This window comes from Mauremys mutica, chromosome 13 (genome assembly GCF_020497125.1).
Source record: "Mauremys mutica isolate MM-2020 ecotype Southern chromosome 13, ASM2049712v1, whole genome shotgun sequence".
In the NCBI taxonomy this organism is placed as follows: domain Eukaryota; kingdom Metazoa; phylum Chordata; order Testudines; family Geoemydidae; genus Mauremys; species Mauremys mutica.
In genome coordinates this window covers 19008264-19072520 of record NC_059084.1, presented here as the reverse complement: position 1 = coordinate 19072520, position 64257 = coordinate 19008264, and the positions used below count along the sequence as shown (strand labels likewise).

The following is a 64257-nucleotide window of genomic DNA, read 5'->3' as shown; positions in this document are numbered from 1 at the left end:
TGCTTTTGTCTGTGGCAACAGCCTTAATAGCATTTGCATTAGCCAGCTTTAACCTCCCAGCCCCAGTGGCAGCTCTGATCCTGTCCCACCTGTTACTGGCAGCACCAGAGTGTCAGTTTATGATGGTGACAAAAGGCTACATCTAATCCCATGTAATGGCAATAAATAGTAGCAAGCAGTAGAAAGCATGTCTGAGTAATCGAGTGATGAAAACGGGCTAGAATAAGTTACTTACGGTTCTCCCTTGTCTGCAGCCTCAAGGGACACAGACCAGCATCACGCAGCCTGTGAAGGGAGACTTGGCTATGAGACAGTGGGTGTGTCTCCACTGAAATGGGAGGTGTGATTGTAACGGGTTGACATACGTGAGCTGGCTTTAAGCCAGACAGTCTGCTTCTGCTCCCCAGTGTGACACGGGCCACTTCTTGCAATAGGGGGTGTTTTTCTTACAGCCCCAGCTCTAGGGTCAGGGGTTACAGGAGAATCGCAGCTTTCATTGCCCTTTTGAGAGCAGGGAAAAGTCTGAAAACCTGACCCAAGTGCCCCCTAAAGGCTCAGAAACCAGAAGGCAAAGAAAAGAACTCCAGATGTATTTATAAAAAATCTCTCAAGTCCTGGGGCCTGGATCATTCATTTGAGTGTTTGGGGTTGGCAATACAGGTAACGTGACACCTTCTTACTCCACTAACCTGCTCCCTCTGAGTATCCAGAGTCAGAGCTGCTGACTAGAGGGACTGAAACCCACCTATGGTAGGGGGAGCTGGAGTCTATTCTGACTCTCAAAACACCGACAACCTTTGTTACTCGGTTCCATATTCCTCCCTGAGCATTACCTTGGAAGACCGTGAATCTCTATTACTGGTGATGAGGATGCCTGACTCAGAACGAACCTAGCTTGACTCTCAGGACCCAGGCTGAATTCGGGACATGGGCAGCTAGGGCTTGCAAAGGGAGCATTTTGGACCCGAATCAGAGAAATAATTGACATAGAGGCCATGATGACATTTGTACACAGTCATCCCATTCAGAATGGAACTGCCCCTCCAAGTTACTGTCATGGTTCCTGTCTGAACGAATGGAGATTGAGGGAGAGGGAAGGAAAAGGGCCAGCTGAACACAACAGTCTTCTTCCCTCCTCATTTTCTCTCTGTCCTCAGTATCATCTGTCTGTCTGGATAGGCCTTTATCCTGCCTAGCCTCACTGTGGTATGAGCACTTCTCGGAAGGTCAGTTTCAAACCAGGCTAAGCTTCCCTTTCAGCTGGGAGGCCAGCGCTTCAGTTGGTGTGAGTCACTGCAGCTCTGTTCAATGGAGTTATGCCAACTGACACCTGCTGAGGATCTGGCCCTTGCTTGGGGAGGGAAGAGATACTATTTCAGTCTGTCTACCTGCATGAGGGCAGGGTTGATTTCATTCTACCTTAGGAACACAGGTCTAGTGTCTGTCCTGAAAAATCCCCTGTGACAGTGATTCAGTCTCCCTTGGCAACCAAGCTTTTATAAAGTTTTTTTCTGAGATCTAGCCTGATTTTTCAAAGTTGCATTTTAAATCTTCTCAGCATGTTGATTAATGGAAATAATTGGTTCCTTCACTCAGCCATAAGCCAGTTGCTATGACAGTGTTTGTATTTTTGCTTTGTTCTCATGTTGAATTTGTTTTATGCGTCCCATAGTTTCTAGGCGCTAATAAATCAGGGGTCTTTCTTTCTACATCCTCTGGGGAAGAAGCACATTACTGAAGAGCCGGGCTCCACTTGCAAAGCAGGAGTCAGTGCAGACAGAGTGCTGCAGGGTACCAATCTCGACATATGAGCCCTTCCTAGGAAAGGGAAGTTTTGGCATGTTAAAGTTAACTATCTAGCTTAAAAAGAACAAGAGCTGAGCCCACAGACCTGGGATGATCCAGCACCCGAATGAGTACATTAGTGATAATGAGAAAAATACCTCTGCTGGAAGGAAACCATCAGTGCCTTTTGGCCCCTTTGGGCTGGTTATACTAACCCAAGCAGCTACAAGGCCCTGTGGGGAGACCCCAGTGGTAGGGCACCAGGTATGGACACAGGCAGCATATCAGGGGGGTGTCAGGGATGGACAGAGCATGCCTATCCCCTGGCTATTCTGCAGAGCTGCAATGGCCCTGGAAGGCTATTGCAGCAGTTGCAATGTAAGGCAGCCTTCAGGCCTGCTCTGACCTGCATCTTGGACCGAGCCGACTCCCAAGAGCCTCGGGCTAGGGCAGGCATATTGCCACCCCTCTCCATCCTGTGACAGGTTTCGTACCAGGGCAGGGAGGAATCCAGGGTGCTATACTTGCCACACACCAAACAGATGTAACACATGGAGCCTTGTATTTCTGGGGTGAGCTGTTCCATGGCGGTTAGCCCCTACTTGCTGATTCTAACCTATGTCTGTGTGCCCTTCAGAGAGCGCTGGAAGGGAGGAGTATCACTGAGCAGCAGGGAGTATTATGGTGGCATATTTTTTCTTTATTTTTATTTTTCCCTGGTTTTTTTTTTTAATTGTTTGTATGGAAGATGTTAATAAAACAATGAGTATGGAAAAGACTGAAAGGAGGGTCTACACAAAACAGACTCTGATCTGTGTAATACACTGTGTATACAGTGGTGTATTTCCACTCAAAGGCTGAAAACTACCCCCTACTCCCACAGCACATTAGGGCAATGTGATTTTTCCCAGGCTGCTGAATTCTGAGTGACCCGTCAGGATACAAACTGCATCAGTTCCCTTCTTCTAATCCCGCTGGCCTAGGGCATTCCATTCAAGGCCATGCTTCCATGTCCCCTGGCAGGGCTGGAGGGATGTGGAACCAGGCATGGAGGGGTTAAATGGCTGGGGAGCAGATACAGCTGAGGCTCATTTTCAACAAGGGCCAGCGGCTGTTGCCATGTATAAAAGGAAGCAGGACAATACAAGCTGTGGGTAATGGGGGTAGGGAGCAAGGAGTGAGCAGAGTTAATTCAGGAAGAGCGAGGGCCCTGCTGTTTGTGGGAAGCTGTTGTTTGTACCCAGAGAGGGAAGGAAATGAATTTGATGTGATCGCTGTTTATATCCTGAGAAGGGGAGGAACTCGAGTGCTCTTGTTTTATGAGAATACTGGTCATGTCACTAGGAAGGGAGAGCCCAGACGGAGACAGCTGCCTTGCAGACTAGGGTATGCAATTCTCAGTGTAAAAGAGCTCAGGGAGTCTATGTGAGCACAACATGCACAGACCCCAGGGCACCTGTATCTTTCTCCTCCTAGTCAGACCTCCACTAGCCTAGGAGAGTCACATTCAGCTTTCCAAAGAAATATTTCTTTTGAACAGGAATGATCTGAAGGGCCTGGCCCAGGGGAGTAGGTAGCAAGCTGACTGGTGGGTCAGGTCCCAGCAGCTCTCAGTAAGAGCACAAAAAGAAAGCAGATAGCCCTAGAGAATGTTACTATGGAAAAAGCCTGGCTGATTAGCAACACTGGCTCCAGTCTGCTCCCAAGGTACCATCTTATATAGTCCTCCCTCTCATTAAGAGAAAACCTCGTATGTGATCCATAATAGGGCAGTTTGCCTTGAACGATGATGGAAAATCCCTGCCTTTGGGGCTATAAGAAAAAATGAGACTGGAATTAATCTCCCAGGGGAAGTTGCAAAGTTGCCATCAGTGGCTTTTGGGCAAGACTAGACTAGACACCCATGTATTAGGGACAATTTAGGCATAATAGAATCAGTCCTGCTGTGGTGCAAGGGGACCTACAAGCCCAGTTATCTGCCTAGAATTATCTTCACCTGCTATGCTGACTCATTGAAACTCCTTAAAACTTCCCACCCAAAGTGTGATGGCCAGGCTGGACTGAAACAACTCTTCCTCTGTGTGCTTTGGAAAAGAAAGGTGGAGGATTCCTTCTCAGACATGCATTAAGCAACAGCAGCTTCTCCCTACAGACAGGTTAAATCCTGCTCTGTGTAAACTGCAGAACTAGAGCCAGATGCACATGCAGAGTCAGGGGCAGCAGTCTTCCCCCAAGTGGACTTGACTGATTTAATCAGAAAAACAGAAAAAGCTCCCAAGCATGTAGAAGAGGCATATTTTATGCAACCACTGAGATTCCACCCCCCCATCTCCCAGTAGGCTGGGATGGCTGTACATACACTGTCTCAACCCCTGAGGGGCGGAGTGCTGTGCACAGCAGGTGCGTGGCAAACCACTGAGAGGATTTGCAGGAAAAATGAGGCTGGATGCACCAGAGAATCCTTTTGGATTATGGTCCTTTATCACCGAAGCTGCAAACACTGCAATTGTGATGGCAGAGAGCTCCACATTATCGGCCAATATGTACCAAGAAACAGCATAGCTGATGCCTCCCTGGCTCGCCCATAGAGTGGGGGATTGAATCTGGGAAGACTAGAGGGCAGTGGAACTCTGTTTGCATGGATCTAGCCGCTAACACCTGTCCTCCACAATGGGGAAGCAGTGGCTACAGAGCCAGAGGATTCTGTCCACTGGATCTCTTAACTCCATGTGCATTTACTAAGACTTTGCAAAGGGGTGAGGATTTGTGGCTCCCCAGGGATTTTTAGATTTAATCTAAACACAGAGTTAGGGTCTGTGACATGCATTTGTATTGGCAAGAAATGTTTAATGAATGTGTAAGTGCACCGTGTAACAATGGGGAAGGGTGTGTGTATATGAAGCATTGTTTTCAAAATATACCCCAAATGCTACACAAAATACATCAACAACTGAGAGACAGCAGAACATGGTTTGCATTAGCATGTGCCCTGGCAGCCAGCATTTCACCATGGGTTGGTATAAGTACCGTGCCATGGCATATGTTGTAAGTATAGGAAATACTGTAAGGAAGTCATGTACAGCGGTACAGTAGATGTTAACCTTAGCGGTGCAAGCTCTGCACATCCAGCAATGTCTAGGAGGGATCATGCAAACTTTAAGTTTCAGACTTTCAGGGGCAAATCCCTTGCTAACAACACATGAGTTGGGGTTTGTGTACAGACACTGGGATCACATACAAATAAATGGGGAATTTGCAACCGTTCCCCTTAATTGCATGGCTCAGCTATGCCACTCCACAAAGGTTTTGTGCGTATTATTCACAATGAGTTCCCGAGGCTTATGTTAGCTCCTTTTCCAGGTCAGCTTCCCAGACTACTGTACCTTCAACCCATTGCTTGGGTCTCACTACCTAATTAACCCTTTATAGAAGTTAGAAGAGACCTAAATTAGATGCCAACACAGTCCAGTCAGTAGGACGTATGGGTGTTTCCTAAAGCTTCTTTTTATCTCTCATTCAACAGCCTTCTAGCAGTTATTCTCAACGTAGCAAGCAGTCAAGTGTCTGTTTACAAAATGGAGGGGGGGAAATCCTTCCAGTTTGTGTGATTTTAAGTCACCCTCTGAATGAAAAATCAAGTCCCCGCAGCTGCCTCTCCAGATAACCTATTAGAATGTAAAATCTTACCTTATTTAGTTGACCTTCCTACTATCCATGTCTTCAGATGTTCAGCTGTGTACACATCAGAGCAAATGTTTCTGAGGAACAGGAGAAAGGAAAAATAACAAAAATTGGCTATGCTTTAATTAGTACATTCACTGTGCGGACCGCTCTTTAAATCTACCTGTGACCACAGCTGCCACAGAAAAGCACATGCTGAAAGGGCCTTACTCGGCGGGCTGGGGACCTGGCTTTCCAGAGCCTGGCTTGATGGACACGAAGGCAGGAAACTCATCTACATTGGGATTTAACCACTCGTGTGAATCATGATGTCTACATCAGGGGGTTGCAGCAATCCCACTGGCTATAGTCCCAATGCAGACAAGGCCTAGGAAGCGGCCCTGCTTCTCAAAGTGGTTTCTCTCTTCTTTTTAAAAAAAAAACCGATTTGCACATGCTGTGGAGAAGTGCAACAACCCCACTTTTGACAGCTTGAACCCAGCAGGCTCAGAGGATTCACTGGCTCCCTCAAGAATGTAAATACAATTCAGTTACCAGCCAAATTGGAGTTTAAAATCAGTGAAACTTCCCTATTAGATGCTTTAAGACCAGAGGGGAAATTTGGTACTGTATTTTTAGATTTGTTTAGTTTATCTTGTGTTTCTTAGGTTTACTCACCATTGCCTGCAGCTGAATGTTATCCCTACGTCCCTGAACCCTGGTCAAATAAATTTCCTCTGTAGTCCTAACAACTCTGGTGGATTGCAATCTCCTGACCTGCAAAATTCAGCCAAGGCACTTTATTTTAGCAGCTCTTTGAGCTTTCAGACCAACTGGAACATCATGGACTGTTTTTTCCCTTTGTCCCAGGAGCAAATATTAGCAGAATGGAAAACAAGAACTAGCTGGTGCAGCAACTTTAACTGGTTTAATTCATTAGTCCACTGTACTGCTACGACAGGCATAATCCCTCCCCACTGCAACCATGGTGCAGATTTGGGCCCTTTCTTTTTTTTTTCTTTGGCTTTCCACTGAATTATTGAGTGATTGGAGCATAAGGCAAGGGGAGAGGGCTAGCTCAGTGGTTTGAGCATTGGCCTGCTAAACCCAGCATTGGGAGCTCACTCCCTGAGGGAGCCATTTAGGGATCTGGGGCAAAAAAAATAGTTGGGGATTGGTCCTGCTTTGAGCAGGGGGTTGGACTAGATGACCTCCCGAGATCCCTTCCAACCCTGATATTCTGTGATTCATGAGGACCATCACTGGCTCTGCCACTGATTCATGTGCAACCTTGGGCAAGTCACTTTGCTTCCTTGTGCCTCAGTTTCCTCATCAATAGAATAGCACTACTATTAATACTTGCTTCTCTCACAGAGGGAGTTGGGAGACTTGCTTATTTAATGTTTGGGAAGCAGTTTGAGATGGTCAGATGACAAGGCCTATATAAATGCAAAATACTAATTATTATTATTAGTGTCCAGATAAAGAAGGGAAAATTTGACCACACCCATTTACTGCATCATTTCCTTCTTTGACAATAAGGAGCTCCATTGACATGCCAGGCTGGAAACGAAGCAGCATTCCCACATGTCTGGCAAAATACATTGCCCCCAGTAGGGCACCAGCCAGGCACACGGATCTAGGAAGGAAGGATGCCCACCTAGGAAGTCCCTGCTCTTTTATTTTGCTTCTTTGCCCTCCTGCTCTTCTGTGGTTCACTGGCTGTGCAGCCCAAAGAGCCAGAGCCCAGTGCTTCAGATTTGCTGCGTATACATGTGTGGCTCTGCCCCAGGAGGAGCTTAAAACAAAAGACCCATCAGGGCATGTTCGCCTGAACTAGCAAGCCAAGAGGTAGGATTGTGCAGGCCTGCTCTTCTGGGGTGGAAAGTAATCGATTTTGAGAGGGCAACTCATTGGTTGGCTGGAGGATGGAATTCAACTTTCCAACCCACAGGCATCAACAGCCTTGATTCCAGCCCGTGAACTGGAGCAACGAGCACTGTCCCACCCCAATCCCCTATAGGAGGATTCTGGACCATTGCAGATGCATACGTGAGGCTTGGGAAAGGCCAGTCCACACTGAGCCATATAGACCTGGCAGAGGCCCCTTGTTGGGGTTGTGCGGCTCATGCATCCTCCCAGCCAGGGCTATCGCTGGATTAGAAGAGGAGAAGAGTGACAAAAATGAGTAAAGGTCTAGAAAACATGACCTATAAGGGAAGATTGAAAAAACTGGGTTTGTTTAGTCTGGAAAAAGAGACGACTGAGAGGGGACATAATACAGTTTTCAAGTATATGAAAGGTTGTTACAAGGAGGAGGAAGAAAAAAATGTTTTTCTTAACCTCTGAGATAGGACAAGGGCTATAAATTGCAGCAAAGGAGGTTTAGGTTGGACATTAGGAAAAACTTCCTAACTGTCAGGGTGGCTAAGCACTGGAATAAATTGCCTAGGGAGGTTGTGGAATCTCCATCACTGGAGATTTTTAAGAGCAGGTTAGACAAATACCTGGCAGGAATGGTCTAGAATAATGAATACTGCCACCAGTGCAGAGGACTGGACTAGATGACTTCTCGGGGTCCCTTCCAGTTCTGTGATTCTATGATTAACATGATGCAAAGGCCTTCCAGGCAGGGGTGACTTTCACACAATGGGTTCCCCTTGTAACCATAGGAGTCTCATTCTGAGCTTTGTGTGAGCAGCTAAAGTAACTGATCCAGGAATACTGGCATTTCAGATCTTTATCTGGTACACCTCTACCCCAATATAACGCTGTCCTTGGGAGCCAAAAAAAATCTTACTGCATTATAGGTGAAACCGCATTATATCGAACTTGCTTTGATCAGCTGGAGCGCGCAGGCCCCCCGGAGTGCGGCTTTACCACGTTATATCTGAATTTGTGTTATATCGGGTCGCGTTATATCAGGGTAGAGGTGTACCTTTGTCTAGTGAATTTAATGGGCAGCTATTTCAGGACACCTGCAGGAACATCTCCAGTGTATCTGATTGTCTGAACCTGATTGTGAATGAATTACACTAGCATTTCCTTCAGCAAAATACACATCTTTTTTGTGCCCCATTCTCTGACATTACTGGGTGGTAGCTGAACATGTGGAATTAATGCAGTGATCTCAGCATGGTTTCAAAATGAACAGATGTTCCAAAAGTCCTGGAACTATTCTGCCATAATTCAGCATTATTTTGCACAACAGATGCTTTGGTATCACTTCTGATCCAGAAAGGAAATCCCTTTTGGTTAAGTCCATGTGACAGCCGCTTGGAAAAGGTCAGCCTCACACTTCTTGATTCATGGGCAAACAATGGACTGAATTCAGCCTGATGTACACAGTAATTGCCTTATCAGCTCAGACCAGTGACCCAGCTAGTTCTATATCCTCCCTCCAATAATAGTCAGCACCAGCTGCTTCAGATAAAAGTGCAAGAAATCTTGCAATGGACAGTTGTGGAATATCCCCGCCCCCCACAGTTAGTCATTGTCCTGAAGCAAAAAGTATATGCTATTCATTATAAATGTGAAAAGCAACAAAGCTTCCCGTGGCACCTTAAAGACTAACAGATGTATTGGAGCATAAGCTTTCATGGGTGAATACCCACTTCGCCACCCACAAAAGCTTATGCTCCAATACATCTGTTAGTCTTTAAGGTGCCACAGGACTCTTAGTCTGGATCTGTAAAAAGCAACAAACACGGCTCTCTCTCTGATTATAACTGTGGATATTCATCTCCATATATATGCCTGATCAGTTTTTAAATTCTACTAAACTCTTAGTCTCGGTGATACGAGTTCCACAGGTTAGTTATGCTCCGTATAAAAAGCGACTTTGCTAAAGTCAATGGAGCTACACCAGGGATAAGTTGTGCCTGCATTGCCATCACCAACAAATCCAAGTATTACAGCGCTCTTATGGGAATGCCCTTATGCAGTGACTTATGATTTGTAACATTTCTAGTGGAGAGTGGGCACAGAGAAGTGACACAAAGGTCTCAAAGCCTCATCCCAATGTAAATGCTGGGTTGCGTTATAAGGAATTTAGCAAATCATTGTGCAAGCCATGGAACTGTATGGGGGAGAAGCAGACAAATACACCCCCCGTAGGGTGAGACACAGTGAAATGTTTGCAGCCAAGGAATAAATAGTTTAAAGTGGGGGAGGAAAGTTTCCCTACACTTAAACCACTGGCTCTAGACTGGTTGATTTCTGGAATAATGTTACTACCCAGGTATAGAAATGATCCTGAGTAGCTGTATACACAATTCTTAAGCATCCCTAGGAGGCAGTGTACCTCACCGGCATGCTGTGGAACTGACGAGCTTCTGATAACTGCTACCTTGTTAGGATCTGGGGCTAGTCCAGTCGCAGAAATGACACAGACAAAATATTCTCCTGGGGATTTGCGGAATTCCCACTTAGCCCAATTGACAGTGAGGTTCCTCTCGTGAAGTCTTTCAAATACCCAGACTGCTTTGACTGATTTGCCATGAGTCCCATGAATCAGATCTGATTGCTGAATTTGGTGCTAAAGCACTCTTGTAGAAACTGCTGGATTGGGGGGTTTGAGTCTTGTGAACCGCTGAAGACGAAGGGGTGCTGAGATTGTATCAGATCTGTGTGAAAAAGGTCAGGGGCACAGCTCCACAGAAATTGGAAGGATGGTCCAGTGGTTAGGAAAAGTCTGGGACTCAGGCTCAATTTTCTCTTTCTTCCACAGATTTCCTGCATGACTAGAGCAAGTCACATAGTTTCTCTGTGCCTCAGTTCCCCACCTGCAAAAGGAGATAATATCTCTGCCCTAACTCACAAGAGAGTTTTGAGGATAAATACATTAAAGGCAGTTAAGTGCTCAGAATAGAACCAGGACTATATAAGTACTATAGATACACAGGAAATTTGAAAACATTTTTCATTTTATGTTTTAGGATGGTCCAGTTTTAATGTTCAGAATGTTCTACGGAATTATACTCAGACAGAATTTTTCTGATTTGAAATACGCGCATTTTGAAAATTGAAACATTCCAACTCACCATGTGACTAGAATGACCAATCAAAAATTTTCAAATGGAACATATATGGAAACAGAAAAGAAAGCATTTTTTCAGAATAAACAAAAGCTTAATTTTTTTGTTTAAAAATTCTGTTGAAATTTTTTTGAAAAATTTCCAAAACCATAAAAAATTAAAACCAGAAAGTCTTTGTGTAAAAGTCTGCTTTTTTTAAAAAAAAGCCAGATTTCACTGAAACTGAAAAACTCTAAGCAGTTCTGATGATGAGAGAGCTCAGTTCTAGTGTAAGTTCAAGCTGATGACATCTAGCACTGACATCGACAAGAAGAAAGTTGTGGTTTCCTCAAAATCACCAATGGTGGCATCAATGTTGGGTGCGTCGTGCCATTCCCAGAGGAGCCCAGTTTTGGGGAGATTCATATTCTGATTTGATCTGGGTTATTAGGTTTTGGTGCCTTCATTATCAGAGATATCCATGGTTGGAGTCCATCTACCTTACCCATGATACCCATTTCCGTAGGTACTTGAGCTTTCACTCTACTCTTTCATATGTGAAATGGGATCTCTCAATGAACATTAAGAACTGGGTGCCTGGCTCATTAGTGCCAGTGTGGAGCTTTGCCTGGGGTACTTGGTGTTTCCTGTTGTGGTTGAGATGGCTGAGTATCACTGAGATAGATGACTGGTGTCTCTAGAGCAGTGGTTCCCAAACTTGTTCCACCGCTTGTGCAGGGAAAGCCCCTGGGGGGCCGGTCCAGTTTGTTTACCTGCCGCATCCACAGGTTCAGCCGATCGTGGCTCCCAGTGGCCGCAGTTCGCTGCTCCAGGCCAATGGGAGCTGCTGGAAGTGGTGGTCAGTACGTCCCTCAGCCTGGGCCGCTTCCAGCAGCTCCTATGGGGGCGGGAAGTGGGGCAATTTGCCCCAGGCCCTGCGTGCCCTGGCTGAGAATCCCTTCCCTGGCTAGAGGTGCCTTTTTAATTTTTACTCACCCGGCGGCGGTCTGGGTCTTCGGCAGCACTTCAGTGGCGGGCCCTTCACTCACTCCGGGTCTTCGGCGGCACTTCAGCAGCAGGTCCTTCAGTGCTGCCGAAGATGCAAAGTGAGTGAAGGACCCGCCACCGCCAAAGACTTGGAGTGCCGCCCAGTGAGTACAAGAGCCGCAGCGGTTGGCGCCTTTTTTTATGTCTGCTCCCCTGCTTTGCCCCAGGCCCCCTGAATCCTCTGGGCGGCTCTGTCTCCCATTGGCCTGGAGCAGCAAACCGCAGCCACTGGGAGCCGCGATCGGCCGAACCTGCGGACGGGGCAGGTAAACAAACCGGCACAAGCGGCGACCCCAGTTTGAGGAACACTGCTCTAGAGACCTTCAGTGAAACTGCATTTGCAGCATGAATGAGACCAGGTGTTGCGCCTCGACCCATATGTCCTTGTCACCAAAGTAGTGTCCCTCACTAGAGAGAAGAGGCTTGAGGAGTCTTCAGGATGCTGGTTACTCATAATTCTGTAGCTCTTTCTAGTTCACAGATTGGGAAATGTAGCTTGTGCTTCACAGTTACCACATAAGGTCTGTCTTGGCCTGCATTCAGCAGTCATGGAATGGACTGCGTACTGCATTACATGCAGCATCTCTTTATTAAACAGGAAGGTTCTTTCAATTCTTAGTGCAGAACTCCATAGGCTGCATCTGGCTTGCAGGCTGAGCTTGGAGTTTTCCCCTCTCTAAAGGACTCACCTTAATGCTATTTCATTGGTGCAACATACTGTCTAGGTCTACGTCTTATTCGATGTGCACTTGTGAACTCATCCATCCCAGAAGAATCTAGGCACCAGTGAGACTGCTCCTATGAGTAAGGCAAGCTGGATTTGGTTCACATTTTGTGGACCTGAGCAAATGGAAACATTTCCCTTCCTCCACCCCTTTTCACCTGTTGTGAGATTCATACGATCTGCACCTCCATAAGGCATATCAGTTACTCAGGGCACAAAGCCCTGATCCACAAGGGAGGATTTTTCAATACAGTTTATAAAGTGTTTTGCTGATCCCACCTCACTGTGGCTTTATTTAAGGCTCTTCATTTTAAAACAGTGAGTTTTTTGCATTTGCTTATGAGGCTGGACCCTACAGCATCTCTGATTCTGCTTCCATTGAAGCTAGTGACAAAATTCCCATTCAAATCAATGGTGCAGACTGAACCTTTATTACACATGCCATTCCTCGCAGTCCTTAATAATATTTCATGTTATAACATGATCACCCGTATCACAGCACTATGTGCCTGGTACAGTATATGCTCCATACACAGAATCCCTCAGGACAGCTTGTGGATTTGTATTATTTTTTCATTTGTAAACCAATGCTGTAGGATATTCTGTGCCTGGTCACTCTCTAGAAATAAACAAACTGACTACAGAAATCAGGCTAGAGGTTCCCATTGGTGTCACAGAGACACGTTGCGTTTTGATTTCTAAATACTGAATACAGTCTCTCCACTTGCCCTTTGGAGCAAGTACTGAATGGCATTCCTTTCAAGTGGAATGGTAGCCACATCCCCACCAACCAACCTACAAACACTATGTAGAAAAATGGGATTCTATTTAGTCTATGGTTTGTGGGCAGCTTGATTCTGCCATTCCCAGTAGTTTAGGCAAAAGTTTAATATATCTGTAGACAAATAATCGATCGGAGTCACAGTTCTGGCTCCCACACAACAATGCTGAGAGCTTTGGACCAGATCAGCACTTCCTTGTAATCGCATACGTATCACTGTGTAAAAATAAGCAAAGAATCCTGTGGCACCTTATAGAGGTGCCACAGGATTCTTTGCTGCTTCTACAGAACCAGACTAACACGGCTACCCCTCTGATGTGTAAAAATAACTACTCCTCTATCTGATGCACTGTAAATTGCTAACGTTTGTATTCACTGCAGCCCATTCTCTTAGCAGCATGTAAAACTGTACTTACGGAACACAGCTCCCACTGCTCTCCAAGTTAAGAAATCAAGCCGTTAACGAACAAATCCAGGCTCAGTTAACCCCCCAGCATACCTGCCTGGTATGGCAAGCAGCCAAGCTGGCCAGCTTATCACAGTCAGTTTCAGACTTACAGTTTCCTTGTACTAATAGCTGCTAAATGAAGTTGCACTTCAAGGGTTTGGGGGGCGTGTCCTACCTCTCTTTCCAAGTCCCTGTTTGTTGTAATCCAATGCTCAGCTTGATGATGTCAAGCAGCTACTTGCTCAGTTTCAACCTCCCTGCACATAGGAGGATCAATTTCCTTTTAGCAAAAGCTTTGTTTAGATTTGCATTGTAACCTCATCTCCCAGCAGCTGCATGTGGCTTAACATCCTTCCTTCAATTTTGAACACTGTTGCCTTTGTCACAGAGGTCTCCTACTTACTGTAACAGCCACTAAAGATCTCCCACCTGTTTAGTGCCTTGTGTGGACAGCTGTTCTAGGTTCCCTTTGCATATTGTTCAGATTCACTTCTCAGCTGCACCTTGGTGTTTTTCCTTTTTCCTAAGTGTTTTGGTATGATGTGCCATAACAACCAACACAGTGAGAACAATTTTATGGGAGACAGCAAAAGGAAAAACCCAGTGGAGTAACAACCTTAAATTTTATAGAGCACTTTTTGCTTTAAAGGATCCCAAAGTGCATACAATACTTTAAAAAATTATCTGAAGTCCATGCGCACTTTACTTCAACCACCACTGAAATGTAGTCAACTCTGGGGTGAAAAGTAGCAACTATTAACAGCACTACACAACAATTAAGGACCGAAGGCTCAGAGACAGCATAGTGGCAAGCAGTGTGAAAATCCAGATATGACAGATAGATACTATTATTATTTATTTGTATTATATTAGTGCAATCAGGATCAGGGCCCCATTGTGCTAGGCTCTGTACAGATAAAATAGGAAGCCATAGTCCCTCCCCAAAGAGTTTACAATCTGGTTTAAGATCAAATATAATCAGTAGGTGTGGCATAAATGAAAAAATATGCTACATACTCACAGGGTCTGATCCAATTCCCACTAGAGACAATGAGAGCTTTCCCACTGACTTTAAGAGATTTGGACTGGGTCCAAGGTGAGCAATTTGGCGAGAATAACAAGAGCGGAGTGAACTTGGTTTCTCCAGCTTCAGTCTTGCAATACACATGATAGAAACCAAATCAGACTAGTAGCTGGGAGATGTTCCCATCCTGTGCTTCTTCCATAAGGTACCAGATGGCCATTGGTGCCATCCGGCCTCAACCTCACTAGCTGCCTTCACGCCAGCTGGGAAAATCCCCCTCATACCAAGAAAAGGCAGCTTAACTGGGTCTGCTGTGAATCTGTTTTACTCTGTCTCCTCCAGAGAGAGTCTCTTTTTATGTTAATTAGAAAAGAACAAACCATTCAGTCTGATATAGACTCACATTAGCCCCTGCCACATGTGCCGGAAGAGAGAACAGTACCCAGAAGAAAAAGTAGACAGCAAGAGAATTGCCATGATGATTCCAGTAAGTCACTGAAGAAGGAAAAAGCCAGTCAGCAAAGCCAGGCGTGCCCTCTCTTTTTGTGATCTCTGAGCCCAAACCAACCTGGAGTGCCTAGAATCTCTGAGCATCTTGACTTGATTCTCTTTTGTTCTGAGGCCAACTTCAGGAAGTGAGTTTTATTTCCAAAAACATATCAGTTGACATCAACCAACCTCTCTATGGTACTTTTGAGTCACACATTATTACTTACCCAAAAATAACTGTAAGAAATTCTGAACACAAAGCGATGCCTGTATTAGAGACACATAATTGGCAGAGGGAGGCTCTGCAGCGTGACTGCTGAGAGATACATTATCCAGCAACAGCACCAACAGATTGCTCTGCTGATCCAGCGAGGGCTGGAGTTCCTGCTCTCACTCCAGCTCAGATGTTAACTCAACCCACAAAACTAGGGGGTCTCACACAAATGATTAGACTGTAAGGCCTTTGGGGCAGAGACTGGCTTTTAGATTCCTTGTCTGGGGCTCCTACGAGCTACCATCACAGAGCCAATATTCAATAATAATAATAATAAAGCACGATAGAGATGCAGGAGCATGGGCACACTATCACCTTCGGGATCTCCAATCCTGCCTCCTAACTGCTCCCTTTGTCTCCCCCTATTCTCTGCTTTGGTCCTTCTTTCTCCCTGCCTCCAACATTTAGAACAGCCTCCTGTACCCTGTGTTCCTTTCCTCCCACTAACCCACGTGTTCCCTGAAGACACCCAGGGCATCTCCTCACCGATGCTGCCTCCACTGGGGCTGGTCAAAAATTCTCCATCAAAGCTCTTCTTCAATGGGTTTTCAAGTCAACACAATGTTGACTTTTCATTGAAAACTGGAAACCCAAATCTTTGTGGCCAAAAACTGAAAACTTTGGGGGTTTGGCCAAAAAATTGTAGTTTTTGGTATTTTGATGAAAGTAAAAAAATGTCTAAGGAAACTTCCTTCCCTCCACATTTTCTTAATAGTTCTCATCTCCACCTCTCCTTGAACTGCCTTTTTCTGTTTCAGTGGTTTTCATTTCATTTGCAGACCCCTAAAAAATGTCAATATGGAGGCACAGACCCCTTTGGAAATCTTAGACATGGGTCCACAGACCCCAGGTTGAAAACCACGGTTCTATGGTAACAGCAACCTTTTGTGGACCCCTTAGACATAGTCTGCGGACCCCCAGGTTGAAAACCATTGTTCTACTGGATTTGAGGGTAAGATCTTTGGGGCAGAGACTTTCTGTTTCACAGACTTTCTGAAGTAGTGGGTTAAAAAATAAAAAAACCTTCCAGGCCACAATGGTGAACATGTATCAATAGGCCCAGAAAGCTAGGAAGAAATTGATAGATTAGATTAACACAAAGTTGGGCAAACTGGTTCAGCAAAAGATACAACTAGGCTTAACGCTCAGTGCATGAAGCCTCTCATATCACTGTTACTCCAGTTCACTACTGTGTCTTTCTAAAGTGTTCGTTTTGCTGTTTCTTGCCTTCTAGCTGCCTGATCTCCGTGGCCCAGGCCAGGTGGGAAGTGACATGGCCACTTTGGACAAGAGGAATGTTGGTTTTGCTGTAGCATGCTGCTGATGTCTGTTGTTTCCTCTGGAGCCACCAGAGCTGGCCTGCAAGGAATCGCAATATTTGTTTCTTGAGACTCACATATTATGTGGCAGGGAACAGGCTTCAGAGCCGCCCTGCAAGGAATTAACTGAACTATCAGGCTTAGCAGCTGGGACTGTGATTTTGCAGCCATGGACTTCACTAGACTCTAGTGCAGCAAAGGATAACAAAGCATGTGACAGTGAGAAGCCCTAAGATGTCCTGGGGCTGATTGTTGTTCTTTAGCTTGTGATCAAAGGGAACAGGGGAAATGGCATTCTCAGGGGGCTGTGTGAACCGATCCTCAAGGCTGATAACATTGGGACACAATCACCACAGCAGCTGAGTGCTGCTTAACTGTGCACCCACTAAATGTTCCAGTGAAAAAAACAAACAGCAGAAAGGACTGTTAGGAACTCCTGCACAGCAAGGAAATAATCTCTCCTTTCAGAAAGACCTGACCGCTTCTGACTTAAGTGCAGTCTGAATTTAGTTCTCTACAAAAGGTAACTGACATTTTTTACAGCAATACACATGGGATTATCTATGTTCCTTGCATAAATTATGTTTTCCATAGCATAAAACTGTACTTAAGGACTCCATTAATGTTACTCGATGAGACAGACAAAGAAATATGGAGTTGCACAATATAGGTCTGAAAAAAATGTGACAGGCTCTGATTTTTGCCAGACTTCCTACCCCCGCCTCCCACTTTAAACAGACTTTGGGTCATAAAATGCAGAGCTCATTTCAACAAGCTGCTGGGCTCGTTAAAGAAAGTGGGGAAGTCTGCAACCTTCCAGTAAAACACTGAAAGCTGGCAATGTTGGGATGAGAAAAAGGCTATTGGCTGAAAGCAGTTTTAGTGACAAATTACTCTCTTTCTTTCTGCCTGAAATCTAAAAGAGTGGGCCCTGTTTGTCAGTGTCCTAAGATAATGCAGGAGCATCGACATGTCCCCATACAAATCATCCTGGGGCTCCCAGGCCAATTTCAAAGCTATAAAACCAGATATATTCAGCAGCAGGCTGTGAAATATACAAAAATCGAGGAATTTGTAAAGCACCTAATCCAGTAACAAGCCACATCAGGATTGTCTGTATTAATGGCTGGGGTCTGATGACCATTTGTGGGGGGAGAGGCATTAGCAGCTTTGTGTCACAGGGAATGTGTGGACGTGCAGAGAGAGAGACACTTGGGACGCTGCTGCTGAGCTGCTCAGCCTGGGGATCTCATGCCAGCAGGGCAGAGTACTCTCAAAACATGTTTACTTTGAGCATAAACTATTTATAGTGCCAATAATCTGCATGGAGACACGAAAGATTTTTGTTGCAAAGTGAGTGGTGGGGCTTTGCTTCTGGACAATTTCACTCCACACGTTTATACCGTTCCCCTGACCTGCTACTGGTCCCAGGGCATCTTATCTCCTCTGCTGTTTAACCAAACACTTCTTTAAATGTTTGGCCCAGCTATTTAGTTGCTTGAATCTGATCCCAAACTCTTTCCAGAGAATATGTATTTTTCTATTAAATAAAAAAGGCTTTGCTTTTACTTTATGAAAATAAATCACTGCCCATGGAAAAATATGCTCCAATTATTCATTTTTTGTATAGCATCTTCCATGTGAATGGCCTTGCAAAACAATTCACTGCCAGTTACATGCATATATAGAGAGGCAGCATATGTGAACAGATCTCAGATTTAGATCTAATAGTGAGCTATGCTACCACGTGATGATGATGATGATGATTCATAGAGTTTAAGGGCAGAAGGATCCATTAGATCAGAGGTTCTCAACCATTTTTTTTCTGAGGCCCCCCCAACATGCTATAAAAACTCCACGGCCCACCTGTGCCACAACAACTGATTTTCTGCATGTAAAACCCAGGGCCGGCATTAGGGGGTAGCAAGCAGGGCAATTGCCCAGGGCCCCACACCACAGGGGCCCCCTGTGAAGCTAAGTTGTTCAGACTTCGGCTTCAGCCCCGAATGGCAGGGCTCAGGGACCTGGGCTTCAGCCCTGCGTGGTGGGGGTTCAGCTTTCTTCCATGGGCCCTCGAGAGTCTAATGCTGGTCCTGCTTGGCGGCCCCCCTGAAACCTGCTTGCGGCCCCCCACAGGGCTCCGAACCCCTGGTTGAGAACTACTGCATTAGATCATCTAGCCTAGCCTCCTGTGTAACATAGGCCATTACATTTCACCCAGTTACCCCTGTATTGAGCCCAGTAACTTGTCACACCCAGAAAGGCATCCACTCTTGATCTGAAAGCATCAAAAGATGGAGAATCCACCACTTCCCTGGGGATTTTGTTGCAGAAGTTAATCACCCTCACTGTTAAAACATTGTTCCTTATTTCCAATTTGAATTTGTCTGGCTTCAGCTTCCAGTCACTGGTTCTTGTTATGCCTTTCTTTCTCTGCTAGATGAAAGACCCCTTTAGTGCCCACTATCTTCTCCCCATGAAGGTACTTATACACTGTTATCATGAAACATCTCAGTCTTCCTTTTGGTAATCTAAACAGACTGTGCTCTTTAAGTCTCTCACTATACAGCATTTTCTCCAGCCCTTGAATCATTTTGGGGGTTTTTTCCCCCTCCAGTTTTTCAATATTCTTTTTAAAATACAGACACCAGAACTAGATTCGGTTTTCCAGTATTGGTCTCACCAATGCCTTTATCATAAAATCTCAGGGTTGGAAGGGACCTCAGGAGGTCATCTAGTCCAACCCCCATACAGAGGAAAAATCACCCCATGCTCTGCTTACTACTCCCCTGTTTATACATCCAAGGATCACATTCGTCCGTTCTGCCCTAGCATTTCACTGGGATCTCATGTTAAGTTGCTTGTCCACAATGACCCCTAGATCCTTTTTAGAGTTACTGCTTTCTAGGCCACAGTTCCCCATTCTGTAGGTATGCCCTGCATTGCTTGTTCCTAGATGTAGAACTTTGCATTTGGCTGCATTAAAACACATGTTTTGAATGGGCCTAGTTTACCAAGTGATCCAGATTGCTTTGTATGACCTCCCTGTCCTTATCGTTATTTACCACTCCACCAATATTTGTGTCATCCATAAATTTTATCCGCAGTGATTCTTCCAGACCATGATTAAAATATTGACTAGCATCAGGCCTCGTACTGACCCCCATGGAACCCTCCTAGAAAACCTGCATTCAATGATGATTCCGCATTGACAACTATTTTTTCAAATCTGTCAGTTACCCAATTCTAAAATCATTTAATGTGTGCTGTATAGATAGTGTATAGTGCTATTTTTAAATCAGAATGTCATGCAGTACAAAGTCAAATGCCTTATTAAAGGCTAAGTATATTACATCTATTCAGTTACTTTTATCAACCAAACTTGTAATCTCATCAAAGAATGAAGTCAGGTTTATTTGACAAGACCTATTTTCCATAAACCCACATTGACTGGCATTAATTTTATTCCTAGCCTTTAACCTTGTATTAATTTGAACCCTGATATACATCTATATAGCACCTTTCATCCAGACAGATCCCAAAGCATGTTACAAACTAACTTACATACTATATAATGATATAGGACTCACTTTACCGGCTGCCTATAGGACGAAATGCAGCAACCATGTAACAGCGCAAAGCAGAGAGACCAAGCATAAATCCTTCTTGTTTGTTTATCCAAAGGGATCCAGAGGTTTCTTCAGTGTAAGCCCACAAAGGTCACGCACCCAGCTACCTATTCATCAGAAAACCATCCTACTTGCAAAAGCTGTCTTGTTTGTGTGACACAGACACGAGTATCAGCATCTGCTGTGGGTAGCTCTCAGCGTAATTCAGAACGGGAAAAAAAATATATGGTGCATTTATCAAATGTTAGTTTGGATTGGCTATTGGAGGCTTCTGATTACCAGCTGGGGCCAAGCACACAACGGGAGCAGAAAATGAGAGCCTGCATAATGTAGTATCAAGGAAGATCTGGTAAGTGAGTTTCTCTGAGTTGTTTACAACAGAGAGACTTTCAGGAGTTCCTCAAAGTGCTATGCTTTGATTTTCCCTTTCCTTCCAAAAAGCCAGTTGACCTAGTTACAGGAAAGTAGATAGCAGGATAGATTGTTACTTGAGCTTCTCACTTTTGGAGAGTGGAATGAAGCGCTAATAAAACAGAAGTAAATGGGGAGTGTTTCTCAAACTGGGGTCGCTGCTTGTGCAGGGAAAGCCCGGGTCGGTTTGTTTACCTGCCCCGTCTGCAGGCCCGGCTGATTGCGGCTCCCACTGGCTGCGGTTTGCCACTGCTGGCCAATGGGAGCTGCTGGAAGCGGCAGCCAGTATGTCCCTCGGCCCACGCCGCTTCCAGCAGCCCCCATTGGCCCGCAGCAGCGAACTGCGGCCAGTGGGAGCCGCGATCAGCCAGACCTGCGGACGGGGCAGGTAAACAAACCGGCCCAGCCCGCCAGGGGCTTTCCCTACACAAGCGGCGACTCTAGTTTGAGAAACACTGGTGTAGCAGGTGCTAAAGGCTACAGGCTGTGATCCCTCCCCCCTCCCTATTAACGGCTAAAATAATGAGTCTCACTGTGGATCTGAAGAAGCCCTGTAGAGATTTAGGTCCTGATTTCTTCTCCCAGACAATGTAATGCCGCAAACTTTAATGGCAATATTCCTGATGATGTATACTGGTGAAAGATCGGAATCAGGCCTTAGCATCCGGCTCATGTTTTCTAAGCTGTCATTGAGTCACAGAACTTTAATCCTCATGCTTCAGGGCATATCCTGAGTCAATAAGCCTCCCCTGTTCAGCTTCATGTTAAAAGTGTGAGGTGCCTTGCACAAAATGGCAACCAAATTTCAGTACCTGCTGACAGATAACTGAGCACAGGTTACGCTGCCAGTTACCATTCGTGACAAGGAGGTTTCATATTTTGGTCACCATTTTTTTTCCCCGCTGAGATGAGAATCCTAGAGATCCCTGCTACGTCCAGCAAGATTTTGATTTAAGTACATGGGAATACATGGGAGTAAAGAGGAAGTGTCTATTTGATACCATTGTGTCTAGCTACGGATCCTGTATTTTCGCAAAGTCTTAGTATTTCTCAGCACACTGGGAAACTTCTGAAATCCATGCACGTACCATCAGGCCATATTCTGACTTCCATTGGTATGTGATACATATGATTACACAATAACGAGAAAACCCAGGAAGGTGTGTTTGTAAGAAGAAGTAGAATCATCTATGGAGAGGAATACCCACTAGAATAATGCCAATTGTTCATCCCTTACTGCCTGATCCAAAGCCCAATGAAGTGTCCTAAAAGAAGTAGCAAATATAGTTACATCGGGGCAAATTTTGATCACTTTTAATGAAAAATGTAAACTCTTCCCTGGAATCTGAAAAACAAAGTGTGACTGTATTTCACAAGAACAGCAAGCTGATAATAGTGCTATTTATAAGTATGAAAAAATACTTCGCTTCAGATACTGAAATGTTAATGGAGGAAAAATCTGGCAGGGTGTGCTGCTTTTGTGGTCAGTGAGCTCTTTCAACTCTGCAAAAATGTGACTGCAAAAAAGTTATAAAGTCTTAACGTGTGAATTTCCTGGACTGGCCCAGTGGTCTCAGGCATGATCTGCAGCAGCTATTCTTTATAGCTGCCTGTAACAATGCCTGCACTTTCCCACTCCTGAGGCACTGCAAACTGTGGTCAGTTTCTGCATACAGTATGTACTGATTTCATGAGCACTGAATATATGTGTTTAACTTGCCCAACATTACTCAGGGGAAAACAGGTGACTCAGCATCTCCCAAGCAGTGACACCACTGTAGGTGATGATGGGTCCTGGAGTTGGATATCTTCTTATTAGACTCCCGGGGAGGGGGGCATTAAAAAAGAAAAGTCTAGGATGGAAAAAACACTCACACATGCTGGAATGCAGTGACACACCCTAAGCGACAAGACTTGGAAGAGAGAGACCAAATTATTAATAGTAATTTATGAAGCATCCTGTATCCCTTAAGTGCCTGATCTCAACACTGTCTGAGTTTTCTGTGCTAAAAAGAATGCAACTGTAGTTTTGAAATGAGAGGCAGAAAAGCAATGTTTCCTAAATCCTTATCACACAAAGAAGAATGTCCCAAAAGTCAAACCCTCTTCACTTGGGATAAAACCTTCCAGTAAACAGAAAGGAAAATGGTAAACATTGCAATCCTGTTCTCTGTCAGAGACTCTGAAATGCATGTTTATACCGGGAATACTGTGGTTATGCTAATTAGTGGGTTGCACACAATACAATAACAAGGACACTTTGCAAAAGACTAGTTGTAAAACACTCCTAGGAGATTAAAGCTAGACCAGCTAGTTTGAATATATATATATATATATATATATATATATATATATATAGGTTGGTTTGGAGGTTTGTGGGAGAGAGGGGTTGTTTTCTTTTGTTTTTGTGCCACTGCTAACATAATTGAGGTAGATAGACAGATATAGTGATGGACTATTGAAGTCAGTGGAAGGTGCCAGTTCCTCAGCACAGATAGTTACTTAGATGCCTGAATATGAATTGAGGAGCCTAATTCTGGCACCCATTTGTTAAGCTCTTGGCCATAGCACCTTTACTAATTACTGTGCACCAGGATCAACTGAGACTTGGATAATCTCAAACTTCTACAAACCCCGGTAAATGGTATTTTTGAGTTTAAATACAGATGTGAGTCTCTTTGAAACCTTTTTGGGGGTTGCTGCCCACTTTTGTTATCTTGAAACTATTTCTGGGACTTACAGCCTGGGTCCCCAGCCAGCTTTGAATAAACAAACAAACTGCAGGGAGAAATGTGTGTGTTGATAATGTGGGGAAGAAAGTAAATCTTTTTAAGAAATTGAAGGAATTCATTTTTCGCTTTTCTTCCCTTAAAGTTTCTGAACAGAAGGAGAAAGAGATTTGGAAAAGTCAAGCCAGGCAACAGTGGGCAGGGATTTATCTCAGGCATCTGTGTGATCATGTGTTTTTCCTTTAGGAATGAATTCAGTCTCCTAACTGGAGACACAAGGGGACTGTTTTCCTCTTTTTTTAAACCAGTGCAAAAACAACATGAGCAACTGTAACATGTTAAACACTTCCTGGCAGTGCGACAAAAATCTGACATCTAAAATGTCAGTGATGAGGCCAGGAGGATTTACATGATTAACATGACTTATGAGAAGTATTAACTCCTTCACTGCCTTCAGAGCATCCCCTTGGAAAGTGAAAGTCTGCGACTAGAGCACAATGGAAAGAAAGAGAGAGGACGTCAAGAGCAAAGAGAAATGGCCGTGCTCTGTAGTTTTCTATATTGCTATATATGCTATCACTGAAGATATTTGGATCAGGGCCCCAGCTAGTATAAATCAGCAGCGCTCTCACAGCTATACCAGTTGATACCAGCTGAGGCTCCAGTATGTTTATGTTTTACATAAAGATCTATGAGTCCCCCGCCTCCGACTCGCTGCTACTTCTTCCAAATCCTGGAGCAAAGTCATTCATAATTGTGAGTTTATAACAGCAGAATCAATTAATAAATACAAGAGTAAACACTTGCATAGTAATCTATATCTTCCAAGCTGTATGCAGAGAGGAGTTACTTAAGGTTACCAACACCCCTTTGGGCTGCATTGATTTTATTATTCCATTTTATAGACGAGAGAGCAGTTAACAGGTTAAGTGACTGACCCAGGGCCACACAGCAGATCATAGAATCATAGAATATCAGAGTTGGAAGAGACCTCTGGAGGTCATCTAGTCCCACCCCCTGCTCAAAGCAGGACCAATCCCAACTAAATCATCCCAGCCAGGGCTTTGTCAAGCCTGACCTTAAAAAACTCCAATGAAGGAGATTCTACCACCTCCCTAGGTAACCCATTCCAGTGCTTCACCACTCTCTGAGTGAAAAAGTTTTTCCTAATATCCAACCTAAACCTCCCCCACTGCAACTTGAGACCATTACTCCTCGTTCTGTCATCCGGTACCACTGAGAACAGTCTAGATCCATCCTCTTTGGAACCCCCTTTCAGGTAGTTGAAAGCAGCTATCAAATCCCCCTTCCTTCTTCTCTTCTGCAGACTAAACAATCCCAGTTCCCTCAGCCTCTCCTCATAAGTCATGTGCTCCAGCCCCCTAATCATTTTTGTTGCCCTCCGCTGGACTCTTTCCAATTTTTCCACATCCTTCTTGTAGTGTGGAGCCCAAAACTGGACACAGTACTCCAGATGAGGCCTCACCCATGTTGAATAGAGGGGAATGCTCATGTCCCTCGATCTGCTGGCAATGCCCCTACTTATACAGCCCAAAATGCTGTTAGCCTTCTTGGCAACAAGGGCACACTGTCGACTCATCCAGCTTCTCGTCCACTGTAACCCCTAGGTCCTTTTCTGCAGAATGGCTGCCTAGCCATTCGGTCCCTAGTCTGTAGCAATGCATGGGATTCTTCCATCCTAAGTGCAGGACTCTGCCCTTGTCCTTGTTGAACCTCATCAGATTTCTTTTGGCCGAATGCTCTAATTGTCTAGGTCCCTCTGTATCCTATCCCTACCCTCCAGCGTATCTACCACTCCTCCCAGTTTAGAGTCATCTGCAAACTCGCTGAGGGTGCACTCCACACCATCCTCCAGATCATTAATGAAGATACTGAACAAAACTGGCCCCAGGACCAACTGTTGGGGCACTCCGCTTGATACTGGCTGCCAACTAGACATGGAGCCATTGATCACTACCCATTGAGCCCGACGATCTAGCCAGCTTTCTATCCACCTTATAGTCCATTCATCCAGCCCGTACTTCTTTAACTTGCTGGCAGAGGCAGAATTAACTTGGGAGTTCCAGTCTCCCAGTCCCAACCTCACTCCACTAGGGTCATGCTGCCTCTCCTATTGCACTAGGAATAATTGATGTCATAGATTTAACAGCATGACTTCAGTGCAGGCTCCAATGGGAGAGCAGTGGCTGAGAGGCAGCCAAACCTCATTTGAACCAAAATAAAGAAGTCCAGAAAAAAAGATGAAAAACATTTCAAACAGTGAATGGAGTTCACATTTGAAACATGTTCATGGGTGGATGTGTACACTGCTCTGTTTGAAAGCTTGTCTGGTCTGTTTTAATTCTAAAGGGATATCAGAATACAAAGAAGCACCCACTAAACACCCCAAATTCCATTAGCAACCCCATGTCTGAAGTGGTCACTTTAAATTAAGGGCCAGATCCTCAGTCCTCACATAGATGCTTTACAATGCTCTGGCAGCACAAAGGGTCATAAAGCAGCTCTAATTAGTACCACTAGGCGGTAAAACTGGCTTTATGCTACTTTCTAATAGCATAGTATCTCTGGCATTGGAGCGCATTGGGAATGTGCTGGAATGTGAGGAGGGCTGGCTGGTGTGCCCTGGGTTCCAATAACCCCCTTATGGGCTGTTACTACCAGTGCAAGTTAGAACAGCCTTGAGGCGCTAACAGGCACCAGCAGCCCCAGGGGTTGGGAGAGACATGCTGGCCCTTCCTTCTCAGGTCCTATACCCAGTGCAGCTCAGCGGACCCAAAAGTCAGAGTCTAAGATCCTCATCTGATTTCCAGTGAAATGTTCACGTTTTAATTAAAGACCCGCCTCTGCTTGGCAACCTAGTTTTGCTGGTCCCTTAGGAGGTTGATTCACAGATGTCACTGCAGTTCTGTATAATATTCATACTAGCATGTCTGTTCTTTAAAGTTTTTTCAAAAGTTTCTTTTTTCTGTTATTTTTGGTATTCTTTGATATGTTTGCATTTTACTATTGCCTCCATAAACAATGAGAAGAAATAGCTCAATAATAGAATTCCTGAATGTTAGATATACACTAATATGTCTCTCCAACTGTTTTACCAATGTATTCTGGCAGCTTCAGGAAACAATGGGCCTGATCCAAAGTCCATGGCAGTCAGTAGAAAGGCATTTCTAGGGGGTTAGATGAGACCCTAAATTAACAAATTCTGAAAGAACCAACTGGTCAAACAAAACTAGAAAGACACAGAGATTATAACCCCTTTATCAAAACCAGTGACTCACGCTTGCACACTCATTCAGGGGATGGGAATGAAAACAGTGACTCAACCTGTTAAGGATTTAGACAGAGAAAAAATATATTAAAAAACGTTTAGCAGCATTAGTAACAGCCACGGAGCGCAAAACACTACCCTGACTAGCTGTCAATCAGCTCAGCAGATCACAAATAGAATGAGTCATTTATCCACATGACATGACAGAAGATTGGAGAGTCTCAGAAGGGCAAGGATGCTTACAATGCAGTAATGGTAGATACAGTTAGAAAAGATGGAAATTATTAAATAGTGAGCAAGTGCTTCAGAGAAGAAGAAGAAATAAAAAGAAAAGAAAGATCTTGACATTGTGGGTCCAATGCAAGCAGGTAAGAGTTGGACCGTGTAGATTTCCACTCCCCACCAAACACTGCTTTCTTGAGGTACTAGAAAAAGATGGTAAGCAGGAAAGAGACCCAGCTGAAAAGACTGACTGGTGCTTCACTGGGGAATTATGGACAAACCGTATGTGTTAACACCCAGACATTAATAGGGAAAGAATACCAGTATTTACTATATGCTAGTAGACCATGTTCCAGTGAAACTAATTTGGGAACTCTGTACCTGTTATGGTGTTTGTATTTGGAGAGTTCTCCAGCCTTGACAAAACATCTAGATTTTGTGGAGACTATTTGAGTGCCTAATTAAAGAATAACTGAAGTCAACAGTAGTGACAGCCATGTATGAGTAACTGAAGACAGAACTTGGCCCAATACTTAATGATTAATGTTCCTTAGGGATGAATGACTTTAAGTGATGTTTTCAAAGCCGGTTGTAAGGATTGGATAACTGAATACAGTTCAGCCTAAAAGAAAATACCTACAGGAACTGAACTAAACTATTGGGAAAACAATTCTCTTCAATGAAAACTCCACTATTAGTTATGCCCAGTAGATCCAATTGACATGGCAATCATTAATAATGGGGAAGACTAAACATTTTACAAAACAGTAGTCCAATGATTATTATTAGCAGGCAGAAAAGTGATTAATTGGGTTTATTAAAGAGCAAACTACAGCATCTCAGTGTTTCTGAAACACATGCAATCCACAAGACAGGCCAGTGCCCAGCCATGTATACAGGTTAAAGGAGCTGTGATCAAAGGAAAACATACATTACCTGTAATTTTATAATTATAAGCTTGACTTGTCAACAACCCAGACTTTCCTATTCTGAAATTCCAATATGTTACTTTTTAGCCAGACATTTAACAAATTCTAAATTCTTCAATTCTACTCAGAATCTATCTGTCACTTGTGAAAAAACAGAAACAAGCAGAGCGAATCATCATCTACTACAGTGAACACAGAGGAATGTTCCACATCTTCACTATTATCTACGGAGACCCTTGTGATTAATATGGACAGCACTAATCCACAAGCCTGATAGCTTCTTGCCAGCAGTGTTGCACAAAGAACTGCACCGAATTGTCTCCAAGAAGGCTTGGCCAGATATGCTACATTTTGCTTTAGAAACTGCCCAAGCAAGATTACATTTCAAGGACTTAATTCTTGCCCCTTCATTCAACTAACACATAGATACACATGGGATGCACCATTGGCTCAGTCTGGCGCAACCAATTCACATACCATAGCAGTTTATTTTTGTAAATGATTAGGATAACCTCATGGCATTTTCTGCTTCTTTTCCCACAGTTGATAGCACTAGGATGACTTCATCCTTATCTCTTGTTAGACATGTGTGGTTTGAAATGATGTTATGCAGAACCAGATGCATGCTAGGAAATAGAACAAGCATTTGGAAATCACTTGTGATGAATAAAGTTGAAGGGAAAAGCTTTCTATGTTAAAAATGATCATTTGCCTTTTCTGAGCACATGCCACCTGAGGAGCCTAAAGCACTTTGCAAACATTAATTAAGTCTCACATGGCCTTTATCCCCATGTTATAGCTAAAACTTTTTCTTAGCATCCATCACTATGGTATCTGAATACTTAGTGACTTACTTGCTCATACAGTGAGTGATACAACTGGGAAGAGAATGCAGAATTCCTGACACTGCGCGCGCACACACACATGCACACACAATGAAGCAGTTGAGATTCAGCTGTGACCTTTCCTGCCTAGAGATTTTTCTGGTGCATGTAAAAAGGATAAGAAAGTTAGGTTTCTAATAGGGTAAAGGTCTGGGTATTTCCTGGCACAGCCCATATCAGTGACTTACTGGGAGAGTCCTGTCCCAGGGAGCACATTTAATTTTCACAGATGACCTGATTACAAAGAGTGTGGCCCATGGAGATGACCAGTCCCAGCATGTAATTTCCCATATCCAGCCGGAGGAGGGTCCCAGAGATGATGGGTCTCAGGACACAAAGCCTAATCTAATGTGTTGAGTGTGCTCTGGTTACATGTGTGGCCAAAATGCTTAGGTTTTCAGCTTGCTTTGTTGATTCCCCCTGCTTTGTTACATTGTGCCTTTACATTGTAAAGTGGTTTAGAAGGTCTAAGTATTAAAGTTGCATGCTGAAAATGGCTTCTTTATTGCATGTCTGGTTATCTGGTAGCCAGTTTTTAGATGAGAAGTACAACCAAGGTTCTGACCATTTGTATCTGTTAAAAATTCCAAGTTTCTTTGCCTCAAAGTTGGCATATAAACTCTGGTGCCCTAGCTAATTTACCACTGATGTTAATTAGTCTGCCTCACTACTGCCTCCTCCTCATTCCCTTTCAGTTTCATTTGCTCACATACTACGGGGATGGCTTTGATATGGGAATCTAGGTAGCCAGACATGGGCTTCTCCTTTGCTAAATTCTGTATTGTTGCTGTGTGTTGTTACCCAGATGCAATATACTAGAGGTAAGGCATGAACTGGGCTGGCACACTCTCAAGTTTGCTTTTTATTTCCCAGTCTCAGCTTTCATTTAAAGGAGTAAGTCTCTTGCTGTTTCAGCTGTGAAGTAAACCTTGGAAATGTGAACTGATGCCTGGTCTACACTACAAAGTTAAGTTGATATCAGTCACCTTGCATCAACCTATTTGTGCATGTGACTACACTGACTTTTGTCTCCGGACAATGTAAGAATCCATTATGGTGACTGTCACGGAGTGTGGGGGGACACAAGGCCCTGCACCCCCGGCTTCCTGCGATTCAACATGACTCTCAGCCAGCCGGTAAAGCAGAAGGTTTATTTAGACGACAGGAACACAGTCCAAGACAGGTCTTGCAGGCACAGACAACAGGATCCCCCACAATTAGGTCCATCTTGGGGTTCCAGGGGCACCACAGCCCCATTGGGGGGTCAGAGCCCCGTCTGGGCTCCCCTCCATTACACCAGCCAGCTCCTGAAAATCTCTCTCTCCCCAGCGTCTCCTCCTCCCGCCTTTGTTCAGTTTCCTGGGCAAAGGTGTCCCCTGGCCTCTAACCCCTTCCTGGGTTCTCACATTACATGCTCAGGTATCCTCCCTCAAGGCCCGTCTCCCATCCCCCAATGCAGACCGTCCTCCCAGGCCAACACTCCCCACTCAGCATTCAAAGACCACATAAAGAACAGTCCCAGTTTGTCACAGTGACACAGTAAAACCACCTCCCTTGAAGGGCACAGAGCTTTACTTTACTTAAGTTCCTACAGTGTGATTGTGGAGACTGCATGATCTGTGTCAATCCTAACAGTTTTCCAACAGCTGTCCAACAATGGTCTGGTTACAGTTTTCAACTCCAGTGCCTAGAGGTCTCAGAGGCCAGAAACCTCTGCTCCAGCCTCCCCTTCCCTCCACCTTTAAAAGCCTTGTGTGTTTTTGAAATGCCTTTCCTGATTGCCCACCTTGGTAAGCACACCTAGCAGCTGATCCTTGTTGTGTGTAACTGCCAAACAACCATGCTGGCTCCGTACAAAAAAGTAGACTGGCCTGCCCACAGTAGACTGGAAGTGTTGGATCTCCTGGGGAGAGAATACAGAGGGGATGGATACAGAGAAGAGGTGGTGCAAGCACAGCTGTGGAACAGTCATAAAAAACGTGGACATCTATGAGCAGATTGCACAGGGGACGCAGGAAAAGGGATACAGGAAGGATGAGCAGCAGTTCCAGGTGAATGCAAAGGAACTTTGCCAGAGATACCACATGTCTGGAGAAGGCGACAGTGGATCTGGTGCTGCCCTGCAGACCTGCCACTTTTACGAGCTGTAGGCCATATTTGGCAGAGACCCCACAGACCACTGTGGAGGTGGAGCCTGAGACAGTGACCCCTACTGTGAATCATAAGGAGGGGAGAAAGGAGAAAGAGGAGGGGGGAGATACAGCAGGGGACACCAACCATGCAGAGCCAGGACCTATTTGAAACTCAGGAGTCTAGCCAGTCCTGCTAGGCGAGCATGGAGGAGCTTGCTGATGAAGGGGACGGGAGCTCAGAGAAGCAGATGTGTGCGTTTTTTCCTTACAATGTTTAAATTTAAAGATAGCACACAGCTCATTCCCAAGTTAACAAGAGAAGGGTATTGACTTTTCATTGTTTTACTCATATGAGAAGAGGTAGAGGTACAACAAACAGAGGTAGAGTTAGTATCTGTTTTTCATTCACCTATCGGGTTAGGCGGAGCATAGAGAGTATTCATGGGAATAAGGGACGGGAGCTTTGAAATTTATTTTGCCCTTTCCTTTGTGACTGTAAAAGTGTAACTGATGCATCAATGTCTTGAGTTTGAAGAAAGCCGGAAACAATAGTTCTCAGAGGTATGAATTGCCCCACTCCAATGGCTGTTACGTCAAATGCCAGTAGTGATACTATAAAGTTCAACACTGTTAATTTTCATTGCTTATCAAAGCATGTAAGAAAGGAGAGGGAAGCATCACGTTGTCTGCTCAGTGACAGCTCATTTTAGTGCCTTGAGTAGGTGGATTTGAGAGAGCATCATCATTTACTCACCCCTAACCCCAAGTTCAAGGAGACCAGCAGAGACCAGATAATATGCATGATCATATCTGAACATCTGCACAATCTACTGATAGCTGCATCTAATTTTGGCAGCTCAAGTTGGTGAAGTTTAGAAAAGTACCACAATCTTTTATTTTTCAAGTCAGATTTTCCAGATTCTGACCAGCGATGACTGTTTCAGTGATGAATGTATGTTGTTTGTAAAGCTTTGGGGGAACTTTTACAATGAAAGACATCCAACAATGGTCTGTCTACGTGATCACAACTGGCCTGTTAGGTAACGTGATGTAATCCCAACTGTGCTATAACAGAGTTTGGTTTTACCTATGCTGATGAGAGTAAAATATGTTACAACCATATTCAAAAATCATTTTAGATTATTACCATGGTAAAACACAGTGTGAACCGATAGACATATTTTAGGAGGCTGCCTGGGTTTTTATGGGGTCGTTTTCTTTTCTCTCCACATCAGAACAGGCAAGACAAATGGTGGCCACAGCATGACCCCTGGCTGCTGTGGTTCATCTGGTTGCACAGACCAGCATTCATTATTTGGTTTTGATTTATGGGTGTTTCAAGCCACGCATAATAAGTCCCAGGCAGCACCCCTCACAGGACACCTTCATGAGCTTGCCCACTGGGGTGCCCCCTCCCTATAGCAGAACACGACATTATGTCCACTTGCGATGCCGAAACAGGATGCAAGGCGATGCTCTTTGGCCAGGACGTGACATCATGCTCAAGCAACACCACGGTGACATGGCATGTTGATGTTATAATGGGACCGTGCCCCTGTGCCATCATAGCACTGTGACGTCACACTGGCATGGCTCTCCTCTTAAGTTTCTCACCAGGCAGGTACTCGATCAGCCTGGAGGGGTTTGTTATGAATTTGCCGGTTGCCAGTAAGGATTTGCATTATCATCACAATACACTGGCAGAGCTCACGTTCAGAGTCTGGGGCCAGCACAAGATGCTGCAGCGGTTCAACTCCTGCACTTTACGAAATGATGTTATCGGTCTTATCGCTGTTCTCTCTCCAGACACCCCCCGTGGCCGCTGGGCGTTGGGTACAGCTGCCTCGCGGTGGGGCTGGCAGGCTCACCCTGAGAGGAGGCTGAGGCCTGGTGCCTCAGGAGGCTGTTGGCGGTTGCCATGGCAGTTGGTGGGAGGGGGAGAGGAGCCGCCAATGGCCCCGCCCACGGGGCGGAAGATACAGGGGATGGTTGAACAGCCTCGGCCCTTCCTGTCAACTTCCACCCAGCTAAGTGCCCCCATAGGTTGGCTCTGACACTGGCACCACCCACTTGGTCTCTTCGACCAATGACTGCCTTGTTGCGCGAAACGTCACCGATCACCGCTTTGGAGGCCCTGCAGCTCTGCTGCCTCAGCCCCGCCCTCCAAGGGGCTCTCTGTCTTCTCTTTGGCTGATCCGCCTCCCCCCTCCCGTCTCCTAACAGATTATTCCGTGCGTGCATGAAGTCACCACGCTCGGGACGCGACCAATGAGCGCTGGGCTGCGGGGCGGGTGCATCGTGATGACGTAAGTGGCGTCGCTCCGGGGGGGAAGCGGGAGTCGGAAGCGGCGGCGGAGGGCGAAGCAGCTGCCGTGTTACCATGGGGGCCGTGCTGGGGGTCTGTTCGCTGGCTAGCTGGGTGAGTGGCGGGGCGGCCTCCCGCTGCCGGGGCCTGGTGGGGGGTGCGAGCTCCGCCCACCGCGTGGGCCCCCGTATGATCCGTGCTGGGAAAATGCTGCGCCGCCCTCTCCCCCCCCCCCCGCCAGCGGGGGAATGCGGCCGTGAGGCCTGGACGCCCGGGGGGGGGGGGATGTTATTACCGCCGCTAACGCTCGTCTCCAGGCCCGGAGACCCCCACCCCGAGCTCTGCGTGCTAGTGTCGCTGGCTACTAGCGGGGCTGTGCTGTGTCCGGCGCTGAGCCACGTATCACGGCTCTTCGGGGGGCGCCTTCAGGCAGTGGCCCAGCTTGGCGCCCTTGTGTACGGCGCTGTACGGTCACATAGCGAGAGGCAGGCCCAGCCCCCAGGAGCTGCCAGGCTCAGGAGCTGGATAGGCAGGCGGCGGGGGGAAGGGATGTGATATTGAGTACATAGCAAATGTCCGGGGGATCCCGGGGACTTCTTGCTGTAGCTCACGGGTTTCCTGCCTCATTTCGAATACTACAGACATTGTTTGTTTCTGGGAAGTCCCTCTTCGTGTTTGTAACTTCAGGAGGCGTAACACAGGAAGTAATCGTTATGTTATCAACAACACACAAATTACTCTGAGGACCTAGCAAAGGCTCATTTGGGTTATTGTAGGGCAAAGCCCATAAACTAGGGGAGAGATGGGGTAGGGGGGAAAGAAGCTTTTAAAAAATGCTGGGTACTTAGTCTGGTATAACAAAGAATCTTACACATCTAGTGACACCACTTATGTTGTCTTTGTTGTTACTACTTGCATTTCATTAACCTTAAAACAATGAAAATGTATTTGCTACCTTCACTTTCTAGTTCTCTTGTATTAGTCCAGTGCTAAGATTGCAAATACTGCAGTGGTATGTCTAAGTTTAAACAAGAACTGTTTTCCTGGAAATTATGTATTTAATTCATTTTTTGTGTTGCGTTTGTGGGTGTAAATTACTGATGACTTTTGAAATACTTTTTACATGTAGCTAAATAGTTGTAAAACTGTTAGTACACCTCTACCCTGATATAATGCGACCCGATATAACAAATTCGGATATAACTTGGTAAAGCAGTGCTCCGGGGGGGCAGGGCTGCGCACTCCCACGGATCAAAGCAAGTTCGATATAACGCAGTTTCACCTATAACGTGGTAAGATTTTTTTTTTAGCTCCTGAGGACAGCGTTATATCGGGGTAGAGGTGTATGTTTTATGTACTGTCATAAAACACTGGAACCAATTAGGTTGGGTTTTTTCTAAGCTAGATGCTCTTGAAACCACTTTCTAAATAAGAAATTCAGAAACTGGTTTTAAATACAACTTGTTTCCATAATAGATAAATGCTCATAGCAGTAGAGAGAAATGAAAACACTCTCAACCTTTCATAAATAACTCTTAAAGCTTCTCTGTAATCAAGAACTTCAAATTTGAGCATGCACAATTCATGAGGAATAGAATTCGTGACCACAGCAAATCATTCGTTGCTGCCCCAGTATTACTTTGCACACATTATGAATTATAGAAACTTTTTTTTCCTAAAAGAGGGAGTGGTGTTGCTTGTGAAATCTGTCCCCTGTGTTTTTCCTTTCCATAAGTGGGTCCCTACAGCCTGGTAGCCATTTGTAATAAGAAGAAAGCAAAATAAGTCTTGCGTGTTTGTGCTGAATGCAGAAGTGCAGAACTACTTGTTCTAATGTAATTACAGGCCCTGTGACCATACCATATTTCTATAATCTTCTGTTTTGTAAACTAAACTGTATTGTATGTGCATGATTTTATACCTTGGAGTACGGTTATAAAACTAAAAATATAATCACACGTGTAAAAGGATGGGAGTGCCATCACTTGAGACACTTTAAATGAAGATGATAAAACAATAAAGAATTTACTGTAGGAAAAAATGCCATCAAGGTGAATCTTGATGTCTAAATTGATCACTTTGGTCTCTAAATTTGTGGTAACTTCTGCAGGAAGTGAGTGACTGGGGCTATTAATTTCCAGGGTATTTGGCTCAGTAGGGGACTGTGTTTAATGATGATGATTAGCCCTTTTGAAAGTGAGGTCTGTATAGGGAAATACCCTTACTGTTCCCATGTTGGTTCTCCAGATTCCATGTCTGTGCAGCGGTGCCTCATGTTTGCTGTGTCGATGTTGTCCAAACAGCAAGAATTCCACAGTGACCCGTCTTATCTATGCCTTCCTCCTTCTTCTCAGTACGCTTGTTGCCTGTATCATGCTAGCACCGGGAATGGAAGAGCAGCTGAAAAAGGTATAAATAAGACATTTGTGATCTCTTTTGTAACAAAGCTATGACCTATGCTAGTAGCCCCCAGTTCTTCTTATTAGCCATGGACTACCTCACACACAAATGCCCAAATAAACTGGAGATGTTGAAAGGGGGGAATTTCCCAAACCGGAAAAATTAACTGTGTTATAAATCTTTGGATTGCTAGAGTGTCGCCCATGTGCATAATTGAAATGTAAACTATTGGTAAATTACATGTTTTCTTTGTCCTCAGCACAGCACTGTTCAGAGAGCCTGTCACGGTCCTGCAAATTCTCTCTGTAGAGCAGTTCATTCAGATTTTATGTTGCTGGGAACAGGATTTATGTTACACCATTAATTCATATGCTCCTGGTGTGTTGATTTAAATCCTTGAATAGGAAGAACACCTCTCCCAACTGGAGACAGGATCCTGTTAGGATGGTGGTTGGAAAAGAAGATTCCAAGATTTGGGGCAACAAAAATATTAACTGACCAGTGTGGCCTGCGTTCTGCCAAAAAGTCCAGTTGTCTGTTCAGTAGTGAGCTGCTACTGAGCCTGCCGCGCAAGAGTGGGCAAAGGAATATAATGGAGACTTGCCACAGTATATATGGAATGGTTTTCTGTTTGGCTCCTAGTTTGAAATATCTATTTAACTTTTGTGACACTTGGGCATCTCAAGCCTAGAGAATGAGGATACCAAACTCACATCCTTGCTCTAAGCCTTACACTCTGATACTTTCCTTTTGGGTAAATTAGTTACTCTCTCTATGTCTTGGTTATGCAGTGATATGGGGAGGAAAAGGTGACACTAGGAACAAATCTGATCTCTGCCTGTGGACCAGATGCAAAGCCTTTTCTCACAATGGCCACCAGAGGAAAGCTGGCTGAGACCCTTGCATTAGTTGTGTATTCCACATATTTGTGACTGCGGTCTTAGAACTGCAAGTTACAAGTCTCTTTTTATCCAGGTGCCTGGATTTTGTGATGAGGGGCTTCATACCCGGCTACCACACATGAATGGCTTTGTCAACTGTGATGTGCTGGTTGGATACAGGGCTGTCTATCGAATCAGCTTTGCCATGGCAGTGTTCTTCTTCATTTTCTCTCTTCTTATGATACAAGTGAAAACGAGTAACGATCCGAGAGCCTCAGTGCACAATGGGTATGTAGGCATTGTATTGACTTGCCTGTTAACTTGCTTCGTCTGTCTCTTACCAATTTCTTCCCCAGATAGGACATTAGGAAAAAGTTCCTAACTGTCAGGGTGGTTAAACACTGGAATAAATTGCCTAGGGAGGTTGTGGAATCTCTCTCTCTGGAGATATTTAAGAGTAGGTTAGATAAATGTCTATCAGGGATGGTCTAGACAGTATTTGGTCCTGCCATGAGGGCAGGGGACTATAGTGACAGATTCCTTAGGTATATGTGGATGAACAGCCTGGATTGAGTCCTTTAGTTCCTTTGCTGATTGATTAGAGCACTGCTTCTAAAAGTGTGTAAGTAACTAAGATCCCTAGGAAGCCGCCTACTTGCATTGCATTTCTAAAGTTCTGATAATTACAAGCTGAAACATTATGCCTTGAAATCAGCTAACTCGCCTGTTCTGTCATTTTTCCAAACACGTATAATTCTCTGGAGTGTGGCATTCATTTGAAACTGCCATCTTCTTTCTTTTTTTTAAAAAGGGAGCTAAAGATGGAGTGGAAAGGGAGACTCTCGACAAATATTTTTAGTATATCTTAATTAAAAGAAACCTGTTAAAATAACTGAGACTTTGTTAAATGTTTTCTTATTTAACATTCTCTCTCTCTCCAGGCTAAAGCACTATTTCACACTATTCAGTTGTGAAATGTTATAGATATTATTTCATCACCAAGAACCCATTTGGGTGTATATGTACCCTGTCCGAGCATGTGCAGGTTTCAAAAGACCACTCTTATTTGGCAGTCTCCTGTGTGAAAGGACCATCTCAGAGCATCCCCAAATAGACTGAATACAATTCTGTTCCATCGTTATTAGACAATCACGTCTATTAATCAGCCATATTTTGTTCACTTAAAACAGGGTTCATTGTACAGATAGAGGACCAACACTGTAAAACATGTTTGTCTTTTTATTTTAAAAAGGTTCTGGTTCTTCAAAATAGCTGCCATAATTGGTATCATGGTTGGAGCCTTTTACATTCCTGAAGGGCCTTTCACAAGAGGTAAAGTTAATATATAGTCATGGAATTGCTTTTGAAAATACAAACTTTTTCACAAATTACCAGAGGTTATAGTTGGTGCATTCCAAGTTATGGTTATTGTAGAATACATACAGTGCAACCCTATTTCCCTGGAATGTTCTGGTAATTAGTTACAAGGTAAGCGGTACATGTCCTGGGGCATAGCTGCAGGTGCTGTTTCGCATAAACAGGGCTGAGCTCCATATTTATACAGTAGTTAAATACCTTAATTATTTTAGGTGTTTGTATGACTGACTAAATCTTCGTTTCTCTTCTGTCACTGTTCATATTAGATGTCAGGAAAGACTTTGTTTCCCAAGGCATTTAAGGGATCTTCTGCAAACTCCTTTAGGAAGTTCTGTCCTCTTCAGTCAGCTATTCTAAGGAAGTGTTTACCTATGACTAGTACTGTTTGCATCCATTTTGTAGGATTGTTTCATAAACTTTGATGGTCACTTATGGACATGAAAATAGTGTCTTACATTAAACATTGAATTCTTCTCTCTGAAAACACTTTAGGCCCAATCTTGCAAATACTTAGCACGTACTTCAGTGTGACTCAAATTAAGCAAGTGAAACTACTTGCATGCTCTAGAGCCAAGTACATGTGTATTTGCAGGATCGATGCCATAGAGTACTAGGGGACTGCATTTCCAGGCTATATTTTCACTATTCCTTTTAAAATCTGATAAGCCAGTTTATAGGCTAACCTGAGGCTAGTTTTTCTACCTAGTAAAATACAAATTATGAGAAATAACTAACTTTATACCCCTTCATGTCTTTTCTAGCATGGTTTATTATTGGCACTCTTGGAGCCTTTTGCTTTATCCTCATCCAGCTGGTGCTGCTTGTGGACTTTGCTCACTCCTGGAATGAGTCCTGGGTTGGGCGAATGGAGGAAGGAAACTCAAGGTGTTGGTATGTGGGTAGGTATCTAAATCAGAGAATGCAAAACATAACTAGAAGAAACAAACAATGCGTACATAGTGTACAAAAATAAGGGATAGCCTCTTACAGCCCTGCCACTGTGTACGTGCTGTTCTCTGATCTGCATCCTACAACTGAAACTCCATAGTTACCTGGGGAGTTAGAAGCTGCAGTGTTGCTCTGCTATAGCTCAATGTACATGCTGGTTCTAGTCTCATTAATTAAAATGGGAAGTAGACCTATCAGTCACTGTCCATTTTGATGGTCATAAGAAATAAAATTTAAATTTCTTGCCCAGCTACATAGGAGAGAAGCATGGTCTGAATGCAGGGCTAGCAGCCATTGACGCCTTTAATGTCCTCAGGCAAGTCAGCTAAGCAATTTTCCTTAGTCATCCTGTCTGTATAATGGTGATAACGTCATTGCACTTCATGCTTGTAGGCTGGTGATGTGATTGTAAATGGCTCCAGTGACACAGCCATAACAATTAGCAATTTAACTTAACTATTTTAGCTGAGAACACTAACCTCTGTGGCTCCTTATATTATAAATAACTTGAAAGAAGGGCACTATAAAAGCACCCAGTCTTTGTGGGGTAGAGAGAAAATCTTGCCTTTAAAATTCAGGGCTGATAAGTGCCCCAATGGGGAGCCTGCAGAAGTACTTGTTTCCATCCTGTGTTGAGTTAACTTGTCTTTTCTTTTTCAGCTTTATTTTCTTGTACGAGCTTGAACTACATCTTGTCGATAATTTCTGTTGTGCTCTTCTATGTATTCTACACTAAACCTGATGATTGTACTGAGAACAAGTTCTTCATCAGCTTTAATATGATCTTGTGCATTGTTGTCTCCATCGTTTCTATCCTTCCCAAAGTTCAGGTACTACATTTTCTATTTTTGGTTAAATCCTTTTGTACACAGACAGCAATATCTTTAAATCTCCTTTGAAGTATACATTTGCTGTTTTTATAATACACATTCAGAAAAAAATTGTCTCAGGATGAGACCATGCTAATGATTGTGGGATAACTAGAAATAAGCAGAAAACTGAGCCTAATGCAATAGTTCCTGAACTGTGGACATTTAGAACATTTACTGACCATCTGCAGAAAGCTGGCATGTCACATAATGACAGCTAGAAATCAGCATCGTATTGGACACATCTGAAATACAATGCACCAAACTATTTTTTAGTGCACTTAGTGAAAGCAGTTGCTGTGGTTCCCTCAGAGATACTACAGCTACCATGGATCAGAGGGGAGGCATCCAAGAGATACTGGGTAAAACTTTCAACATACCTAAATGACATCAATTGGATTTAGGGTCTTAAGTCATTAAGATGCTTTTGAATACTTTCATGCGATATGGTGCACTATGAAATTTTCAAAGAACCCTTGGCCTAGCTAGCAAACAATGAATGATGATAGATTAGTCTTCCTTTGCTCTGATTATGTTGCTGTTGTAAGATACAATGTTGCCCTTTATGATAATTGTGGAAACCCGCATTAAATGAAAAGGGTTGCACATGTGTAAATTGAGGGTTGAATTTGGATCGTTCTATTTTGGGTGATTGTAAAGAGGCAAATACTTTAACAGACATCAAAACAGGTCATCAAACAAAAAATAGTTCTGCATCAGGTAGAATACACTTGCTTCACCTGGTTAAACACCCATTGAAGAATACTGGGCATATCTGTAGGTCTTGGGTTCTAAAGCTGCTACTCTTCCCCCAAATCTATTTTGAGTCACCACCTCTGCTAATATGCATCCGGGGATAACTAGATATTGCTCAGAAGTTATTTGCTAGACTTGTATTTTGCAAGCCTGCTACAGAGTCATGTCACGATTAAGTCAAGCAAGAGCTGCTGATCAAAGATGGTGTGTGCAGTGCATGTGTTTGGGTCAAGAGGGATGAACAAGTGTCCCTGGCTTGTTTATTACCAGTGTTCTCAACCTCCAAAGATAGGCTCCCAGCGTGGTTCTCAACCCTGAATTATTTGCTCCCATATATATAATACGGGGCCCTAAACAGTTATGGCAAATGTTTTAGTCACTAAATACTCATAGGCAAGACTGTTTAAAAAGTTTGATTGTAGTTACTAGAAGTTAGGCAAACCTGCAGCAATTAGGATTAAATCCAGCTCTATCTGAAATGCCTTTTTTGACTCTGGAGGGCATTTTGTCTTTAAACAGGAACATCAGCCTCACTCTGGCCTCCTCCAGTCCTCTGTTATTAGTCTCTACACAATGTATCTCACTTGGTCAGCTATGTCTAATGAGCCTGGTAAGCATCTATCTGCCTTGGTAGTAATGTATTCCATTTTTTAAAACAAAAACATCAGTGGAGTTTACTGTTACCAGAAGCCATTGTGCTGAGATTGCTGGTCAAATGATGCATTTGTGAATCCATGCAACCTGTGCATACTTAAGGTGTAGACTTGCTACATAGTCAGGTGGTCATATGCAGCTTCTCAGTGGCTTTCTTTTGTGTGGCGTATATTGCAGCAATCTATTCTGGAGGTCCCGAAGACCTGGTTGATGGACAAGGTCTGGACTGAAGTTAATTCTCTAGCCAAGGCTTATATATTGCGTTCTCTGAACTCCTTTCTAGTGAACCACAGAACTAAATATTTTGAGAATCAAGCAGTGGGGGGGATTGGAATGTGGGAAGGATGGTATCTGTGCAAAGATCTGAGAAAGGGCCTGATTAGTGTACTCCAGTCTAGTCAAGTGCAGGTGGGAAGACTTCTTGCCACTGATGCTACTGGGGAATCCAAGAGCAATTGGAAGTCCAGAAGGAACTCTAGACTACAAACCTGGCCAACAAGATGACAGGGATGAGTTTTACTAAAAAGCTTGTGCCTGTTTATCTCTTTTTTTGTAAACCTCTTTCAGATAGAAGCTGCAACCCAAGTTTGTTGAATATCATCACACAGATAACTGCACCCACAGTAGCTCCAGCTAATGCAACTGTCATACCTGCTACTCCAGCTCCACCAAAGTCCTTGCAGTGGTGGGATGCACAGAGTATTGTTGGACTCGGTATCTTTGTTCTTTGTCTCCTGTATTCTAGGTAAGATCTGAGTCACTCAAAGCAGAAACAGGCAGAACTTACCTTCCTTTTGTGGACACTGTGTATGAAATCTACCTGGTTTGCACATAAGGCTCTGTCTAGCTTGATGTGGGCAAATAAAAATCTGAAAGACTAGTAAAACTGTGAGGAGGGTAGAGGCTTCACCAACCTTGTTCTTAATTAGTTGAAGTCTTAAGCTAAAAAAGGCCATAATAGCATGAAGTGGGGAGGGGGTTGTTACTTAGTCAGTAGGTAAATAGTAGGAGAGTTGTTTCTGAACTGACCTCCAATCACAATAAAAAAAAACTAAACACATTGGGGTAAGGTGTTTGCCTGGACTGGAAGTTCAGAAGCAGCACACTGCTTCCACTGATGGTAACTGAAATCTGTGTCTTGAGTTTCCAACTCTAGCAGGGGCTAGGAGTTAACTTCCTGGTGTGGTACTGTCACCTGCAGTGATCTTCACAGCAGTGTCAGGTGCCTCTGGAAAGGGGAGGAATATGTTCCTACTCCAGAGATTGGGTCTCTGATATGTAACATGGATGGAAATGGATCTCCTAAGGAGGAGCGTTCCTTTTTTACTCCTTTGGAAAAATTTCAGTCAATCACAACACATGTTGGGGATGGAAAAGATTTGACTAGTAGTTATAGTCACTAGTGAAACCCACCCCCATGTTCTATAGGATGGATTTTTAACTTTTTCTTTTTTGGGTCACTTCGCAGCATCCGCTCTTCCAGTAACAGTCAGGTGAACAAGCTGACTTTGTCTGGGAGTGACAGTGTCATGTTGGATGATGCTGTGGGAACTGATGGTGGGTCTGTGGAAGATGGAGAAGTTCGTCGGGTCATGGACAATGAGAAAGGGGCAGTTCAGTACAGCTATTCTTTCTTTCACTTCATGTTGCTCCTTGCCTCTCTCTACATCATGATGACACTCACTAACTGGTACAGGTAGGAACAAAATGGGGTTAACTTTTTAAACATAAAATATATTTACGAAGGTGGATGAAAGGTGCACCTGCTACCTCAACTCTGGGTGGCTGATCTGACATCTGTGCAGCTTTAATTCCTGCTGGGAGAGTAACTCTTATGCCCCATTCCCTTTTATATCCAGTGAGTTCTCTGTTAGTTTAGGAATTGGAAATCTGAAGGCTACTCCAAAATCTGGGACATCTGTCCTATGGGTTGAGATCTTCCCTTCATGCTAGCTGCATCAAAGTTGTGGGGGTTAGCTTTTTATGTTGATGAAATAGGATAGTAAAGAAACAGTAGAAAGCATTAAAGGCATTGACAGTAGAAGTGGGGTGGGTGAGCCTGCATAAAGGATTATCCAAATTTGTAAGAGCAGCAGATACCATACTGACTAGCAGATTTTTCTTCAGATTCCTGTGGCTGTGCATCTTTCCTCCAGTTGGCATAATGAGTTAGTCAGGGACTCTGTCCTTTTGAGAAGTTTTTGGTTCTGCCCAGCGTGAGATTGAAAAGACAAACAGGAGAAGGAATGTTGGCAGCTACCAACATGGAAGCCACTTATGTGGTGAGGGTTCCCCCAGCGCCACTGAGACTATCCATCTTGAGGCTGTGCCCCCACCACCTACTTACTGCCTTTTTCTTGTGATTGGCTGACCTACTACATGGGGTGGTCTTGCATTTTCTCATTTAGTGGAGGAACAGCTCCCTGAAATGAAGAACTGAAGTTGGTTAACTGGCTGTGGGGTCAGTTTTAAGAGTGGTGATGCATAAACATACATAGGCTGGGACATACTGAGACTAGGTGGCAGGACACCTCTAAAGTTCTGAAAGGAGGGACTTTGCAGTTTAGGGTCTTCACTTATAAGGCAAGGAGCCTTTTTGGAAATGATGGTGGTGTTGTTCCAAACATGCTGCACCTTCAATTCAGTAAAAGTGCAGAGAGGGTGGCAGCAGGAGGCTTATCATTAACTATTTTTCCATTGTTACAGCCCTGATGCAGACTTCAAAACTATGACAAGCAAGTGGCCAGCCGTGTGGGTGAAGATCACCTCAAGCTGGGTCTGCCTCCTTCTCTATGTCTGGACCTTAGTGGCTCCTCTTGTCCTTACCAATCGGGACTTCGCTTAAATGATTGTGCTTGTCTGGGATTATGAAAATGCCTGAAGTTCCTCTGCTGAAAGCCAAAACGTCATGTATTGCTTCGGTTATTCCTTGAAGCTAAGGGAAATGCATCTTTTCATGTTCCATGCATGTGGATAGAAACTGCTGGATTATGTAATGCTTGATGTAGTATCTAAACTACAATAATTTTGATACTATTTTATTTTAACCTATGTGTGAGGTTAGCTATTAGTGCATTTTTGAAAGCTACTACCACTGTGGTGGTAGTGTTACGGCACAGAAGAATAACACTTGTAGTATCCATTAGTTCCAACACAATATTGAAGAGAACCATTAAACACAAAGTAATGTATTTTAAAGAACAAGCTGTGTTCAGCATAATGCACTAAATGCGTCAGTATGTGGAAGTGTAAGCCATACTGCATAAATTTCTACATTCCATTGTCTAAAAGAGCACCCTCCTGTTTGTGGGCAGAAACTTATACATTCACTACAAGACCAAGATCTTGAAGATGTGTAGCTGTTAACTCTAATTCCTGTTCCCAGAACAATACTTTTAGATTTTATGGAAACTATGCTTCTTGATTTAGTATATTTGCCAAATATTTTAACTTTGATTTAACTTTAAATTAATCAGATACTTCTGTTATTTCAAATTAAAGTTATGCTGGAAAAACAAGTTTTTTTTACTAAGTCTCAATTTGTCTGAGCTTGAATGAGTTAATACACATGAAATTGTCAATATTTGCATGATAATCTATATTTTAATCAAATGCATTTAACTGTTCAAAGCATCTTTCAAACTCTCTGTTCCAGGTAGGTGCAGGGATTAGGGCAGCAAGTTTGTAATCTCCCATGGTATTTTGAATTAAAGGGCAGCTCATACAGCTGCTGAAGTTACAAGTCATGTGGTAGGATATGTAGTACCTAGAAGTTAATGGCTCAAGTGGTGTGTCATATGACTTAATCTATGCTCTGATCAAACATGGTGATTACTGCCTCATTCCAATCCTCTGATGCTGAATCACATGTTGGATGGCGAGTCTGTGATGAGCACACTTACAAAACACATAGCAAAGTGGACTTGGTTATTTTTTTTACTGCAGACTATTACAATTAGACTACTAACACTAGTTATTTCACGAGGAGGTAGGTATTCAAGCTTGCATCTTAAATTTTTAGCTTTTTACTGCATCCTGGTGCACATACAATATTAAAGTGACAATTCAGGCCTAAGAGTATGTTTAAGTTTCTCAGCATGTCCACTTTCTTGTAATTTGGCCTGGTCATGGTGTCAATAAGTATGTTGTAACAAAGGACACTACACACAACTGGGTGTGCGCTGATAAGGAAGAGGAGTGGAAAGATGGAAAAGCTAGGGTAGCCTTTGTCTCATCACTATCTTGTATCCTACAGCCACTACTAAAGTACAATTATCAATAAATTAAAAGGTTATCTGACTGCTATTAGGGCTTCCTTTTTATTTAATGTAGCTGTAGATACTAGGCTACAGCTGTTCATTTCATATTCTATCCTGGATGGTACATGGTGTGCAGCATGCTCACTAGCCTACTTAAGGTTTTTTTTTCCAGTTACTAAATACTGTCTACTACTGTTATATTTTTATCTCCTATTAAGGGTACTTTAACTATGCTTAGTTAATTAGTTGGAATAGACATGTCATCTTGCATCTCAGCAGATTCAGGTCACATCTCTCACCTATGAAGATTCCCAGACACTGTTCATTTAGAATGGCCAAATGGCATTTCAGTTGAGCTAACTAAGCCAACTTTAACATTCAAGTTGATACTTTGTTTGATTATTCAAACTTCAACCATCATAGTACACATCTTGCTTGAAGCATTGGCCTTGTGTCTATATATCTGAAGAATCAAGATTTCCAATTTGCCTGCATAGGCATGTAGTAAAGTTGTCTTGCATTTGTATTTAAGTTGTACTAAACAGAGTGAGCTGCTATCAGCCTCGGGCGGGGAGGGGGGAGAAGAGTCTGATTTGCCAGAGGGAAATAAGCTTGAAGTTGCATCTTAGGTTAGATGTCACTGCATCACTCCTAACTTGGAAAAGGGTATTGTACATGTACACTTAATGAACTAGATGCTTTCATGGTAGAATTATTTAATACCCAGTCATGCATAATAAAAGTACATACTTTGACCACTCCATTTTATAAAATGCAATATAAAAATAAACATTTTATCAAAATAACAGATGTATATTAAACCCAACAACTTTAGATCCACTTAAACCAAAAAGCAAAATAATCATTTGAACAATCATGTATATTACAGAACTTGTGCCAAAACACCCTCATTCCCTGAAAAAAGACTTCTGTATATATAACACCTATTTGCCCTAGTATAAATTCAAGTATTTTATTTATAGTATGCAATTAACTGTCACACTTCCTGTGAGACAGTCCAGGTCACCCAAGGCAGTTTAAAGCACCTTCCTCTCAGTTACTGCCTAGCCAGAATTTACTTCTGACATGGTCCTTACTCAGTTAGCTTCCCATGGAACTGATTTTTAGAAAAGTTTAGTTGAAACAGCCCGATTGTTAATTCTAATATTGAAAGGGATCTTTTTGAGCTAACTCCATTGCTCTTCCTTCCCTCCTACTTTAAAGATGAGTAACTAGAACTGTGGGCCTGTTGTCAAATATGCTACCCACGGCTGAGACAAAAGGGCTGCCAGTCATTAAAGAGCTTGACAGCTTAACTTTTCTACAAAGTGTTTTTTTTTTTAATTAGTGCTTTAGGTACCAACATATTAACAGCTTCCAGATGTTAAGCTGTAGTTCATCTTGTGAGAGTCTACACTTTTTCTAGGAAGACGAGCAAAGCATTGGCCCCCATGAGGGAATTAAGAAAAGTTATAGCTGAGAGTAATGGATAACATACTGGCTTTGTCTACTTGTGCTGTATTACTGATGATAGAGCTATAATGAACTTAAAAGCTAGATTCCAAAGAGTCTTTAACAACTCCAAAACAAAAGTTCTGCTGAGAGGAAAACTTAAGTCTCCATCTACAAGTAAGGGTAGGTTTACACTTACCTTCCCCGTCGACGCGGTTAGTTCGACTTCACAGAGTTCGAACTACCACGTCTGATCTAGATGCGATAGTTCAAACTCCAGAAGCACCGCAGTTGACTCCGGTACTCCACCACTGCAAATGGCGGTGGTGGAGTCGACGGGGGAGCCACAGAGTTCGACCCCACCGCGTCTGGACGGGTGAGTAGGTTGAACTAGGGTACTTCGAATTCAGCTACGTTATTCACGTAGCTGAATTTGCATACCCTAGTTCGACCCCCCCCCTTCTTAGTGTGGACCAGCCCTAAGATAAGCAAACAGCACACTGTCAATTTGTCTTCCAAGGAAGACCTTGGTTTGAGGCTACACATGAAATCTAGTCTGGTTATCATATTTTAAGGCAGGCCACAGTGCAAAAGCATTGAAAAAAATCAGGTGTTGCCCTGGTTGCTGGAGACTTCCTACCCACAAATCCTTTTTAAGGAGGAAGCTAAGTTTTCTAACATGGAGCTTTTCCTCTTCAGTAGTTACCAAACTGGTTGAGAGAAGCTCCACTTAGGCTATGTCTACACTGCACCCTGGTGGGCATGCAGGGCAGAGGTAGCTACATGCCACAGTGAAAACCAGGCTGCATCCACACTGGTGTGTAGCTACACAAGCCAACGAAAGGCTCTGGTAGCTCCTCCGTGCCAAAGCCTTTCACTGCTTTAGGGAAAGACTCCAGCAGCAGGACTCTACGCTGCTAAAAATAGCAGTGAGTGGGGCGGCATATGTATCCTACTTGCCATATGGGCAAGTAGGATACATATGCACCAGCTTTAGGCGTGTCCTTCCTCTACTCGCCTAATGAGTACTTCATCAGCTATGCTGCTTTTTATATTAGTGCTAGGGAGAAATGCAGTGTAGATGTAGACTTAAAGAGGAAAGCACCCAACAATGAAAGAGGAAGAATAAAGCCTGCCATGCCACCAGTTCAAAGACAAATGCTGTATCCTGGAGGGTTTTTTTTAAATTTTTGGTAGGGGACAGGGAAATTAGTAGTCAGCAATCACTCAAACCATCCAAGACACCCCAGCACATTTTCAGCAGTTAGTTTAGTTAGATGGGTTAACAATTATGGTTTTAAGCAAAGCTATGCCAAATTCTGATTATTTTGCTAGGTGGAAGAAGAGCTGGATTTATCTCCACAGTAAAGGCAAGCAACATGAAGGTTAAGCACTGCACAGTAGATCTGAGAGGAAAGTTTTGCTCAAATGAAGAGACGCTAGCCAGCACTGCATTTCTGCCAGGTCTGCACAAAAGTTGGGGGCGGACCTGGTTAATGACAGGAATGATATTTCTCACCTAAAATACTTTCCCCCATGAAAATTAAGACTAGTATAGAAAGGGGCATAGGCTGTCATGCATTGATGTTAAAGGCAGGAGAGTGTCTCCTACTATCCTTCGCACCTAAAAAGGGGAAGGAAAGAAGAAAGCTATATCTTCTCTCAATAGATTCCTGCCAGCTCTCCAGCAACCTACACAACAGTAAAAGTGGTCTGCTAAAGTCTTTCTGTTCAAGTGACAGGATATGAACTTCTTGTCCTCATTGGAGCTATGAGCTGCTAAGTGGAAAAAGCTTTAGACTTTATTCCATTCAAAACCCAGTCCCACTCTTCTATTGCTTAAATAAGAGAGCTAGCATTTTACCAGGCCAGGGAGCTGTGACTTCCCTAATCTATTCCTTCCCAAACTCTTTTTGGCAACAAAGTCATGTTATGGTGTAATCTAGGAAGAGACAGTCAAACAAGCACAGTTTGGCACTCAGAGAAAAGGATGGTCCAACTCCTTGAGACCATACATTTCATATTTACAGTAAGATAACCGGTCCCTGTTTCCCACTTGGCACTCAGTAAAAAGATTTACACTCCCAACCTCTCTCCTTCCCCCCACCCGCCAAAAAGAATTCCAGCCGTTTTAAAAGTGCTATAAAGATGAGGGGTGTGATTATAATCAGTGTTCTTGTCCACTGACATACCCTTTTAAATAACGGGGTGTGCTTTCCTGGCTGTAATGAGGTTTCACCTTTGCACTATTATATAGTGCATGACATGTGCAAAGATAATGTGCTCAGAGTTCATTTAAAATTCAATATCATGACACAGAATGAACTTGGGGAATAGCCTACAAAGATGCAGGACATGTTAACCTCATTTGACATTAGAACTAAGGATCTAAAGCACTGGAACACACAAGCTTAGATTAAGCCCTATGGAACTGACCAAAGTCTAAACTTTACAAAAGAAGCTGGGATGACAAATAGCAACACTGTTACTTAAACCAGGACAGACATGAACACAGAACAACTGCAATACAACAAATCTGAACATTCTTAAAAATATATGTCTGCATTTGGTTTATGAAGACTCCGATTCAAAAATTCTATCCAAAGTAACGTAGCTCAAGAACTACCGTGCTTTCTCTTACTTAATATTGCCATCTGTAGATGCTACCTGCTACACACTCTTTCCACATAGGTTCTATTTAAGTTACTTGGGGAAGTTGAAAAGTAAGGCAGGGCATCAAAGTGACCAGCTGAAGGAAAGAGCAACTGATTCTATCTGAGCCATGCTGAATATGAGTGAATGACCTCACTCCTTCTCAGGTGGTCTATATTGTTGTCAATATTCAAAGATGCATCTTACTGGAAAAAAAGCTATGCAATCCATGATCTGAAAGGCTCAATCTTTTGGAAGTGGAATTTGTCTCTGATTACACTATGCTTTGAAATAACTAGTCACAATGTTTACAAAGTTATGGTAACTTTTTCCTTTCAAATCCAAAGGGCAAATCTGTTAGGAATTCCACACACGCAGAGTGTGCAAAATATCAGGGAGAAGCTCCAGTAGGCATTCTGATACTCCTGGAACATGCTAGTACACAGACAGGACCAGGTATTAGGTCCAGGACTGCGAATTGGACATTTCTGACAATCTCCACTGACAGAGCTTCGCTTTGCAGGGTGCAGTGATGATGCTATTTTCTGATGATTGCCAAACTAGCAAGTCTTTTCTGCTACTTTTATTACCCTGAGACACTCTAATGAGATATTTTTTCTCTCACTACTATTAAGAGGAATTTGCTAGATGGCATCTTTCACACTGGGATTAACAACCCATAATACTTGAGGTGGCTTGGGAATTGTGTGTCCTGCCTAGATTCCAAAAAGAACTCTGCCTTGCCCCCATCTCACCCACTTTAACTTGCTTTGGTTCCACAGTGTAAAAAGCCTCAGCAGTCTACTCACAAACTGGAGGTTTAGGAGTAAGGAAGAGCTCATAACCCCACTGTGTTCTTATTCCTTTCAGAACAGGAGAGGGCATCTAGACTGACTGTGCAAGGAAGCTTCCTTTAACTGCTTTGTTAATAACAGTAGTAGAGTTGAGGTTTCATGCCTCGCAGAGGCTCTTCACTCTGCTTCTCCTCAGCATCCCCACTCACTAGAGCTTCAGATGGTGAGCTGTCACCTGGGAGAACCAGCTGAGAGAAGTCATGCAGAAAATCCTCTTCTGAGGAGAGCAGCAACTCATTCCAGGCAGCGATGTCCAGTTTTCCTGACGTGCCACCGTATTCTTCAGGAAGGATCCTTTGTGGAAGGTTTTGATGAAGAGAATTCAAATCAGAGCCATGAAGAAAAAACTGAGGAAGAAAATCCCAAAATACTTTAATAAAATGTATCACATACTTTTTCAGCTTGTAATTAAACATTTTAAAACTGCAGCGAGACCAGCACATGACAAGTAGGGAGAGTCTATTTTGCTCTTTAAATAATTCTAAGGGGCACATTTCAAGATGAGGCCACTGGCTCTGCATGCACAATTGCAAGCAACATCATTTTCTTTTTGCAAAGGACAGTGCACAACATTGTGCATGCAAGAGTAGAAGCCAGTTTGATACCTTTTTGAAAGTCTCGCCTTATAGGCGATCCAGCTAGTAAATCTTAATCACAATAACCAGGTTTCCAGTTCAGTTTGAGTCTAAACTCATTCACAAGGACTGGGAGTGCAGAGAAGGCAGCACTCAGCCTTGTGGAGAGAGGCATCCTCTTCTGCATGTGAAAGAGAAGAATCAACCAACTGCAGGGGGAACGGCATCCAACCTGTTTAGCTGATGAGAAAGTTACAACAACACAGGACCTTTGAGAAAGGAAGGGGAAGAATAAAGAGGAGTGAGAGAAAGGACAACTCAGAAGACTTCCTCTAACAAACATAACATTAATGCATAGGATGCTGTTGGCCCAATAATCCCAACTCCAGAGGAAAGTTACTATACTGAATACACAATATAGGTCCTAAAAATGTGCATTTAACCAGGTAAAATGCCAAGTTGTATTTATCAAAGAAAGACAACCACTTCTGTCATTCTTCTGAGAAATCCTACTGACCAGTCTCCCTAACCCTCAGCACATTCAAAGCGATGAAGTTATGACAGAGCCAGACAAAAGCCAGGAAGCAAAGGATGATATAGTCACATCGAGTAAAGGACACTGCCATTCCCAACTATTATCTGTTTCAATATTCTTTACATTTCATGTCCAGCAAAAAGCTTGTCATTAGGTCCAATATTAAAAGGCACAATCACTTACCCGGTTTGCTATCTTTTCCTTCAGAAAAGGCTTGATGATGGCAAAAATTCCTTTGAATATGCGAGGCTCGTTTATAATATTGACAGCTTTGATTCTAATGGGAAAACCATCCTGGGGGAGGAGGAGATTTTTACAGCAGTTTAGAAACACTGGACAGCTTTTTCTATTTAACTTTCCTGATTGTGGATTCAGACAGAACTTTGCAAAACAATCATGTTCAGATTGTGGAACTTCTGTAAGAACAGTGAGAAGTATTAGCCAGTGTGTAATTAAGTGTCTAGTCCTGTCTCCACGGAACTCTCCCCATTCTCCCTGCAGAGACCCAGCAAAAAAGCATGCACAGCTCAGACTAGACTAAAGCTTATGTGAAGAAGAAAAAGTCATTCAATAGGAGCTTGCCCACAGTACATTACCACTCTCCCCTCTAAACTATAGAAAATGCTACAACTACAATTATCATCCTCTCCTGCCACTCAGACAAGGTAACCAGTGTCTGCTCTGCACTTCCTTTTATTCTGCCCCCTTAGGCTTGGAGCAGCCTCTCTCTTCTCAACCTCTTTCCTCTTTGAAATCCTTCCTCAAAACACACCTTTCAGGGAAGCCTTTCAAAAGCCAACTCTGCCAAATTCCTGCAGCACCACTTGAAATTTGCGCAGTCACTCAAGGCTCAGTGTGTGAATGGTTCTATATCCCATCTAGAGTGGAAGCTCTTTAGCAAAAACCATTTGTACAGCAGAGCATATTATCAACACTCAAAGATCAGCAAGGGGGGTCTCTTCTCTCTAGTCTTACTTCATGCATCCTCCCCCTACCAGATAGCAAGCAGGCTCAATAACTCAAACTTCAAATTCCCAAAGTAGCAGTAATTTTGGGAGGCTGGGAATATAAAATCAGACCCAGAGCAGCCAGCATCAACCAGTTAAGAGCTGGCAGAAGGCAGAAACACATTTTAAAAGCATTCAGGTAAAAGCCAACATATGAATATTTTTGTTAGCCTGAGCAGAGCTCTAGACATAGAAGCAGTTTACAGTGCACAAGTAAGGTCTTACCTGAAGAATTCCAATCACTTTTTTGGCTACAAAAGGACCAAAATGAGATGCCTTAGATAAGCTGACTCCTTTGTAGTCTGCAAGGATTACAATTCCATTCACTTGGGTCTCTTCAGACTGAATGAGTTTTTCTAACGTTAAGTATATGGCACGAATGTTCTCAGTAATTGGATAATTACTTGGTGTCCATCTGTCTAAGATTACAAAACATGTATGGTTATTTGGAAAGTAAATAAATATAAATATGCCCCAAAATGATCTATTTTCCAGAACTCCTAAGTTATTCTTTAATACTCACAGTCCTAGTTCACAGCAACATTTCTCAAGCAAGATGCCATATATACTTCAAGGAGCAAAGGCCCTGGTTTTAAGAAACCCCTACTTTCCCCAGCACAGATTACAAGAAGAGAAATCATTTTATCTCAGAAAGAAAGCAGGTAAACAGGAAAGCAAAGTATGAAAACAGTTTACAGCAAAACTGGCAGCACTGAAAGCAGATTTGGGATGTCAGAGGCTCTTTGCCACACCTTGAACCCCCCATCTAGTTGTTGAAGAGGCTTATTATAAACTTGCATCTAGAAGACAGCAGACCTATTGCTATCTCAGGCTGACTGCACATTCATATTTTTCTCAAATCATCAGGCAACCACATTAACCCACTTTGTATTTTTGGTTTTACTCAACTGCAGCTATTGCTAAAACAGGGAAAAAACGTGATCTAAATTGGGAAAACAACAGACATTAATCCTTTCACAAGTAACTTTTCAGATTTCAAAAGGAAGCAATGTCATGTAATCTGGAAGAGTCACCAGTGTCCACAAGGGAGCAAGAAACAGTCAGAGATACCTCAAACACACAAAGAATCTTGTTCCAACCTGGGAATTCAGGCATTACAATACCTGGACGAATGCAGACAATGTGGCGTCCCTCAGTGTCCAAGTGAGGCAGCACAGTGACAAAGCCAGATGCTAGGACAGCCTTAATTGCAGATGGTTTCAAGTTATTGAAGACCTCGGGCCAGCTCCTCCTGCAGCTGTGATAGTTCACCAGAAGTTGAAGCGCTCGGTCATAATCAAATTTCCTGGCTCTAAGGAACCTTAGCAAGAAAGTATCGTCCAGACACGTGCCCAGAGTAGGGTAATCCTTACACACCATGTCTCGGAGGGCTTGCACATCACGAAGCCTCCACTCAGGTTTCTCCTGCAGCTCTTCACGAGCCTTGGCAATAAGGTCGGGAGACAGTGAGCACACATACCTTGGCCGATCTGGCAGGAACTCATTATCCGATGGAGACCCCACGGATGGGCTTGTTCGGGTACAATCACTGTCTCCTGACATTAGTTAGCAGGAAGTCTGTCCAAAACAACACACACAACAAATAATCCCCATACTATCAGTATTTACATAGTATGTATTATCCCTAATGAACAGGTGGGAAAATTATGGCACAGAGAGGCTAAGTGGCTCAATCACAGGCACAATCGGAATTGGTATGAGAGCTAGAATTAGCGTTCAGGAGTTCCTGTCTACCTGTCCTAGAATCAGATTACTAGACCATGTCATTGTTTTATGCCCCAAAACAGTATAAAATAATATTAGAAGAAGCTTTTGCACATAAGTCAGTTGATGATGACAGTTATGGAGCTGTGCCACCAATAAACTGCAAACAGTAAATCTAAGTGAAATAAGTTTGTATTAGCACTTCATTTACTTTCAGTTTTTAATTGGATATAAGTTGTCCTGACTGGGATTTTTAGGGTCTCTTACACCAACAGATCTGTATCAGTACAGCTGACTGAAATTTTCTAAGTCTCTGCGTAAAGCATTAGTCAAGTCACAATCACTACCCTAAGAAATTCTTCTATCGGCTTGCAGCAAGAAGTTTTCATTGAGTTCCCCTACAAAGTTGTGTGTAACTGCCAATTAGCATTTATGACATTTATGTCATTTAGGCAATTAGATACTTTACAGTCAAATGTGTAGCGTTCAGAAGTACATGTCTTAATTATACTGGAAAGTACTGCAGTGCACAGACTGGAGAAGTGTAGTAGATACAGAAACAAATTCTTACTGCAACAGTTCCTCAAATATATAGTAGATTAAACAGCAGATACCTTCAAACTGTAAATGTCCTTTATTGCATAAACACAAGAGCGGCCATACTGGGTCAGACCAAAGGTCCATCTAGCCCAGTATCCTGTCTTCCGACAGTGGCCAATGCCAGGTGCCCCAGAGGGAATTAGGGTGACCAGACAACAAATGTGAAAAATCGGGACAGGGTGGGGCTTTAATAGGAGCCTATATAAGAAAAAAGCCCAAAAATGGGGACTGTCCCTATAAAATCAGGACATCTGGTCATCCTAGAGGGAATGAACATAACAGGTAATCATCAAGTGATCCACCTCCTGTCGCCCACTCCCAGCTTCTGGCAAACAGGGATTAGGGACATATGGTGAGTGGATAAAGGGTGGGGAGAGGGGAAGAGACTAAAGGATGAAATACTGTATTTGGGTTATTTCTTGGAGCTTGATTTGGGGCAGGCACTAGAAAAAAAATAGGATTACTTTTGTGGCTACTGTGATTCACATTCACCTGCACAGAGACCTTCTGAGAGATGTGCTGGGCTGTGCCTTCCCCTAGAGCGTTAAGTAGGGATCATCTCTATAAACATCGCACAGGATCAGCTCCCTGATGCAACTGAATACATTGATCTTTTCATCTTCCATAGCAGACCCTCGGGACTTGGTGCGAGGGAGAAGGATGGGCATTTGGGTTATTTCCTGGGACGTGTCTCCTCTCGTCACCCCCCGGGGACGCTAGGCACTAGTCTGGATACCAGCAGCCGGGGCCAAGCATCACCCTCGTCAGCAGACACACGGGCCAGGGCCAGGCCCGGGCCACTGCGACAGGGGCCAGGCTGGCAGCCTCCCAGGTCCTGTATCAATGTCACAGACCCCCCCTCCCCCACTGACAGACTCCCGGGCCTCCAACCCTCGCCCCGCGCGCTCCACTCCGCGGGGGGGGGCGCCCCGGGCCCCCTCCACGCGCTCGGTCCCACGGCGAGAGAGGCGACCCCTCCCCCACTGTCTCGCTCCTCACGCCGGCACGCGCCGCGCCGCGCCCCGGGCCCGGGCCTTCCCCATGCAAATTACCGGAGCGCCGGCTCCAGGCAGAAGGAACCGTTCCGGGGGGATTAGACACCGTGACCCCGGAAACACACCGCCCACAGCCCGCCGGAAGTCACGCAAAGGCGATGGGAGAGGTCACGCGCTGAATACCTGCGCTCCGGTGCGCGGGGGGCTCATTAATTCCTCCGCTCCGCGGTCCTTTCTGTGGGAGTCAGGATGTGCCCCCCCCCCCGCACGGACTGTGGTTACCCCCCACAGCCGTTGTGGTACCTTCCAGGGGGGTGAGGATGTGCCCCCCCGCACGGATGTGGTTACCCCCCACAGCCGTTGTGGTACCTTCCAGGGGGGTGAGGATGTGCCCCCCCGCACGGATGTGGTTACCCCCCACAGCCGTTGTGGTACCTTCCAGGGGGGTGAGGATGTGCCCCCCCCCACGTGTTGTAGTGCTAGGGTGACCAGACAGCAAGTGTGAAAAATCGGGACAGGGGATGGGTGGAGGTAATAGGAGCCTATATAAGAAAAAGACCCCAAAATCAGGACTGTCCCTACAAAATTGGGACATCTGGTCACCCTATGTAGAGCCTTCTGGGGTGGCCGGATGGGCCCCCAACACGTGGTCCTTTCGGGGGGGGGGGGTGAGCCTATCACCCTCCACCCATACACAGGGTTATGTCTTCTGGAGGGTGAGGCTGCCCCCACTGATATACTGGGAGGAGGTCAAGATGTGCCATGTCTCGCTACCACACATGTGGTACCTTCTGAGGGGAGGGGAGGATGTGCCCCCCTCACCACGCACACAGTGTGGTACCTTCCAGGTGCGTGTGTCCTTGTGCACTCCACATCTTGATACCTGCTTCCCTTCAGCCTCCTAAGGCTAGGGAAGCAGCTCCAGGTCCTGCCAGAGCAGGTTGTGCATATCACAGTGCAAGCCCCTTCAGAGATCACAGTCCCCAGCCCTCACTGGGGCTGCCGGCAGGATGACTAGTCCCAGCAGTGCCCTGCTTCTTGGTACAACAAACCCATCCATGTCAGAGCATCCATATTCAACTATCATTTCCCTATTGACAACTATTTTTTGAGATCTGCTTGTTAGCTAGTTCCTAATACATATAATGCGTGCTTTATGGATATTGCATAGTGCCTTTTTTAAATCAAAAAGTTGTGTGGTACTGAGTTAAACACCATATAAAAGTCTAAGGACATTATATCTACATGGTTATCCTTATCAAACAAATTTATAATCTCATCAAAGAATGAAATTGGATTTATTGACAAAACCTATTTTCTATAATACCGTGTTGACTGGTGTTAATTATATTCCTATCCTTTAATTCTTTATAAGTTGAAGCCCATATCAGCTTTTCCATTAGTTTGCCTACATTGATGTCAGTCAAACTGGCACATAGGTACCTGTGTCATCCCACTTGCCCTTTTTTGAATATTGCCCAACATTAGCACTCTTCTGGTTGTCTGAAATTTTCCTAGTATTCCAAGATTTATTAAAAATTAACATCAATGGACCAGAGCTCTCCTCAACCAACTCTTTTAGGATCTTGGGTGCAAGTTATCTTGGACTGCTGATTTAAAAATGTTCATCACTCCATGCAGATGTCTAACATCTTTCTCAGTTATTAGTGGACTGGACAGCACTTTGTCATTCTCCGGTGATATGAGTACTTCCTACTTTTTCCATGTACAGAAAATAACTATTTATTGAACACTTCTGCCTTTTCTGTATCATTATTAATAATTTTACAGTATTCATCTAGCCTATACCATTGCTAGAATTTCTTTTGTTCCTATTATATTCGAAAAAACTTCTTATCCTTAGCCCTGTCAGCTATAGGTTTTTTGGGGGGTGTCTTTAGCTTCTCTCATCAATTTTCTACACTTAATAAATTCTAATATATACGGATTGCAATCTAGTCCTTCTTCCATTTATTATATGTATATTAAATATTTATTTTTAATTGCTGCCTTCATTTCACTGCTGAATCAGGATGGGCTTTTAGCCAAAGCTGTTCTCTTTTTTTGCTAGTAGAATGATGGCTTTTTAGCCATATAATAAACTATTCTTAAAGAATTCTCAATTTTTATTCACATTTTTCTGTCTAAATTTGTCTTCCCAATCAATTTTGCTCAGTTTTTCTCAAATTTGGGAAATTAGCCCTTTTAAAGATATTACTAGTTACGACTGTCCTGTTGTTTTCCAATATTGAATGTAGTCAGGTCATGATCACTGGTCCCTAGGTAACCACCAACTTCCAGTCCAGTAATTAATTCATCTTTATCTATCATAATAAGATTCAGAACAGACTTACCTTGAGCTGGGGGCAATAACTTTTGTGTTAAAGCAAATCACACTTAAACAAGGAGATTCAGCTAGGGAACACACCTGAAAAAGCCAAGGAAAAATAATTTAGGCAGCTCAGTGACAGGGAGAAACCTAAGAAGCGGAAATGCTGAAAGAGACCTAGCCGAGAGATGCATTGTTTTATTATTTGATTTATTATGCATATAGCACCCTCTCAGCGCTGTGCACTCTGCAAGCAGGTATGAAAACAAAGTCCCTGAAGTTTACAATCATTTAGTGGACACAGCTGACAACAAATCAAATGCATTTGCAATGTGAAATGGCTACAAAAAAGGCCAGTGGAATTTTGAGGCTACACCTCTCAGGTGTCCTGGAGCAGAGAGATGATTATCACTCTCTATATGGGTCAGATGAGGCTGTGCCTGGAATATTTTGTTCAGTCTTGGGCACCTTATTTCCAGAAGGGTATTGACACAAATTGGAGTGAGTTGAGTGAAGAGCAACAAAATTGCTCAGGGTGCTTGAGAGATGTTAACATATTAACAGTCTGGCAGCATCTGAAGGGTGTGAACCCTAAGAAGAGAAAGGAATTATTAGTGGGTATATATGAAAATCCAGGGGGGGTTCCCCTAGGAAAAAGGGGATGGCATTAGAAAAAGGTTAGCTCACTATCAGGAAAATCTAGATGGAGAGGTATCAGGGTATGGGATAGTCTCTAAGGAAAGCAGTGGAAGCCCTCATGCTTGGGGTCTTTTAAACTCATTGGACAAAACACTAGTAAGTATGTCATCAATTACAACCCTTTTCTGGGTGATGTCCAGGAAAACTAATAGGTCTTTCCCATCTCTAGTGTCTCTGATTCAGCCACTTAAGGGAATTTGAAATGTTAAATCCCATTGTCCCAGGGATGAATGCTTCTTACCCTATTTTGTAGTTATATTTTGCAAGGGTGTTTCCTCCAGCTGTGCATTAAAGTTGCTAGACACACGATATTTTTAGCTTGAAACTGATCTGGAATTGATCTTCAGGGACTTGTAGGGTATCAGATGCTAGAAATGGTCTATAAAAGCATGGTCTGTCCCCACATGCCCCACTGTGGCCTAGTGTGGCACAGCAGGTGTGACCTACCTTAATTTCCCTCTGTTGTGGTGAAAATAAAATTCAGCTTTAACAGATCTGGGCCAGGAGAAGCGAGCCAACATATATTCACAGAATAGCATTTGACTTTTAATGAAGTTTCAGGAAAGGAGTAATTACAATAATCCGTTCATAAGGGCCTCACTTCAGGACCCTGTGCAGAACTCTCAAACTTAAAGTCTCTGAGTTAGGACAAGCTAATCACCTGAAGCCTGAGAGAGAAACCACCATCCACTGCAGCCTGAATAGTTTCTACTCTCTACTTTATAAGGCACAAGTGCCTTACCTTAAGCCCAGTGGGGCTGTAGGTAATCAGTCACAGGTGCACAGATGTCTGCTCTCTCTTAAAGGGGCCAGTCACATTGTGACCTGGGGTGGAGGAAACATTTTTAGTCAGATCACTTTTTAGGAGGGCTGCTGAGGCTGGGGAGCTCCTTACAGAACCACTGTGATTCAGCTATGACACCTTCCAGTGCAGGCATGGATATCTAAACAGGCCACACCACATCTTTGGGTTATGAACTCTGGGTTAAAAAATATCAACAGGCATCTGGAGTGCGAAACTGGGAACTGGGGTTACAGCACCACTGCAGGCCCTGAGAGACATTGGCCCTCTCCTAAAAGAACTAACCTTAAAGTGCACTGAAGCTGGGAGCTGCACCTCAGTCATTCAGTCAAAGGCAAAGGATGCCTCAGAGCCACAAAACTATTCCTTAAAGGATTACTGCAAGCTCCAGGGAAGCCTATCTAGCCTTTGCTGGCGAGATGTAGAATCCAAGAGACATAGTTAGCTTGTCCTTTTCTATTGACTCTCTTCATGTGCGGAAGTTCAAGTGCTTAACTACTCATGCCTCATGAGTGGCCTCCACCAAGGTGGGAAAGGGACAGCCTGTTTGTAGAGATCGTTTAATGCACTCCTGTAATGTAGCTACCTGTGAGGTGGAGCATGGTAGCTGTTTAACAACATGCAGCACAGCTACACAGCAGTTCAAGAGAGGGAGTGAGGAAGTGTGGTTCTAGGTTCATTGTTAGGACAGAAGACTTGGACCTGCATGAAGTTTCAGGGGGAATATAGGTCAGCAGACTGCGATCATCTGAGCTAGAATTTGGCCAGGTCTCTGGATTAACAAGCCTTTAGTTTTACTGGACAATGGCATAGGGTCTTTCATGACCTTATGTATTCAGGAATGTCATTTTCATGGCTCATCTCAAAATGTGGTACCTTCAGTAGCACAGTGCTTCTTATTACCCTGCTAGGGGCATTGTTTCAGCCAGACTTGGAGCTTGGGGTGTGATTCCTATCTTGCATTGGCACGCTCTCATGAGCTCATGCACTACAAATAGAACTGTAGCCATGGTAGCATGGGCAGCAGTGAGCAGCGGCACTAGCTAGCTGCCCTGAGTACAACCTGCCTGGACCCCGTGGGTATGTCCTCTGGATGGCTTGCCTGTGCTACTGCAGCTAGGGTGCTACTTTTAGCACACTACTTCAGTGAGAACTAGCACAAGTATATCCACACAAGAGGGGAATCACACCCCTAGCTCAAACAGTAGGTGTAGGCTCAGATTGAAGAGCCTCCCATCCTGAGCCACCATTGCCAATTTCCGCAACATTTAGGCGTGGTCTCCCATTGAACAATGACTCGTCCAGAGAATTACAGACACCTGTGCTGACAGGCTTTATAGAAACTTCAAGGATTATTATTGATAGCATGTGAGTCACAGATGCTGGCTAAAACTGAACACAGGCTCCAGTTACAATGAAACAAGCACAGGTGCTTAATAAGCAACAGTCAGCTACTTCCTTATAATACAAACTCATTTATGGTTTGGACTGTAAATATGATTTTATGATCTTTTATTTGGAGGGAGGAAACACTGTTTTTTTCCCTGAGGGAAGAAAGCCTGTGTCCTTTCCTTATATAAAGAGGCTACAATATTTTCCAGCAAGAGACCTACACCTCAGAGCCCCCAGCAGCGCCGACATGGGTTGGGGCATTTGGGTGGGTTAGTTTATTCCTGAGAATTATTTTGGATCAGTCAGGAGCTGTCACCTTTAAGACTATCTGATTTCTTCTCACCTTGTTACCTAGACTGTGACCTCTTTGGGGCAGGGACTGTATTGTTTTGTGTTTGTCCAGCACCTAGCACAGTCGGGTCCTGGTCCCTGATTGGGGCTCCGGGGTGCTAAAATAACACAAATAATAAATAATAAGTAATATATGTTCAGTCTCCAGACCTGCCAGAGTTCGAAAGCTACAACTAGGAGCATTTGGGGGAGGAGACATGCCCTTCTGTGGCATTGCAATACAGGGGACAAGGTGAAGTCTCAAAGGGACAAAGCACAAAAGAATTGAATACTTATCTAAAATACCAGGGACCGTCTCTGCTATTGCCAATCAGGATAGCTGGCGCATAAGCTAATTAGGGTCATTTCTGCTGGGCTTTGCTGTATTCCTTTAGGCCAATACACACCTGCAGCCAGCAGAGGGAGTCAAAGGCTGTTTGACAAATACTGTAGCAGGAAGCCTTCCAAGCCTTCCATGGAGGGAAGGGGTTAGTTTCCCTTAGGGCTGGTCCACACTAGCACTTTAAATCGAATTTAGCAGCGTTAAATCGAATTAAGCGTGCACCCGTCCACACCAGGAAGCCATTTAATTCGACATAGAGGGCTCTTTAGTTCGACTTCGGTACTTCACCTCGACAAGGGGAGTAGCGCTAAATTCGACATGGCTATGTCGAATTAGGCTAGGATTGGATGCGAATCGATCTTAGTAGCTCCGGGAGCTATCCCAGAGTGCAACACTCTGCTGACGCTCTGGACGCCAGTCCGAGCTTGGATGCTCTGACCAGCCACACAGTCAATGCCCCTGGAAAATTTGAATTCCTTTTCCTGTCTGGACAGTTTGAATCCCATGTCCTGGTTGCTCATCGGGGCGAGCTCAGCAGCACCGGCAACGATGCAGAGTTCTCCACCAGAGGAGTCCAGGCAATCTCACACTACAAAGAGGTCCCCAGCATGGACTGACCGGGAAGTCTCGGATCTGATTGCTGTGTGGGGCGATGAGTCTGTGCTTTCGGAGCTGCGCTCCAGCAAACGGAATGCAAAGACCTTCGAGAAGGTCTCCAAAGCCATGAGAGACAGAGGATACAGCCGGGATACAACGCAGTGCCATGTGAAAGTCAAGGAGCTGAGAGAAGGCTACCAGAAACTCAGAGCGGCAAACGGACACTCCGGAGCCCAGCCCCAGACATGCCGCTTCTACGAGGCACTGCATGCCATTCTCGGTGGGTCTCTGCCACCACTGCCCCACCAGTGACCGTGGACTGAGAGGATGGGATACTGTCGACGGACTGTTCCTCGGAGATGTTCGCGTACGGGAAAGTTTAAGAGGACGAGGCAGTCGACAGCGCTTACAACACAGATTTCCCCGACACCCAGGATCTCTTCGTCACCGTCAATGAGATCCCCTACCAACACTCCCCACCCGTTACCACGGACCCTGAATCAGGAGAAGGATCAATCGGTAACTGCTTCAAACATGTTAACATTTATTTTTTAAATAAACTGGGAAAACAACTAGGCGAACACAAGGTCTATGTACAGGTGGATGGAACTGTCATCTTCCTCTGACATCTCCAGGAAGCTCTCCAGGAGGTAATCGCCAAGCCTCTGCATGAGGTTCCTGGGCAGGGCTTGCTTATTGGGTGCCCCGAGGAAGCACACTTTTCCACGCAACGCTCTCAGCTGGAACTCGGGGACCAGCGCCTTCACGAGCATGGCAGCATAGGCCCCAGGGTTGTGTTGGCTTTCCTCCAGCATGTGCGCTCTCTCTCTCCGTGACACTCTCCTCAGTGTGATGTCGCGCGCAGACTCCTGCATGTAATTAGAGTAATTTGTGTACCATTAGTAATGGTTGTGCTTAACTGTTCCTTTGCATAACAAGAAGCGTCACTGTACAGCCACGTGTAGGAGGCTGCAGAGTGGGAGAATACAGGGATCTCTAACAGGGAACGGCCGCGAGGGGCTGCAACAGGGGCACCGATTCTGCTTTCATGTTTGCCTGCAGCAGGAGGACAGTGCTGTAGATGCAACTTAAAGCTGCAAAAAAAAATTGGCTTACCATGCCTGGCCGCTCCATGGATTCTTCTTTCCTGCCCCGCTTCTCTGGTCTGCAGTGCAATACCACAGGCAATGAAAGCGAACCCAGAGAAATCGAACTTTCCCCGAGTGAGTGCTCATGAGAGAGGTGCTGTGCTTGCTCTTGTTCACACACACTGAGTAGACTTTGTTTCTTTTTTGACCAAAAATATCTCTCTATGGAATTCACTCACTTTTTCCCATCACACAGGTGCAACTGTATCCCTACCTGATCCAGGCGCCTTGTCGATGTTCTGCAGCACCGCAGGAAGGAGGACGGAGCTCCCCTTCACTGCATCTGCAACCGCCGCCCCCCGCTGCAAAGTCCAATCCCACCATCACCCAAAATGACAAGAGGAAGGGGCACCAGGGGCCGTGAAAAATGTTAATGCACCACAGCAGAGTGCTAAACTTACAAAACGCTCTCAGTACCTTACTTTTGAGAAGTCCTTCCCTTAATGTGCTGTTCATTATAAAAAGTTTTTATTTTTTGGTAATTTCTTTTCCCGTCAGGTTTCTTTGCAGAATACTTTCCGTGAAGGGGGGAGAATGGTTTGGGAATTGCATAGGACTTTCACCGTTAATAGTGGTACAGATGTGGGGGCAAGATCAACAGCTGGTCACTCACAGAGTGCAGCCTCTAGTCACCCTGGTCAGTCTGTGGGGTGATTTTCATGTTCTGCTCATAGGCGGAAAGTGCCCTGCGCCAGGTATATTTGCAGGTGGGTCTCTCCACCGGCCATGCCTGGATCATGCCCTGTCCCACGCGGGTCTCCCCCAGCCCCGTCAATTCCCTGCCTGGAGCAGGTACCAGCCCCCACCTGCCACCCCTCCCCCGGCATGTCATCTCACACACCCCCCGCCGCGCCGCGTCCCTGTCTCACAGTAGAGAGGCTACCCGCAGAAATGCTGTCTGCTGCCCCAGGGTCATTGAGCATGCCATCCACAAGTGGCAAGGCAGGTTGCCCTCACCCTGCCCTTCTATCGTAGCCCTGAG

General features: G+C 44.2%; 2 protein-coding genes across 8 annotated transcripts; one reads left to right on the top strand and one right to left on the bottom strand.

Annotated features, from left to right (window-relative positions):
• The first annotated feature begins 33073 nt into the window (after positions 1-33073).
• Positions 33074-44499, top strand: SERINC3 (serine incorporator 3). Of its 2 annotated transcripts, none has more exons than XM_044984641.1 (10): positions 33074-33097; positions 35344-35505; positions 36472-36665; positions 37630-37709; positions 38516-38653; positions 39363-39532; positions 40847-40937; positions 41549-41726; positions 42450-42677; positions 43688-44499. In XM_044984641.1, the coding sequence occupies exons 2-10, from the start codon at positions 35470-35472 to the stop codon at positions 43824-43826; spliced, it is 1254 nt and encodes a 417-aa protein (XP_044840576.1). In that variant the 5' UTR covers positions 33074-33097; positions 35344-35469; the 3' UTR covers positions 43827-44499. The 2 variants fall into 2 exon arrangements, with proteins under 2 accessions (XP_044840576.1, XP_044840575.1); XM_044984640.1 differs by having other exon boundaries at positions 33082-33210.
• A 5443-nt stretch (positions 44500-49942) lies between these two features.
• TTPAL (alpha tocopherol transfer protein like) lies at positions 49943-59872 on the bottom strand. Of its 6 annotated transcripts, XM_044986304.1 has the most exons (7): positions 59111-59342; positions 57990-58063; positions 53796-53893; positions 53440-53636; positions 52541-52734; positions 51492-51602; positions 49943-50545 (listed from the first exon to the last, which is right to left on the bottom strand). In XM_044986304.1, the coding sequence occupies exons 3-7, from the start codon at positions 53876-53878 to the stop codon at positions 50270-50272; spliced, it is 861 nt and encodes a 286-aa protein (XP_044842239.1). In that variant the 5' UTR covers positions 53879-53893; positions 57990-58063; positions 59111-59342; the 3' UTR covers positions 49943-50269. The 6 variants fall into 6 exon arrangements, with proteins under 6 accessions (XP_044842239.1, XP_044842238.1, XP_044842237.1 ...); XM_044986303.1 differs by lacking the exon at positions 59111-59342 and adding an exon at positions 59751-59872 and having other exon boundaries at positions 53440-53893; XM_044986302.1 differs by having other exon boundaries at positions 53440-53893; positions 59325-59348.
• Positions 59873-64257: the final 4385 nt, after the last annotated feature.

Bases quoted from the DNA above. Each gene is read 5' to 3' on its own strand.
- SERINC3 (XM_044984640.1), top strand. From the start codon at position 33,172: ATGGGGGCCGTGCTGGGGGTCTGTTCGCTGGCTAGCTGG. The intron at 35,506-36,471 runs GTATAAATAAGA...CTTTTTATCCAG, and splicing joins TGGAAGAGCAGCTGAAAAAG to GTGCCTGGATTTTGTGATGA. The intron at 42,678-43,687 runs GTAGGAACAAAA...CCATTGTTACAG, and splicing joins ACACTCACTAACTGGTACAG to CCCTGATGCAGACTTCAAAA.
- TTPAL (XM_044986303.1), bottom strand. From the start codon at position 53,878: ATGTCAGGAGACAGTGATTGTACCCGAACAAGCCCATCCGTGGGGTCT. The intron at 52,735-53,439 runs GTATTGTAATGC...TTGTAATCTTAG, and splicing joins CATTGTCTGCATTCGTCCAG to ACAGATGGACACCAAGTAAT. The intron at 51,603-52,540 runs GTAAGACCTTAC...CTCCTCCCCCAG, and splicing joins AAGTGATTGGAATTCTTCAG to GATGGTTTTCCCATTAGAAT.